The sequence below is a fragment of the Prosopis cineraria genome, unplaced genomic scaffold (assembly GCF_029017545.1).
Source record: "Prosopis cineraria cultivar Desert tree isolate PC_DT_omini unplaced genomic scaffold, ASM2901754v1 PC4, whole genome shotgun sequence".
Classification (NCBI taxonomy): Eukaryota; Viridiplantae; Streptophyta; class Magnoliopsida; order Fabales; family Fabaceae; genus Prosopis; species Prosopis cineraria.
The window spans coordinates 41,170,135-41,231,082 of NW_026555335.1; the positions used below are offsets into that span (position 1 = coordinate 41,170,135).

The following is a 60,948-nucleotide window of genomic DNA, read 5'->3' on the forward strand; positions in this document are numbered from 1 at the left end:
AAGAGAATTTCTGATTTTTTTTTTTTTTGGTTTTGGAGAAGTGTAAGGGAAGCTAATCAAACAAATGAAGGAGAATGGAGAAGTCGGAAAGAGTGATGACGCGGTGATCAAGCTTGTGCGAGGAAGAGGAGGGGGAAACAACTTTCGACGTGGAAGAGGCAGAGATTGTGGTTTCTTCTCGAATGTCCAGCTCAGCGCCTAAAACTAGCCTTGTGTGCTTTCAATGGTCAAACAAACTAATTTAACAGTCAACATCTTCAGAGGTTAATATTGGCGTGATATTACTCTAATTTTAAAAGAAGGATAACATTACTCTAATAAAAAATTAAGAATACCAGACGCACTTAACAAAAAAGTTCTTGATAAATTTGCCCTTTAACTCAATTTATATCCATGATTTAATATTGAAAACAACGCCACATATATATTCCATCGATTCTTAATGAGCTGAAAAGCCACAGAATAGCTCTTCCCTTTTTAATATCGAAGTCAGATCATGTCCTGGATTCATCCTTTCAATGAAAATAAAAAATAATAATAGTAAAAGAATAATCCAGCAAGTGTGCTCGTCTAGCCACACATGGCAACTACGTGTCTAGATCTTCGTACAAAAAGAAATCAGGAGTTTTTTCCCTTGTCAAAAACATATATAATAATTTTCGTATATTCTTCACGGGCATGTGCTAGGATGTCAAATGCTTTAAAATTAAGATTTAATTGGGCTCCATCACTCGTCTAGAGCCATTATTTTTTGACTAGTTACATCAAGAGGATGAGGGATTTCATCATACGTGATTGGATTGGATTGGATTGTTAGCTTTGATAATATTTTCAATAAACATTTTTTGGTTTGTTCATCAAAATCACCATGAAGATTTCGATGTTAAAATTCTCAATAGCTCACTTTTAATATGTAGGGGTCTATTGCTCGCTAATCTGTCCTAATTTTATTTCTTGCAAAGTTTTGAAACCCCCCGGGGGCGCGTACATGCACAACTAGAAATGAATCAAGAAATCGATGTATGTATGGAGAGCTATAATTGAAATTTTATTTAAAAGTGGACAGCTTAAATGTGATTTCAACATTTTTAATCAACCAAAACTTACCTATTTCCAAAGAAAATTTTGAAATATGAGGGCGACTCCCGCTTCATATCCTATTGAAATTCTTCACTATACACTACTATAATAGTGAGATTTTCTAGCATGTATTTTATAATAATTAAAAATGAAACGTCAGTAAAATAAAATTTGAAACATCTTAGGTAGTGTTTCCTTTCTCAAATGTTACTGCTTTATTAATTATTTTTATTTATAATTTTTAGAAAATAATAAAGTTATATTTGCTTATTAGAATAGAATAAAATAAAATAAGTTGATAAAAAAATAAGACAAAATTGAAATAAATCACACTTTCTCACTCATGATAAGTATAATAAAACTCATTAATATATATTAAAAATGTAAGAATCATCACATCTTTTAAAAGTTTTATAAATTATGATTCCCAACCTTATGAACTAAATTACTCTTCCTTCTTATAAATTTACTTATTTATCTCCTTTAATTATCTTATTTTTATCTTTATTTTTTTAATCCATTACATTTTATTTTATTTTAATAAGCAAATATGACCTAAGGGATGGCGTTTTTCACATGAAATGACACAACTTGTCAGTGAATGATAAAAATGACATTTCAATAACAAACAAAAAATGCCACCTAATATTCATATTTTTAATAATAAAAATAATAATTATACATTTGGATATTACTAACAATGAAATTAACAATAATTAATAATAATTACATGTCAATTAAAAATCAATTAAAGAGGTGGCGCCACCTCTTTCTTTTTATTTTTTGAAAATTAATTAAATAGGTTACATTTTCTAGACTAAACACCCTCACTTGTACAACAATTACATGATGCTTTATTAATTAATAAAATGTCACTTAATTCTTTAGATAGCTTTAAGATTTATAATGTTTTATAAATATCATGAAATTAAAATTTTAAATGCCATCAAAACGTTTTCTTTAGTAATGATGCGTGAGGCTATACATACAAAGTTTTTGGGAAAAATGTTTTATAACTAAATCTATTTTTTATAATTGAAATACCCCTTTTGATGTAAAATCAAATCAAATGAAAAATAAAATAATTTGTTTACTTGTATATATAATAAAATTTAAGAATGATTATGTAATTTGCATTTATAAAAACGGAGCTAATTAATCTGGAGACGTTATCAGGAAGAAGATGGGAATTATCAATCATGGATGGCAGAATATGGCTTTCAGGAACCAAACAAAAGGAATAATAGTGCGAAAATTATTAGAAGTTTAGAACCTTCCTTCTAATGATTGTCATGGTTAATTAGTGTTTATGCCACTAGTTTCTTGTTTGTTTATTATCACCTCTTGTTTTTTTTGGCTCCCTGACTGTCACATGTATAATAAATTCTGATATCGACTTGCACGATTTGGGTCGATCCTGAAAAAGAACTTACGCAACTTGGGATCCATTGACAAGTGGCACGAGAAAATAGAATAGAAATTTTGTGATGTGCATCTCTGCACGACTTTTATCATTTCCTTTCATCTCAAAAAAGAATAAGAAGAAAAAGAAGCGAAGAAAAGAAACTGGCAAAACCACCGATCGTGTTGCAAGCTTTCAATTTTTAAATTTTATTTAATCAATGCACTTTTTAAAAAAAAAAATTGGGGGGACTTAGGGAAAACCCTAGATCTAGTGATAGGATATAATGCTTCTAATACAATGATTCTAAAAATTAAAATATAACAAACAGAGTTGCATTAATGAAAGAAATTAAAGAAATATTACACTTGAGATGCTTGAGTTTGCCTTTCAAGAGAATAGAAAAATCTGGACAGCTCTTGGATGTTGGATTTGCATGCATCCTCACAATTGAAAATATTAACTGTCGAATATAATTGTGATCTTGTGAGAAATAATTAGTGTTGGTTCATTGGGTTGTTAGTTGGTTATGTTGGTCTGTAGAATATAAATAAACCTATTATATGAATTGTTTGTTGACTCAAAAGTAATAATAATATTTTAATTCTTTCATGGTTTGGGCTCTACAAAACTTCACATGGTATCTTGAGCAAGGTTCGATGCTATTCAAGCCCAAGAATCAAGCTGAGTCCAAAGATTGTTACTCAAGAACGGCATCGTCCTCCACCAAGAAGAGAAGGACGACACCGTTTGAGCCATAAACTAAGAAAACGATCGTTCTCCATCAAGAAGAGAAGAACGACGCCGTCTGTATCATACACCAAGAGAACGATGATCAATGTTGTCGAAATGGCATTGCATGAGAACATCGAAGATCAACAAAGGAAGTCTCACAAGATTTCTAGGGTTCTCTCTGTTTTTCAGCATCTGCGGAAGAGATCCCGAGCGTCTTCTCTTGATCATTCGAGCATTCTATCCTTTGTTCATAGCTTCTACAATGGCTAACGACCTAAAATCCTTTCTAACCTTAGACTTCAATCATCCCCTATATCTAAATCCATCTGACACTCAGACTTCAACCCTTGTTCCACAAGTCCTCACCGGATTAGATAATTATACAGTCTGGAGTCATTTGATTCGGCTAGCAATCCTTAGGAAGAATAAATTGGGTTTCATCACAGGCTCCTGTGCACAAGAAAGCCAAGATGCTAAGTTATGCGAACAATGGGATCACTATAACATAATTGTAATCTCCTGGCTCATTAACTCAGTGGACAAGCAAATAGCAAATGGAATCATTTTTACTGATAGTGCACACCTAATTTGGAAGGATTTAGAAGAAAGATTTCACAAGACTGATGGAAAAAGAATTTATTTTCTTCATTAGTCTCTATCAAGCTGTGCGCAGGGATCATTGACCGTGTCTGCCTACTATATAAAGATGAAGGAATTGTAGGATGAATATAGTATGCTTGTACCACTCCCTTCCTATCAATATGCAACATCAAAGGATTATGTTCAAATAGTCGAAAAGCAGCGCCTATTTCAATTTCTGATAGGGCTTAATGATGATTACCAAGGGGTTCATTCCCAAATTCTCCTGATGAATCCTCTGCCCAGTGTCAATCATGCCAAGAAGAGGACCAACGTGGTATCTCTTCTCAAGGACAGACAGCCCCTTTTGAGCCTGCTACCATGAACATAAGAGGTGGTCAGACAAGCAGAGGAAAAGGAAGGGAAAGATCACAAGATGAGTGTACACACTGTAAGAGGCGAGGTCACGAGCAAGAGAATTGCTACCATCTTATTAGATTTCCTCCCAGCTTTAAGAGCCAAGGAAAGTCAAAAATTCAAGTCAATCAAGTTGATGGGGAACAGCAAGAAACAAAATCTCCATCCTTCACAAAGGAGCAGTATGATCAAGTATTGTAACTCTTAAAGAAAGAAGCAAATGAGGTGGCAGTAGGAACGGTTGACTACTTGAGGAACACGTGTCAGGTTTGCTTAATGCACTTGCCCCTTCAATTTATACTTCTAATTAGATACTGGATTCTGGTGCGTATTGTCATGTTGTCAGTAGTCTTACCATGTTAGACTCTGTTAGACTATATGCTAGGCCTTTAAGACTGATTAAAATGCCTAACAGAGATAAAATCACTGTAACTCATATTGGATCTGTGAGGTTATTTAATAATGTGATTTTGTTTGATGTTTATTATTCACCACAATGTTCTTTTAATCTAATTTCTGTCTCAAAATTAACTAAGAATGCAGAGTACATTGTATCTTTTTACCTAAATTTTGTACCTTACAGGAGATCTCAACTGGGAGCTCCTAAAAGATTAGTAAACTCAACAAAGGGTTGTACTTGTTTGGGAAGGATATAAAATTGGAAAACATTATGGCTGTGAGGAATCACTACATAAATAAGGAACAGAATTCAATTCTATGACACAATAGGTTAGGTCATGCCCCTCTAGATATCCTCAGGCATTTGGAAAAGTTGAATATAGAAGTCAATAATACCACCACTCAGAATAAATGTGAGGTTTGTGTTCGTGCTAAGCAAACAAAATTTCCCTTCTCTTCTAGCACTTATAAAATGTCTTCTTGCTTTGAATTGATTCATTTAGATGTTTGCGGACCATATAAGCAACCCACATATAATGGTCATAGATTTTTTCTTTGCATTGTTGACGACTTTTCTCGGTGTACTTGGTTATACTTGTTAAAATACAAGAATGAGACTGTGCATTATATTCAAAATTTTCTTGCTTATGTTCATACTCCATTCTCTTCTCAAATCAAGAAAGTTAGGAGTGATAATGGCCTTGAGTTTATAAATTTTGAAATTAAAAACATGGTTAATAATAAAGGTATCTTGCATGAAGCTTCTTGTCCTTACACCTCTTAATAAAATGGGGTGGTTGAAAGGAAACATAGACATTTATTAGAGGTAGCCCGGAGTTTAATTTTTCACTCAAAAATGCCTTTAAAATTTTAGGGGGAAAGTGTCAAGACTGCTACTTTCTTAATCAACAAAATACCTTCAAAAATTTTAGGCTATAAAACTCCTTATGAAATTTTGCACAAAAGAGAACCAGATTTATCTTGTATAAAGGTTTTCGGGTGTCTTAGTTTTACTACTATTTTACATTTTGTTGATAAATTTATGCCTAGGTTTGAACCATTTATCTTCATGGGTTATCCTCCTAATCAAAAGGGTTTTAATTTATATAATCTTAAAACTAAGAAAATGTTTGTGAGTAAACATGTGACTTTTATGAAAAATAAATTACCTTTTCATGATAAAATTATTTTTAGACAAGATAAACCTATACTTTTTAGTGTTGTTGATCCTTTCTTGTTTGAGAATGAGTCTCTATTGACTATTAGAGACCATAATGCTCACAATGATCAGCCAGCAATTTTAGAACTAGATCCACTACCTTTGCATAAGGAGGAGGAAGGTAACCCATCTCTTATGGATTCTAAATGCATCCAGCCACCTCCAGGATGAGTAAGGAGACATCCATCTTGGCTGAATGATTACATAAGTCATGCAAATAAGGTGGATACAAGAAAAAAGGTAAAATACAAATATCCAATACATGAGTACATGACCTATGCAAATATTTCCTTAGATCATAAGCATTATCTATTGCATACTGATGATTTCCCTGAACCATATAACTTTGAAGAAGCTATAAAAAATCAGAAATAGGTAGATGCTATAAAAGATGAAATAAAGGCATTAGAGGATAATAAAACATGGATAATTATGGATTTTCCTGAAAGGAAGAAACCAATAGGATGTAGATGGGTGTATAAGAAGAAATATAGGGCAGATGGGAGTTTAGAAAGGTGTAAAGCTAGGCTCGTTGTTAAAGGGTATAGCTAGCATGAGGGAATTGATTATTTTGAAACATTTTCCCTCATGGTTTAGATAGTAATTGTAAGAGTTATGCTTACTCTTGCTGCAATGCAAGCTTGGCCCATATTTCAAATGGACGTGTATAATGCTTTTTTACAAAGAGATTTGCACGAAGAAGTTTACATGAAAATCCCACAGGGATTTGATCAAGTTGGGTAGAATAAAGTTGCCAAATTGATCAAATCTTTATATGGGCTAAAGCAAGCATCGAGGCAATGGAATGAGAAACTCACTAATGTTTTAATCTAAAGGGGGTTTAGACAACACAAATATGATTATTCTCTTTTTATTAAACAAAATATGTTTGAAATTACTCTCATTTTATCCTATGTTGATGATCTAGTTGTTACTGGTAATCATATGAAGAGTATAAATGCAATTAAGCAATACTTGCATAAAAAAATTTAAGATAAAGGATTTGGAGAACTTGAAGTATTTTTTGGGAATAGAACTGGCAAGATCTGAATAGGGCATAGTCTTAACCGAAAGAAAATATACCTTAAATTTCATTTCTGACATGGGATTAAGTAGGGCTAAGCCACTTAGTATCCTAATAGAGCAAAATGTGCGCTTGTGTGCAAAAGGATGCGTGATTGATCAAAAGGAAAAGACAAAGGGAAAAAAAGGTTTAGATAAGAAGAAGAAAGAGGATCTATTTTTAAAGGACCTAACTTCTTATAGAAGATTAATAGATAGGTTGTCTTATCTTATCACTACCCGTTTTGACATAAGCTTTATTGTGTAGAATTTGAGCCAATTTATGAATGCTCCACGAAAATCTCACATGAAAGCTGCTGTGCGAGTAGTGAGATACCTGAAAGGATGTCCAGTAATGGAATATTGCTTTTTGTATCTCAAGAAAACACTTTGGGGTGTTTTTTAGACTTTGATTGGGGCACTTGTAGTGATACAAGAAGGTCAGTCACAAGCTATGTGGTGAAGTTTGCTAGTTCGCTGATCTGTTGGAAAGCAAAGAAATAGAACACTATTTCCAAATCTTCAGCAGAGGCAAAAAACCGAGCACTAGGATTAGCTGTTGCAGAAATTATTTGGGTCACTAGGATGTTGAAAGATCTTGGCTTGTATGATATTAAACTAGTCCAAGTATTTTGTGATAGTCAAGCCACAATTCATATTGCTAATAACCCAGTTTTTTCATAAGAGAACTAAACATATAGAAATATATTGTCATTTTGTTAGAGAAAAATTGCAACAAGGTTTGATTGTCTTGCAGCATGTTAGGACTAAAAAACAATTGGCTGATATGCTTACTAAAGCTCTTGGTAGAGAGAATCATGAAAGGATTCCGTACAAGTTGGGAACCATAAATTTATATGGTACCAAACTTGAAGTGGGGGTGTGAGAAATAATTAGTGTTGGTTCATTGGTTTGTTAGTTGGTTGTGTTGGCCTGTTGGTTTATGGGATATAAATAGACACATTGTATGAATTGTTTGTTGACTCAAAAGTAATAATAATACTTTGATTCTTTCATAATTTGGCTCTACAAAACTTTATAGATCCAATGGGTTGAGGGGAGTTATGAATTTATTGTTTTTCAACAATAAACAACAGTCTTTATTTTAATACCATTAGATCACAATCTAGTTATTAAGATCTATCAATTGAAGGGTCCTTTAACTAAGCGATCAACATCTCTCAAACAATATAAATCTTATGAGTATAATGTGTACAAGAAAAAAGGGAGAGATGAATTTTTTTCAAAAAAAGAACAATGTATTATAATTTTTTTAATACAAAAATATTGTATGGTGTATAAAATTTTAAGTAGTAGTACATAGTGGGGTTATTAAGAAATAGAAGGAGAAGAAAAAGATAAATTAAAATATGAGCTACTAAAATACAAAGCTGCCAAGAAGGTGATAAAGCTAGATGCCCAGTTGACCGCATGTTATATATGCATAATTGAATTGAGATGTTGAGCCGGAATCTTCTTTTATTGATCTCAGGCTTTGTATCTAATTACTGCAACAATTTTCATTTTTTTTCCTTTCTTTTTTTTAAAAAATAATTCTTAAACCTTTATAATTTTAGCCTGATTTTAATTCAATCTTTATTTTAACTTGTTGAAACACAATTCTTGTAATTTTAACTCGTTAAAACTTAATATTTATACATTAACTTGGTATAATGCAATTATATAATTTTAACAATTTAAAACATTAATCCTTAAGTTTCAAAAAATAAATTTAGTTTTTAATTTTTTTAAAATATATGGATCAAAATTTTAATTATATAATGAACTTGTATTAAGAAAGTGAATGTAATATTTATTGAAAAAATATAATAAAAAATTGTTTGAAATTATTTGAATATATATAGGGAAGGTCATTGGAGACTGGGAGGCAACAGTAGAGTAAAACAAATAATCTTAATTTCAATAAAGAGATATAGGAGATGGAAGACTGAATATAACACTTAAGAAAATTATTGAATGATATTTTTTAGTTAATAATATACCCAAATGCTTGGTTATTAATAGAGTATATATAATGATGTCTATATAGTGAAATAAGAGCTGCTATTATACAAGGACTAATATTTAAAATGATTAAAAATATAAAAATTAAATTATATTGAATTACAAATGAGGCAAAATTGTACAAATTAAATGATTAATTTTTTTTTTAATACACACGGCAGTCTGAAGTTGAGCCTAAACACGCACTTATGACTTATGGCCTATGGGTAGGAAAAAGGGATGTGGAATCCAAAGCTTGGTATGTCGCGTTTTTGACGAGGGTTATCGCTGGAACTTTGTGACTCTATAGATACTGTTCACAAAATTAATTCAAACTATTATTCTTTTTATTTTCCCCTCTTTTCGTTCCCAGGGGTGCATTTTAAAGTCTGAAAGATCTAATTAAGTAATTATACTTTACAAGATAAGTTTGTTGGTGAGCAGGTTGAGACTTGAGACCCACCCTGTGACCTACTTATGTAGCTGGGATTGAATCATTGAATATAAAATCGTCAATGATCGAACCATATCCAAATTGTTTTCTTATTTTTAATATTTGTGTTTTACTTGCTTTTCCGCATTTGCATTCTTAATAAATCTTTGATAAATTCTTGCCAGAACGATCGTATTCGTACTGCGCCTAGCCAATGACTCTCACTCCGCTTGGACGAACCAATTTAATTATTTAGCAGTAGGATTACTTTTACTCCTAAATTTATGAGTTAAATGAGAAATTTGTTTTTGTTATAAATATAAGGTCCCAGTTTCATTTATCTCTCTCCTTTTGTAATTTTTTTTTTCCTGAGCCACCTCTGTTGACTGTATGCATCAATACGAGTAGTTTTTAATATAATGATTAAAAGTAGAGATATTAAAAAAAACTATCCGTACGTTTTTTATAAATAATTAGTCTAATTACTTTTCTTAATATATTTGAATTACTTATTTAGTTGTGTTTCCTCGCACTACTACCACCTCCAATCTTATATATTAATCACTTTACAAGAAATTTGTAATCCAATATCTTTGTCATCTTAAATGAAAAGGTGAAAGCTTTTTTCGAAAATTACATTCATTTACAACTTTCAAGGACTTTTTTTTTAGAACTTATGCTATTAAATATGAATAAATTTTAAAAAATATTTTTTTAACCACTTTAATAACTTAATACATTTCATTAATTTTATAAGGGCTAAGGGTTATTTTAACCTTTAATTTTATCCTAAAGGTCATTAAGGATCCTAAAGTCAACTATGTATTAATTTTGTGTCTTAACTTTAAAGATTTGCTCACTTATCACTCTGACATTTTCTCACCATTAGTTGATCATTAATGAGCTTTATATTATATTTTTTTTAATTTTTTTATTATAAAATATTTGAGTTGAGGGTGTCTACTAACCTTTTGAATAAAAGTTATGGGACAAAAATGACTTTTAATTTAATAAAAATATTAAAAAATAGTAAGAGTCACTAATGAATAATGGACATTAAGTATTTTTAACGTCAAGATGAAAAATGAAAAAATTTTTAACATTGAAGGATATAATTGACTAATAATTAAATTTATGATTCATAATGACTTTTTTGAGTAAAATTGAGGAAGTAAAAATAATTCTTAATTTATTTTATTAAGATAATTAGATGTACTTTATATTTAAAGCGAAAGTATAGATCTCAATAGGAGTATTTATCGAATGGGACAAGGCTACGATGTGGTGATCTTATATTCCGCCTCAAAAATAGAATGAGATTGTATTTTTATAATCGAAAAATTCTAGTGAAGAAAAATAAAGGTAGAAGAGACAGCAGGAGAGGTAAGAATTGAGCAATGTGAAAAACTTATAGATTTAGTATTATACATTAAAGTGTTTGTTTTCAATTGAGTTGTGACACATAAATCTATGATGTATTATTTATTCTATAATAAACTTATTTTAATATTATTAATATATTAAAATTAATTTATTATGATTTGATTGGATGAAAACATATTAAATATATAAGATTAAGTAACCAAATCTTCCCCCTTCTTTAAGCCCAAAATAATACAAGTAGACATTTAAAAATCACAAATACATCACTTAAATTTATTGTTGAGTTACAACAATCACAACCTTAAAATGAAAAACACAATTCTCTTCTCAAAAAACTAATATAATTATCTATTTGGGACTAAATAATCTGATAATGAACTTGTGTCTCGTCCCTAATTTTTTTTTTTTAACTAAATTAGTTCCATCCTAAGATGATTAGAATGAAAATGAGTTGATTGAAATAGGATTTCTATAAATATCTCTAAATCATGGAAAAGAGATTTCTCCTTTTTTTTTAATCCTTCTTTTCTCTTCATTTCTCCAATCTTGATTATTTATATTATTTTTTTAAATAATTTTTATAATTATAAAATTAATGAAGGGTGAAAATTAGAGAAGCATAAGAAAAAGTAAGGTGAAAAAAAGAAAAAAAAAAAACCAAAACGAGAGATCCCTCTTCCCTAAATCACAGGCATCACAGGAAGAAGGAGGGGAGATGTGGTGGAATTAAAGCCTATAAAAAATGGCAACAGATTGGCAGTGTCACGTGGCACATACTAATATGATTAAAGTGCCCCTATCATTATTCCTTCATCTCACGCCTTCCATAATTTGGACTCCTCCTCTCTCCCTCTCTCTCTCTCTTCCTCGCTCCTCTTTCTGTCAGGCCACAGCAATGGATAATCATCCTACACCTCTCCTCGCCTTCATGCTTCTGAATTCCTTCTCCTCCAAATTTTGCTATATTTTAATCCTCAAATTATTCATAAATCTCAATTTTGTGTAAAAAACTTCCCTAGGTAGGAAGTCGTTTCCAGCCCGCCGCAGTGTGACTGAAACCAAAAGGCAACAACTAACACGCGGCCACACTTGAATGCGCTTCCTTTGCTTGCCCTGGCAACATTCTACTGTCCTGCCTTCAACCCCACCCCATTTCTTTCACAAGGCCCCCTCTTCTTCCTCCCCTCTCAATAGTTCTTACTTTTTAAAACCTCGCCCTGACTCTACATGCCTATCTCTCACTTTACCTGATCCTATCATTCACTCAGTGTTCCTGTGAATATACAGCCTCATCTACATTAATCAATCATATGCACGGGATTGCCCAAAAACGGTAAAATACGATTCTGAAAAACGACACTCCATCTCCCTCTATGACCCCGGCAAACATCCCGTCGTTTTAGCTTCCCTGTCTCCCATATTATCGAACACACGACTCGCCGTTTGCTTCCCCTCCCATCGTTGTCAACGACCGTCTCTCCCTTAAACTGCTCTGCTTCCTTTGCACATCTTCACACAATAAAGCCGGCACCTTATTTTCCACCGAATGTGCCAAGCAACTACCGCAACAATCCCCTGAACAATAAATTCCGGCGATGTTGCCGGAAATTCCAGCTGCTCCGCCGCCTTTTTCCTAACTCCTTCGTCGCTGGTGCTTCTTCTCCCACCCGCATTACCTGAATTGCAATGCCTCCGTCGTCGAACCCCTCCGTGAATCTGAAACAACGGATTTTCACGTGCCTCACCAAGCTTTCCGACCGGGATACCCAGTCGCTCGCTGCTGCCGAGCTTGAGTCCATTGCTCGGAACCTCGATCCGAGCTCTCTGTCGGTTTTCCTCTCGTGCATACACTCCACCGATGCGTCGGATAAGCCACCGGTTCGGAGACAATGTGTGCACGTCTTGCAGGTCCTGTCTGAGACGCATGGAAATTCGCTGTCCCCTTATCTTTCGAAAATTCTTGGCAACATAGTTCGTCGGTTCCGCGACCCGGATTCGTCGGTTCGATCCGCTTGTGTCAATTCCGTTTCGGCATTGTCGACTCACGTCACTAAGCAACCGCTTTCCTCTTTTCTAAAACCGTTAGCGGAGGCGCTGTTCACCGAGCAAGACCATAATTCGCAGATGGCCGCGGCGCTTTGTTTGGCTTCTGCCATTGATGCCATTTCGGATCCGGAGCCGGCGAGATTGATGAAGCTCTTGCCCAGGTTTGAGAAGTTACTGAAGTGCGAGGGATTTAAGGCAAAGCCGGCGCTGTTGACGCTGATCGGAAGCGTTATTGAGGTCGGTGCGGCAACCAGTCCGGGGGCTTTGACGAACTTGGTTCCTTGTATGATGGAATTCTTGAGCAACAAAGATTGGGCTGCAAGGAAGGCTGCGTCCGAGGCGTTGATGAAGTTGGCGATAGTGGAAAGGGAAATGCTATCAGAATACAAGGCGAGATGTTTGAACGTTTTCGAGAATCGACGATTCGATAAGGTTTTGACATACGACATTAAAATTTATTCTTCTTTCTTCCTCTGATCACAGCTCTGATTTCCCTCCCGTGGTTGTTAATTTATGGTAACTTGAAAGTGCATTGAGTCTGTATCTTGTTTGATTCAGGTGAAGGTTGTTCGGGAAGTTATGAATCAGATGCTGGAAGCGTGGAAGCAGATACCTGATGTTTCCGATGAATTTTCTCCACCTCCTCAATCGCAAGCTTCTTCCAAAGGTATTAATTTTCTCAACTAGCATTTGTTTTTGTCTTTGAAATAAACGGAAACTTTTCTTTGGTTGCTGTTGAGCTTTTACAAGAGGAAATGGCGTTCATAATACGTAATTATCTGATCTTACATCATATCAAATATTGTCTTTAACCTGAAATTCACTGAGGTCATCAATTTGCCTGTGTCTGTTGATTGTTCAATCATTCTTGGATGCGGGTTATCTCGGATTCAGAGAATGCAAGTGATGGGCGCTATCCTCCAGTCGTGCAGAGTTCATGCGCACCTGGTTCTGTTGTGTCGCCGTTTCGGAAAAAATCCATTCCAGCTAGCAGATCTACGCCACCGGACAGCTATACTGCTAGCAAAGCTAAGAAGAATAGTCCCTTAAGTAGTAACAAGAGAATGAACTCAAATGTGCGGCGAAAGCTGAATCATAAGAACTGGGATGTTCAAATAACTGTGCCAAATGCTCCCTCTGCGGCTTACCAGGGTGATCCTGAGGAGAGGGACGCGTTTGTCATGGAAAGAAGCAAAAAGGAGAAAACACGGTTTTCAAAGCCAGAACTGAAAAGGGCTCTTTTTCGTAAAAACACTGATGAAAATTTTCACAAGTTTGGTGGGTCAAAAACTGGATCTCGTGTTGTTCCTTGCCATGAAGACAACGAAGACTCAGTTGCTGTTAGTAATGGTGTCAAAGATCAAAACAAGAATGACAAAGAGAGTGAAGATTTATCTTTGATCCGCAACCAGTTATCTGAAATTGAAAAGCGGCAATCAAGTTTGCTTGATCTTCTGCAGGTTTGTTGCCAATGCTGGATCACCAAATTGCCTTAGTAATTTTTTATCTGTGTACTTGGCTTTAAGTGTGCGAATCTTTTGTAAGAAGGCTGTTTAATACTAATATAACATTCTCACTTATGCCGTAGCCTTTGATGAAGAATACTTCTCAGAGTTTTTTCTGTATTCTTCATACAGAGATTCATCGGAAGCTCACAAAATGGAATGCAATCTTTAGAGACTCGTGTTCATGGCCTTGAGTTGGCACTAGATGAGATCTCCTATGATTTAGCTGTATCAAGTGGAAGAATGGCTGATGCTGATGCTCCTGGTAGGACTTGTTGCTTGCTGTCGGGTGCAGAATTTTTAAGCTCCAAGTTCTGGAGGAAAACGCAGGGCCGGTATTCATCCTTCTCGATCTCTAGATCTGCCGGGACATCATCACTAGCTACCATGCACCACGGAGCTGACAAGAATTGCAGCATTGAGAGAAATCACAGATTAAGGTTCCGTGGTGATCGAGGTTTCATCACTAATCCTCTGGCAGAGATTCATTTGAACTCAAGGGGGACATCAAATATTGCACACGAGTAAAACCGGTAGATTCTCTTACCACTTCACGAAGCGTCTATTTCTTCAAAGTCTCATGCTTCTGTTGCTGCTAGATGAGGCCCATCTAGTCTTTAGGCACTATTGCCCATCCACTTACGAACATGCCAATGAGATTAGCAACGCCGGTTATTGCAACTCTTTTACATATGCGGTATAATTATTCTGCACTACTATCTATCTGTTTTTGGCCGAAATATTACTCGATATGGACTGCTATGTAGATCTTTCAATTCCGAATCAGCTTGGTGGAAGATCCCTTGATCAAGGAGGCCTGATGATGATCTACTCTTCATATTTAAACACGAGGTTGTTATGAAGTATCGCCATGAAAAATACTTGATGGTGTCGTGTCACTGTTGAAGGGTCTAGGGACTTAGTAGTTAGTACATGAATTCACGTTACTGCAAAATTTCTGGAGTATTCGTTAGTATTATTGATTCTTGGACAAGTCAGATTGGATGAAACCTATCGCAAGATACCCGCTTTCAGAGAGGGTTGATGAGTCCAGTATGCAGGACTGGCAGGCTGCTTAATTTTTGTCCCCTTTAGTTAATTACCACATTATATTCCTGTTATGTTAAAAATGTTAACTAGATGCACCTATACATTACAATTTAATAATTTGATAGCAATGCCTGTTCTCTTCTCCTTGCATTCCATCCTCCTGAACTGAGCATTCTAAATTGGAGTTGAGACAGGCCACCGTGTTAAGCGCGTTTTAGGTTGTATTTATGAAAGTGTATCTTTCCAAATTTTATTCAGGAGCCTTGCTGTCGATGAAATAAGGTTCAAGTTTATCTAACCCACAATATTATCTAGTTCAAAACCTGCGAGAGTAGCTTTGGAGCAAATTGACTTTTTAAATATATTGAGCAGTGTACATATATTTTGAAAAGAGCAATAAATTTATTAAAAATTTTAATATTAAATTTAAATCATTCATATTAAATCTGAACTGTCAGATTGATAAACATATTTATTAAAAAAATTTATATTTTTTATTTTAAAAAATAAAAAAAATAAAAACATTAAATTTAAGTAGTTTAAATTTATCTCCGCCCCAGCAGAGAGGCAGAGAAGGCTTTCCTCCAACAATAGCGTTACCCCTTACACTCAAGAACAAATTATTTATATTATCAATTTATATATAATAAATTTACAATGAGTTACTAATATGATTTTTCAAAAAAAAATGTAGTTATTTATATGTAATAACAGTATTATATATATTATAAATATAAATAATATATAATATTAAAAAACCTGTCTATTTATCCAATACAATAGAGATCCTCATTTTAACTTCAATATTCATTTTCATTGAATGACTCGAGAAAAAAACCGACTAAATACCTAGTCTAAACACATCCATACAAATCTAAGCAACTTTTATATTCCCTATCTTCATTCCACCTTACTTTGGTATCTAGACCTTGACAATGACTTCCGTTACTAGGATCTTCGATCTCAAGACCTCCATATCCTTTGCTAGCTAAACTTCTTCATCGATAAATCTAAAATAAAAAAAAAATATTAAATCTGATTCTAGATTTGTGGAAGGTGCAAGGAAGGCTTCTCTTGGCAAAGGAAAGCCAACTCCCAAAAATAGAGGCATATAGTGCGCAGCAACGTCACAGAGATCATTTTCTTTCCTCAATACAAAATGTTTATCATGCTACTGGACGGTGAACATAAACAACCCAAACCGTATTCTGTACCAATGCATGACCAAATTGTCGTATTTATTAATCCCTTAACACGAGCATTCAAAACTTCCTTCCCAGGCCGTATTTCTCCTCCGGAAGCCTCCCTTGTCCCGAACAACGTGACTTTAAAGAGAAATACTACCTCCAATTCAAAAAATAAACAATTTTTTTAAAATCCACATACTAATAAAATTTTCATTCTCATAATATGTATAAATATATATTGCCTTTTTTATCCTTAGTTTCAATTATCAATGCACTTCATGATAAATGACAAATTACTGTACTCAAAGATCTAGATTAATAAAAATACAAAAGGTAAGATGAAAAAAAAATTGCATGCACTGAGTTGTTTACATTTTAAATCAACATTAGCGAAGGTAAAATGCTTATATTTTAAATCGGAGAGAAGACAGGTTAGTGAAACGTAAATGAATCCCTAAAAACACTCATCAAAACGGCAGGACAATGATCCTAAATAAGATTCCTGGTTGATGATCAATATCCCTAGTACAACTTGAGTTACACTTTTCACATGATGTCCAAAAGAGGGCCTTCCAGAAAGTCTTTCGACGTCAAATGCAAGGAATAGATGCAGAGGGCTCGGTCCACTTGAAATTTTCAAAGCCACTCAACCTATTATGACTTCGTGACCATGCACTAATTATTGGCTCATCATTTTGACCCCTTTTTTCCCCAAAAAATAAAAGCTCACGTTGTATTTCTACAGTTTTAAGCGTAACGAGCAGATGAAATGTAAATATGTGATCGAGTTATGGGGTTTGGCTCTGATCATTAGAGTCCTGCCGTTCAAGTTTCTGCACCGAAAAAATATCAGATGTTAGGTGCATGCGGAAAGCAAATTTGACAACGGCAACGTGATAGCACATCAAAATCCATGATACTTCGGCAGCAGTAGCTATTATTAACAATCGAACCAAGTTGATTGCATTGAGCGACCTGAAATATCAATATTTCTACTAATTGAAAAAAAAAAAAAACACAAAACTAAATCATGGAAGAGACACGTATATAAGCAAGGTTAGGCAATTTTAAATGATAACAGCAAGTATCAAATTTCAGAAAAGGCCAAAAAAGGAATTGCATAAAGCAAAAGCGAAGCAAAATACAACATTCTAGGCAACGTCCTCACTATAGGAAACAAAATTTGAGAAGTCTAAGACTTTGCTCATTTGAGCATACTAGGGGATGGAATAAACTGAATTACTGAAAGGCAGCAGCAAACCGTGCAGAGTCCGCAAATTCCCAAGTTGATTGCTTGGAACCTTGGAGTGGGAGAGCACAATGATCAAGGTCCACTAGGAACATGATTAAGATCTCAAAATCTAATTAAACAGAAGCTGATTTAACCCCCTCATTTAAAACTTACAATAAACTGAAGCTAAATTTGTTTCCGAAGTCCAAATCCACAACCTACACTGTTACTCCTCTCTAACCCTTGAAATATGAACTCGGAAACCAAAAGTAAAAATTAACCCACCAAATCATCTCTAACCCATGCAGATAATATTGTGTGCCTAAACAGAACCTTCTGGCTGTCAACTATCCTCCATCTCTCCCAAAAGAAACAAAAAAGAAATTTTGCTGCTTCAGTTGAACTAGCAGTAGGTGGTAGCAATGGAGGGTGGAGAGAAAGTTTTGTCTGAGACATGTAAAAGAGCAAAACGAAACAAGAGGATAGGCCAAAATATAGGGAAGGAAATGAACATTTACAAGGTTTTCAACCAAAAGACTCGGATTGGGAGAAATGAAATACGGACTCTGGAGAGGCATTAGGGTGTGAACCCTGGTCCCTTCAATCCCCTTTTAAAATTCACCATTTTTCTCCTTATTTCCACCTCCCCCCTCATCCGCAACTTAAAGAATTGTAATATTCAGCAAATATACAAAAGGCCGTCCCATTGAAAAGGAAAATTCAGAATATGGCGATCGCACACCAATACCTCGGCAAAATGATCCTCATATTTTCAAGCACCACAACGTCAAAGCAAGAAAACAAGAAACGTGTTTGCAGAGTTTGGCAAACTAGATACAAATCTATAAACCAAAAAGCTTCGACGCTTCCCCTACATGAATTAAAACATGAAAGTTTCTATTCCATAGTGCAATCAGAAGACTTGACTTTTGCAACAAGAATAGAAAGGATCATATATTCTTTTTCGAATTGAAAACAATTGAGTGGATTTATTCCATGCACAATCACGTCCATCAATCAACCTGAATTTAAAAGCATCAACATTCTGTATCGCAATCTTAAAAGCTTCTTTACACTACGCGCCCAACGTCTAAAACTAATCTTGTTAGATTATACAGGGCAATTGTCACAATCCTCATCCCTACGTTCAGGCTATTTTATAATCACTGGAAAATTAAAAGAAACTGTCACAATTATACAATTGGATGCTGCCAGAAGTAAAGAAAGATCCGAGAAAAAGAGGTAGAGAGAGATAAAGCACCGATTGAGCATTGTGCCAAGCAAGGCCTCGATAGACATTGACTGAGAAAGTGGCAGTGAGGTAAATGGTAGCGATTCCGAGACCCGCCGTGAACGCCTTGAATGCACAGTCTCCGACCTTACTCGCTGCTCCCATTCTCTCTTTCCACTTCGTCTCTCGATCTTTTCCAATTACTCTCAGTCTAACTGCAATCACTTGTGAACCTCTATGTTCACCAATTTAGGGTTTTTGCCGAGATATTAAAGTTTCATTATAATTTTATTTTCATGTAAAAAAATTATTATTATTATTATTTGCCAAAATCCCCTCTGAAAAATCAAAGGTAAAACAAATATAGAGAGTAGAAGAATGCAAGCTCGACAACAAATGGAGATTGAATTTAATAGGATTGGCTAATCTGACTCTCACAAGGTGACAAATTAATCATGACCCATTTTAATTAGATGTTTTTGCAAATATGATCTATACTATAAGACCAAACTAAATAAACAATTTAACATTTATTATAATTTGTATTATGACTATTTTATTGTATTTTCCTACAATATACTATTACATATTGATGATTATTTTTTTATATATTAATAATAAATTTTTTATATATTAATGTAAATTCACCACATTTTTAAATTTTTAAAAATTTAATATATATTTTTTAGCACAAGATTTTTTTGGTTAGTAGGCCAATTTTTAAAAATATATTCACATATTGATTTAATTTGAAAAACACAAGAACTAATAAATATTTTATCTTTTTTGCCTTGTATAATTAATATATTTTTGGTATTAATACTATATATATAATTAATTTATGCATAGATTTATAACTAATTTGATTTGTTTACTATCAATAGATAAAATTAGAAGCCTCATAAAAAATTGGTTCATCGATGTCTCAAGCCTTTAGGTTAGACCCTTTAGAATTCTTGAGTTGTATTAAATTCTCAACCAAGTGTGTGTTTGGATTTCCCATAAAATTGATTATGTTGACTACAACCGTGATTTGAATTAAAAAAAAAATCCAAAAACCTCCATTTGTTTATAATCAGTTGCTTAGGGGCTATGACCATGTTCTAGTCTTTCACTGTTGCCTACATTTATTGGTTGTCAAAATGTTGACTTGTCAAATATACCCCTCTCACATTCCCCTCCCTCGATCCTGTGCGTCTTTGCTCTCACGGGGTTTCATTGTTTTGGGTGTTTTTTGTGTGCTCTTGCTCCACTGTCTTCTCATCTTGCCAAATCTATTTATTTTTCTACACAAATTAAATTATTAATATTACAATATAATATAATTTAAATTTCTAATTAATTAGTATATAATTATATAAACATTAAATGGATTACTATTATAGATATTTTAATTCAACAAATTTAACAATATTATATACAACTTCCCTAATATTTATATTTTAAAAAATAATGTCATTTATGATAATTTATACACTTAAAATTGATTTTAAATAAAAATATTTAAACATATTCAATTTTATCAAAATTAATTTCATAAAATAATATCTAAACATTGTCACGTTATAATATAATTAATTATAATCAAAATTAATTACACTAATTAATTTTTTTAATTAATTATATCCAACTGAAATTCAAATGAGCTCCACAAAATGCCTACCCCTCAATTGCTCAAGTGCATTATGAGTGAGAAAGAGAGATTTTTAGTTGAAGTAACAGTATAAAAAACAAAAAATTTATACAGCACTTGAGCAATTAAGATAGGCGATCTTCATGGGATCCAAGCTCTTGTTGAGTCTTTTTCTTCAAGCATTCATTTCGATAGCTCCAACTCCATTTAGCCAAGCAAAGACGATGAAGAAACTTTGCTCCATTTGACAAAATTTCTATTTGGATTATTTAATAAAACTGCCTCCCCAAAGGACAGCAACATCCCTCACATGTAAATTATGTTATACAGAACATACTGTTTATTAACTGCTAAGGATAGAGGAAAAGTAGATATATGCATATATATATATATATATATATATATAATAGGAAGACAAATAATTATTAACACATTCTACTACTCTGCCTCAACCATCCTCCAAACACCATCTTCTGACACAATAGTGCTTCAAAGTTCAAATACTCTCCTATCTCCATCAGGAATCCTCATCTATTGCCACCATTTCTTCTCAGACAAAGATATGAGCTGCAAAACAAAAAATGGTGAAAATTATCAGCTTCTCTCTTGTAAATAACCACAAGCATGCTTTTACAACTACTGTATAAAGATGCCATTCATGACTGAAATGTTTAAACAAGAGAAGTTTCCAATAAAGGATTTCATGGTTCAGAAAACCTTCAACAAATTACCCTAGTGATTTCTGGAGTTTTAACTTGATTTTCAGTTTAATTCTTATAATTTTGTAACCAAGTCCGTATGAGAAATTACAATTTGGGAGCTTTCATTAAACCTCTTCAATGAGTCATTACATTTTTTTATCTTAACACTTTGAATATGCATGGTTTGTACCAATGAAAGGACTTGTAATCGTAGTGTAAGACGTGATACCACCAAGGTTAGGTGACTCGGATGAGTTGTCATGCACAAATAAGGAATGTCTAGTGTCAAAATGACACACCCATTGGAAAAATTTATTTGCATACTGATACGGAAGTCAAAATTTTTTCTAAAACTAGAAGGACTTAGTTACAAACTCCTAAAGCATAGAAATCAAATTAATAACTAAGTGACACGCTGGGATCAATAGAGTAATTTTCGTTTTCCATGCTTATTTCCTTTTCTTGTTTTAGGAGTTAAAATTAAGCAATGAACTATTTTGACGTCAAAGAGAAGCAAGCTTCCACTTTATGGATGGAACCTGTTAGGTGCTCAAGGGTAATAAAAGAAAATAAAAGGAATAAATTTATCAAAATAATATAGAACAAAGATCTTGTTTTGTAATTCTTTTAATAGCCACGGTAAGAAAAATTTCTTAAAGATTTAAAAGACTGTTTTATTGATGATATACTAGCTTGAGTTGCTAGATTTATAAAGCCAAATACAATCCAAAATACTAGATGAAATCTGAATAACTAAGTAATTAAATAAAAACTGAATAAAATATCCTAAAATCTATATCTAAATGAAATGTTGATTAAAATCTAAATAAATTTTAACGAACTAAATATCTAAATAAAATCCACTGAAATCTATCCTAAATAATTCCAAATTCAAATCCAATAATAACAATAATATAATTAGACTTAATTTATCTTTTGTCACTTCTTTCTTGAATAAGTTTTTAATGGAATCTTATCAGAATCCATCTTAAGATTCTCTGCAACCACAATGTTGGAATTAAGAACAGATGTTGATACTTAACATATATTCAAGCTGGCAGAACAATGTTAATCAACCAAGCACACAGCCATTTTTTGATTCAGCTTCTTACGTTTAGATACAATTTCTATTAAGGGAAAACGCAGAGATTTTTTCTTTTTCTGGTAGAAACTGCAGAGATATTTAAATATAATTAGTTATGAAACTCGTACAGATATATAAACTCAGAGAAACAATAAAAAAAGCTTTAAAAAGGTTGATAAAGGTCTGAAATGCAGCCAACAGACACAAAATCCTCTATTTCATCCTATTCAGAGCAACCATCAGTTTGAAGATTCAAGTAACTTGTAATACTCCAGTCCTTAAAACAAGTCACCTTTAACTATCTCACTAGAATTAAGAAAAGTTAGTTGTATCATTAAAATGGTCTAGAAATTACTTCGGTTTCCACTTTTATCTCTCATAAACACCATACATTTGAAAAACATATACTCTCTATCCCCTCATTAGAAATTGAAAAGAAGGGCATTTTTGGAATAAAGCAATTAATGCTCCACAAACTCTTGTAAAGTGGCATGTTTTGAACCATCAAAATCTTCTTTGGCAAAAAAAAAAAAAAAAACCACAAAACTCTTCTAGAAGGTGACTTATAGGACCAAAGGGAGTAGTATACTTTTTCCAGTAAAGTAATTACTTTGCTTGTTAATCAAGAGAAAAATAAATGGGTTGAAATGCTTTTTGCTCCAAAAGTATTCCTAAAGAAGCTATGGGCATCCAAAAGAAAATTGTGGAGCATTATAACATGTAATCTTTCAAAACCAGCGCAATGTTGCCCTTTTTCAAAGATCAAGGTTAAGTCAACTATTAGTGTAGGCTGGGAAACTTTAAACTGTTAAAAAAAGGCAACATTACACTGGTCTTGAAAGATTATGTGCTACATTGCTCCATAATTTTCCTTCGGGTGCCTTCAGCTCCTTTGAAACTACTTCTAAGGCAAAAATGCATTCTAACTCAAAGTGAATTGGTTGCAAGTTGCCTTCTAGGTCATTTAGGAAACAATATCATGTGAAACAAATATTCACATCATCACATTCTATGATTTTAGAAAAATGCATGTGAGTGCTGGTTAATGGAAAATAATGTCAGCATATTAGAAGCATCATTTGTTATATATGAAGGGATTACCAGAATCGTAAGCTAAAGTCATCAAAATACAAGCAGTCAATTAATGCCCGTTTGGATCAAAATTGAGGAAAGAAGAGATTTAAGGTGCACAAAGTAAATTTAGTAAGCATTTGACAAACATCAACTTTGTGTCAGGATAAAGGCAAACTAAGTTATGCAACCTATGGTCAAAAGGTATCTATTCTAGGGTCAATAATGTTTGGGGTAAATGTGAAAAAAATTTAAATTGCACAAATCGCAAGCAATATATTAATAAGCGAATACAACTAGAGAACATATCAGCTTAAATATAAAAAACTAAATAAATATGACACCCATATTCCTATAAAGATGCACAGTCAGAATATTGGATCAACCGGAACCCTGAAGTCAAGAGAAAAGTCTTTGAATCAGCTTAAAATCCTGATTCTTTAAAAATGTACCCAAGAACACCATGGTAGTGCTTAGTGGACCCAGTTTGGGTGCTTATCGCAGTGATGAGCACTAGATCTGGAAATCTGGATGGTCCAGATTTAAACCATTATTATATATTATATCACTGTAATGAGCGCTCAAACCAAACTCGTGCTTAACAATTCACAAGAAGACCGTCTGACTTCATTAAAGTGCCACATTAATCATCAAGATGAGTTGGGTAGAAGGGAAGGAAAAGATATTCTTCATGAAGGGCGTCTTAGGGAATAGTTGGAGAATTTAAAGACAGGTTTAAAGACTTAATATTGCTTAAATAATCTTGTGCTGTCCCACAGACACCCTCTTTCTTCCTCTCATTCTCTCTCCAAATTGAGAGGCTCCTTGTCGAATAATGTTGCATCTAGAGGATGGTACTGTCAAAGAGTTAAATTGAATAACTTATTTGTACAAACATTCCAAGCGTCCAACCAGAATCAATGGGTTTTAATGATAGAATATATTACATGAAGGTAACCATCGGACTAAGATTCAAGTGCTGGTAACGATTACATAGATGACTTCAGTCAAATATTTTCTTCAATATAGAAAAGTTTTAAGACAAAATCCAATAGATCTCTTCCACTTCAATGCAGAAAGGATCAAATACGAATATATAATAAAATTTACCAGCTAATGGTTCTCTTTTTCAGTCCACTTTTACACTGCGACATATTATGCAAATCAAAGATAAAAGTAAAATGAACAGGACAAGAAGATTTATAAGAAAACCATACCCCCTTTCCTACCCAGCTTTTCTGCCAGCGGCAGTACCAGCTGCTCATGTAATACATAAAAACCAACCTATAATGACCATGGAGACTATTAAATTTTCAATTCTATTTTCACATTCAACATGTCCCTTCAATTATTTACTTTGGAAGCTATAGCAGTTTATCCTTCATTCATATTCCATTTATATATATACTCTCTCTGGTTCCTATTATAAGACACTTTCTAGAATAATTTTTTTCTCCTTAATATAAGGCACTTGATGGGGTATTAATTAAACTTTTTCAATATTACCCTCATTTAAAGTCATTAAATATGAAAAAGAATGTAATGTAAACTTGAAAAAATTTTATTTATGGGTAAAATTGAAAGCTTGTTTCATTTTTAAACAAAGTTAATGACTTAATCACCTCTCCTTGGTTCTGGTGAGATGATTAGAGGTGCCTTATAATAAGGACCAGAGGTTTTGCTAAGGTACACAGCCTAATTCTTATATAATACAATGCCTTGCAATGCTATTAAAACTTACTACCAGCTAAGTTAAGAAGAAAAAGTTTGCTTCTCCATAATCCAACTAAGAATACAGATAGCAGAAGGGACAAAACTGTTGGTTTTAAGAAAAAGCTAAATTCTTGGAGTTGTTTGTGAGATTCTTAAGGCTAGTAGGTTACCATTTGTAGCAACTAATCCTTTACTCTAACCAAGGTATCCCAACTCGACCAAAGATCAGTGCTTAAGTCAATTTCATCAATTCCTTTTGGTCACCAATTGGCCATTTGGTCTTCCATATCTTCCACTGAGCTTCCAGCTATATCTCTTAGAGTAATACAAAACCACATAGGTTGCACATGCATGGATAGATAATCACAAATGCAATACCTAAAAGAATGAGGGGAAAATTTTTGAATGTAAATTACCAACCTGACGGGCAACCTGTGCTAGCTGCCGGCTGTCACGAGATGATTCTGTTATTGAACAGGATTTCTGAGGCTTGACATGTTCATTCTGCTTCACTTCACACTTTTTCTTTAAACTGCTCTCTTCAAGAGAGCAATCCACATCAGGGCTACTTTGAGTATCCTTGCGTTTTCTTTGGAATGTGTACTTGAGAAGCCTGTTGTTTGCTGGTTGACAAGAAACCTTCTCATCTCTATCAGATGCTTTAAGATCCTGTTTATCAGACAACTGATTAGCTGCCTCAAAATTGGCTCTGAAAGCAGGAACCTCCAATCTTTCCATAGACAAACTCTCTTGTCCTGTTAAATAAGATTTATGAAACCGTTCCTTATTATCACTCATTTCATCCCAAGAACAGCCAGATTTTAGGAGCCCTTTCTCCTTTTTGGCATCGTTTTGAGATCCTGATAGTTTATTCATCACAGTTGTTTCAGTGGGTACTTTAGCAGAAGGAGACATCATATCCTTTTGAGCCTCATTTTCACATACCTTAGAAGAGTTTTCCTTAGACGGATCATTGGTATCAGATGCATATAGAGAACTATTTGTGCAAGAAAAGCAAGATGCCTTAGTTTCCTCAACTTGGTCAGATTCAGAAAATCTAGATTCCAGTTGCTTCCTTCTCTTAATTCTTCTCTTTTTTCTACAAATTGGCAACTTAGCTAATACTTCCTCTTTTGAAGTGCCATTTTGAATTCCAAAAGAAGTTCTCTTTTTCTTACAAAATGGCAGTTTGACAAGGTCAGCATCAGCACTTGCCACTTTAAGTTCACCTAGTTTCTCTGCTTGAGAAATAACATCATTTTTGGTATCAGTTTTTTTGGTTCCTTTAACTTCTTGACTATCCTCACCTCTTCTTATTAATGTTTCATTCTGCACATCATCTGCATTTCCGGAAAGAGATATATTTCTGCCAAACAAGCTCCTTTCAAAAGTATGTATTCTCTGAGTGCATCCGTTTCGGCAGAGGTCAGGTGCTCTTCTTCTAATGACTATAGAAGCAAAATCAGGGTTATGAATGTGGCAATTATTTGTGTGATCATATGACAGACAACTCTTACAGCTCTCATTTGAACCATTTACAATTGAATCCTTCACGTCATGTGTTGAGACTGATTCAAACTGTAAATTGGGCTCATAATACAAGGATCTGCAAGGATCAAACTGGTCGTTTATTACAATGTTTTCCTGAGGTGCAGCTTCATCTTCTACGTTTTGTTTATCCAGGGGATGCATTAGGTTGTTTTTCACCTTCTCTAATGTAGGCTGTACGTCTCTCAACTCTTCTCTTAGGTCCCTAACTATTTCCTCAGCTTCCTGGAGCTGTGCTTCAAGTTCCTCAATCTTCTTCTTCTGAATAAAAGATGTAGTATCTGCTTCCCTAACCTGTAAAATAGCCATGAATCAAGCAAAACAATAGTTAAAGAAAATCTCTTAGAAATGAATTAACTCAAAGGGCCCCACAGCTAAAATTCAAACAACAATAGCTTGGATAACTGCAAACATGGTCAATAAGTGCCAAACTTGTCAGCTGAAATTAGGGCCAAAACTTAATCAACATAAAATACAACAGGAGAAACTATACTTGTTTACATAGTCCCCAAAACTAGCCTAATTTGTAAGACAATTAAAAAACATGAAAAGTATACTACAAGGCATCACAAAGATATATTCACCGCAAGTTCCTTCTCATTAACCCAAACTGGCAAAGGTTAAAGGTTAACAAGAGTGCCCAGATTGTTCTCATAGAACTAATTCAGGTTATAGCAATTGCTCATTTGCAAAATTCTTCCAGGCACGGATAGATGGAGAGTTGGAGTTAGAAAATTGAGAAAAATGCTAGATGATCCATCCAACACTGATCAACACATACATATGATATACTTTGCCATATGTTGATTGCATTCCTAGAGTGATCACTATGAGTGTCAAAGAGAAATAACAACACTTTACAGCAAGTCACTTGTTATTGTTTATACTCTCTACTAGTTATGACAAACATAATCCTGAAATTTAAAGATGATAAAACTGTAAATGCTACCAAACTCCTCTGTGCTTTTAAAAGGAAAAACACAAGACAGGAACAGCATTCGAAATAATCAAAACAACTTTTTCCACAATGGATATCTTAGAATTGAAATGTCTAGCACCGATGATATTAACGGAAGGCGTGATAAACTGCGACTCAAGCATTGCTTTTCAAAGATAACCACACTTAAGTGAGCGCAAGGTATTTTAGCAGCTCTACAGCCACAAACAAATTATATATCTCTGGCATCCTGAATTCAGTCAAACTGTTTTTCAAGTAAGTAGCCAAAAATTCGTTCCAAAATAATCAAATGAAGTGAAAGGACAGAAATTTTCTTGATCGCCTGGAATCTCGCACTAAACCCGCAGCACAAAAAGCACATATTAGAGTAATCCACAGAGAGATCAACCAAACTAAAGAAAACAAAGAAAAAGAGAAGCAAGCAAAAGCACTTGAGAGTAAAGAATATACTTTGGAATCCAACATTTGTTTAAGCCTAAGAAGCATCCGAAGTGACTCCTCTTTAGTCGAAACCAGCTCCCTTTGGAACCTCACGACTTTTCTCTCCGACACCATTACACGAGCCGCCGCCTCCTTCGCCGTATTGAGGATTATATCGGCATAAGCCTTCTTCAACGCCGTCAATCGCTGCCAACAATGTTAAAAACGCCATACCAAATCAAACCCATAACTCAAAACCAAGAAGAACAAACGAGTACTAAAACCATTCCCCGGAAACCCAAGATTTCCGCGAACACAAAAATATAAAAGAACGAAGACCCAGCCGATGATGGAAGAAGAAATAGTGGTCACAGTTCAGAAGTAAGGTGTGAGATTGTTGACCTCGGAATACTCCATTATCGACTAGTGCATCAGAAAACAGAGGTTAGGTGCTTCGGACAAAGTTGCGAGGGAGGACGGCAAGGGAGTCTACTTCTGTTTTTACTCTTCGCAGGAGCAGCTAAGTCTGTTAACTGAAAGCGCCACCGTAATTACCAGACTACCCCAGTCACATATAATCACGAAACTGCCACTCTATTTGACGAACCTCAAGTATGAGAGAGAAAGTGGAGGGCCCAGCAGGCCTGCTGAAAGTGGCGACGTGGAGTTAGCATTTCAGGCGTACGGCGTCGTTTCGTGGAGTGAAGGCAAAGAAAGTCTGAAAGTGAGGCTGTTTGGGGTTTGACAGTTGGAGAACCGACCGAGTGCTCTTTTCCATTCTCAAGTCAACCTGTTTCAACCTATTCAGACCGCCTTTAATAATTCCGAGGAGGCAAGCATACATATAACTTAATTTAATTTTAAATTATATTTTTTTCATTTTTACTACGTCCTCAATCCTCATAGTTATCTTAGAAGGGTTAGTCCATCTAATCATACGTACTCGGTTAATAATGATAAAGTAGGTAATAAGGCATGGCTGACCATATATATTTATTGGAACAGTTTGCAATGCAAAATTAATTTAGCATAATTAATAGAGTATAACTAGAAAGAATAATCCCTTTAATACAGAGAACCATGAGAATTTAATTAAAAAAATATAGAGACTTGATTTAAAATTGAGTAGACTAAAAAATTGAGAAATTTTTCTCTCTTTCATTTTTGAAATAAAAAACCACAAACAACCCAAGTATTACCACGCTAGGTCTTGTTTACTTTAATGTACTGATTTTAATTTAATTAATTTATTTAATAAAAATTATATTCTCTTCTCTTTAAAAAAACATATTATACGGGTCTATGTTATAACCCTATATCCAAAGTTATATTAAACTAATTTGACTAGTTCACTTTCAGTTAGGGCAAGTTTTAAATGACATGGCTCTTCTAGAAATATATATCCTCGATATTCATACGAACTTGAACCCAAATCATCATACCAGAGAGGAAATTAAAGGAACATGCCGGTTGGTATGTTGCCTTGTAAATTATTTAACCACACTTTCTAATATTTTCTATTGACATCTATATCCCACAACACACGCACGGAAACTTTTGGCTTTCGCTTGGTTTTTTATTCTTTGCTGCAGTCTCCGGTAATTGGGAGAATTAATATCAATAATAGTATGTGCTAGTATTGATGGAGATCAAGAATATTAAAAATTAAAAATATTATTAAAAAGAATATCATGACCTTATTGCTGCTTAGCCTGCAGATTGATCTCTTTTGGTATTAATTACCTAGATATTATAATCTTATTATCTCATTAATCTGCAAATGCCATCTGGAATAAATAAATAAATAAATAAAAAACTCAAGAACGTGACTTCTATCTTATGTCCCGTGTCGTGGATAACAGCATGTTTGATATTCAAATCCAACCATATCATCATGCGACTATAGTGTTCCTACTATAGTGTCTTAACTGCCTCATTTTTTCATGCGAAATTAAAGTAGAAAATAAAGTCTTAGTGAGAAATCGAGGGCAAGATTCACTAGAAGATGAAGCTTCCTGTACATAGGATACCATCGAATTATTGACTATCGCTGAAGACCAAATTAATGCAATTTAAAGTTGTCCGATGAACTAATGCATTGGTTTTTATTATTAACTTCATAATTTAAATTTTAGATGCATCAGAGTGTCTTGTAAAAATTCGCAGAAAAAAAATCTCTGTGGCCAGAATCAACATATTGATAAGACTTTTTCCCTTTCACTCATCTAAATGTATCTCCGTCATCTATGATTATTCGCCTTCCTTCAACTCATATCGAATCATTTGCACCACGGTCCATCGTGGTTGTTTGAATGTCTCTCCTGTCATTTCATTTTTATTTATTGTAATTCACAATTAGTTTGAAGTTGTTCATTCAAGATTCAACCGTTAGATGATAATGAAACCAATGGCTAGAAATGGATCGGATGAACTCTTACGCCTAAAAACAAACCTAAAATTTTAAAGAGCGAAGCCCAGAATCTAACTCACGAAGCCCAACAAATTAATAAGGCCCATTTTGAAGTTTTGGGCTCTAAAATAATCACGTTTAATAGTTTTTTCTTCCATGAAGTATCGGAGTACAACCTAACGTAATCCCACTATATATTGAAGTTTTAGAATGGAAACTTGAAAGCGATGGAAGTTTTAAAGGTGCTCCCAATCTTTGTTTATCCTTCCAATACTGTTAGTTATTTTCAGTTATGATTTTTTTTTTAATATGGTATCATATATCTAACACTATCGAGTTAATTTCGAATACTATGAAGTTTAAATATGGTAACTTTTCTAAAAGTATCTTTCACATTAACAAGATGTATGCTTGAGTTTTATTAGTCTGGATTTCGGCATGACTACTGCACATGAGTAAATTCAAATAAACTTGTAAAAATAGTATAGAGTCCCACAGCAGTGACGAATGCCAATTCTTGTACTGAAACTGAAAGTGAGGCACGCTAGCTACTTATAATAATTTCGTATTTATGAGCTATCTTGCTTAATTAAGTTCAACTCTATGTATTGCAAATCAATTCAAATTCAGTGACAATTACACATCATAGCGCACATACATATATATTGCATTGGACCATGTTGTTCTTGCTCAAGTAAGAAAATGAGTAAGTTTATTTATCCTAGCTGCAGCTGTTTACATTTGACAGATCACAGACTGTGTCACCGAAGTTGAAAACCTGACACAAAGTTAAAGTCATTGCTGGGAGAAACATGAAAAGGGTTTCAAAGTAAAAAAGCAGGGTTGCAAAGCGCATAGTTTGCCGGTGGGGTTCGGAGGAGCTAACGTAGGATAAAATATTCTGACAAAAGAATAGTAGGGCCCACTCGTTGAATCATTGTACCTGCATGCATCTATCAGCATGCCTTCGTCCTTCCCAACTTGCGTTACGGCCCCTATAATCCTTTCACATCCAATGTTGGATTCTTCTCTCTTCTCCTGTCCCTTTCATAGTTCATTTTCGACCGGAATTAATTATAACTCCATTTAAACTGTTTTGATTTATATAAAAAAAAATTACACCTAAATCCCACAGAAAAAAATTATTATTTAAAAATTTCATAAAATTTATAAAATATTCTTAAATTTTAAATCCTATACATTTACGACTTGATTAAAGACGTTGACGGTCAAGCAACGGCCATTTATAACTTGTAAAAAAAAATTCTTTAATCAAGTTATAAATGTGTAAGATTTAAAATTTGGAAGCATTTATAAAATTTATAAAAAAAATTTTTATATGAAAGTAATTTGTCTTATAAAAAATGCAGATATAGACTAAACAGCCTTTTTGTTTTTTTGGGGGCTTCAATTCGGATATGGACCAAGATAGGGAGAATCCTGAGCCGATTCATATGGATATTGTGTTGTCTAGTTGTCTTGTTCTAGAGGGACCACACTTTGGTGGAGTCCAGGATGTCGTGGGGCCCCCTTTCGTTCCATGGAACTCGCATGTGTATCATGCTCTCTAATTTGTAATTTGTATCTCCCATCACATATACTCATTTGATCGTATTTATATAATAAAAAAATAATTTTGATATTATTTATAAGATATTTTATTATTTTTTATATTTATATTTATCTTTTTGATCTTTTTAAAAATTAAAAAAATATTAAAAATAATTATTTTATTGTTATCAAATGCAGGGTTGAAAACTTATTAAATTTTAAGATAGAATTAATAAAATTTAAAGCTTTGTTTAATTTTCATAAAATATGCTAGAAGTGGATTATAAATAAGATGAGAAAGAGTGTATAATATTGTGTGCATTAAGGTGCTAATTTTCTTAACCAAGATAGTATCCAAACAAGACTTTAAATATTCCCTCCGTTAAAAAATGTAAGATATTTTTAACCAAATCTTATCCCCAATAATGGTTACCTACTTTAAAAATAATTTTATTTTTTATATTTATCCCTATTAAACACCCTATAATAAATATAAAGTCATTCATCAATAGAGGTAGATTTAAAAAAAAGGCAATGATTACACCTCCAAAGACTAAAAATACTTTATATTTTTTAATATCTAATTTTTTTAAAAAATATTTTATATTTTTAAACGAAAGGAATAACTTTTAAGGGTTTCAATTTGATTGATGTCCATGCTCAAGATAAACAAAAAACAAAAAAAGAAAAGAAATTTAATGTCCACTCATGGTTTAGATGATTTAGTTTAATTGATAACAATCATCGACATAAAATTTAAAGTTTACATTAATAAATAATACTATTTATACCCTACAAACAACTTGACTTGTTAATGAAATCTTGCGTGGCGTGTGAGAAAAGTATGTAAATTGTAATTGAGCTCAACTGCTTTTATTAGAGCTGCTCAAAAGATAGAATGGCAGTGAATTTTAACCTAATCCAAAGTCCAATCTCTTTTATAAAAAAGATTGGATTAGGTAACCTATAGTCCAATCTTGTCCAATGATAACTCAAAAATTAACAAAACTGGACTTAGTCTATAGAATTGAGAGACTGATCCTGTCAGTTAAATACTCACTTAGCTTTTTTTTTTCTTTTTATTCTATGAGAGACAATAATCCATTTCAACATAATAAACTCAATTAAGATAGTAAAAACACTTATAGTAATAATAAATTCATAATAATTTCTAACAATAAAAAAAAATATTTCTATTATAGTTCAAATAATTTAAATTTATAACTTTAATAAAAACAACACTCAATAAAATTCAACAACACTACATTACAATAACAATTTAGAAATAAACTCAACAAATCCTCATACAATCATCTCCTTAGTATCAATTACACTTCAACTATTTGTCAAAAATAAATTAATTATAATTATAATAAAAAAAATAATAGGACTGGACTGGACCAAGTACTCTGAATGCATAGTCTCTTATCCAATCCAACCTGAAAAAATAGTCTGATCTTTTCAGTTTTTTTGATCCTGAAAAATCAGTGTCTATACGAACCGAACAAGACTGAGACTATCTCAGATTGAACTGAACTAGACAGGACTGAAAGACTTTCCTACCATCCTAACTTTTATTATAGCCAAGAATATGGGCTATATGAGTTGCCCAAAGTAACTTATTTTATGGTACATGGATGGGTTAAAAGAAAAAAGAAAAACGCAAATAAAATCAGGCTTGTTACTTTAATCATTTAGACCCTGTAGCAAATGAGTCGCAGGTCAAGATTGGCTTACTTAACCTGTTTTTTATTTAAAAAAAATATATAAGAAAAAAGAAGAGAGGTTCAAAGTTTGCAGCTCCACTTATTAAAAAGACAACAGAAACAAAACAAAATTGAAAAATTAAAATAAATAAAAAACTCAACTCAGATTTCCAAATCGTTCCAACCTCCTCTCCCTCTTGCGTTCAACTATTCATAGTCTTTTTTAATTCAAAAATAGCTTGAGTTCAAGCTACTGACTCATTTCTTATCTTGTAAATGTCAATCAATATAACTTGACTCATTTTTGTGGCGGACTAGAAAGAATGATGAATAGTTAAATTTTTGTTAAGATATATTTTAATTTTTGTTTTATTAGTATGTATAATTATGTTATACTCTAAGCTGGAATATTGATGAGTATTATGTAGATATAATTTTTTTAATATATATTATTCGAAAAAAAGACTTAAAAAAATTGGTGGTTGGCCCATTTAAGGATAAACACACATTTTGGGTTAAGTTGAGAAAACTCTAACTCTTAAAAAAATAAGTTGAACCCAATTTAATTCATTTTTTCTTTCAAGTCACGTGGTATAGTCGGCCTCATATTCTCACCTAGTTCTTAACAACATTTTGACATTAAAACAGTAGAAAAAATATGAAATTAAAATTTTAATATACTGAGTTTATTGTGAAAGAGAACAATTTCAAAGATACTCAAAAAGATCGATCTAGTCAAAAAGTTTAAAGGTCATTTTAAAAACCGGGGGTAGAAAAGGTAATGGGATGGATGAGGTTGTGAGCCTAAAGACCAATTCAATTCTTTTTCTCTGAATATTTGGACCCCTCTATTCTGTGTATATATATATATATTTTTTTTTTTTCTATTTAAAAATATAAAATATTTTTTGAGGAATTGGATGTTCAAAAATATAAGGTATCTTTAATTTTTTTGATATGTAATCATTACTTTTTTTTAAGTACCCCTATTAATAATTATTTTTATTTATTATAAGGTGTTTATTAAAAATAAATATGAAAAGATATGGTTAGTTTAAAAGTGAGTAACCACTTTATTAGGGTGAAATTTAAGTAAAAATATCTTATATTTTTAAACTAAATGAGTATATATAACGCGCGGATCAAATCAAAGTGATATAATAGAAACATAGAAATTATAGAAACTAATTAATTACATAATCATAAGACCTCCTGACAGTAACCAATGATTACAAGAAAATTGTTTAGTTAGGAATTGTAAATGTACTACAAAATGGGGTAATCAGATAGAGCTGTCATCGACCAACTTTACAGGCTTTATCTTTTCTTTATTTTGTTCTATGGCATATAGTTGCTCCATCACAACTTATAAAATAATTTTAAATAAATTTAACATTTTAAAATATAAAATATTTTATTAAATTTTTTTAATATTTTTTCATAAATGAGTATTAAATAAATGACATGCTTGAAAGTTTATATATTTATTTTAAAAAAATAAAACGTAAAGTGTATTCAATAGATTTTATTATATAACATATGTGAATTTTATTTAAAGGCATTTTATAACTTGGAATGAAGGAAATAATTAATAAATACACAAATAAAGCATTTTCAATATCACGTGATGCCAAGGGAAACTTTCCAATGTTTCCTTTTCTTTTCTTTTTTTTTTATTCCTCTATTTATTTCAAACTATTTTGTATTACTTCGATAGAAGCTCGTATTCTGGGGGGAATTAAATTATTCAAATTTTATAACCATGTAAAAGATACATCCTGCTTCTATATGTTTTCATTAATTGCGCGCGCGCACACACAGGCCATGATAAGAGGGATGAAGAAGCTGACATCATTTTTAATCATTATATTATATTATTCACTACATAACCAATTTAAATCAAATTAATCACTCTCTAAATTAAATTGATATAGACCAAGTCAGGGGAGCAAATTATGTATAAAAGGGAAAAAACACGATTTTGACAGGAAAATCTATATATATATATATATATATTCTGGTCAAATCCTCCATAACTCAATTCCTTTGCTCGAAGAAACCCATTTTGAATTAACGGATTCATATTGCATGTTAATTGTATTGTATTGAACTACTAATCCCCATATACACGCTAAAAAGTTTGGTGTTTCCTATAACACCTAAAGGAAATGACAGTTTAAAGTTGGTTTCATCCACGCAAGCATTCCTTGAATGGGAAATTAAAAGGCATCAGACAGATTCAAATTCAATGACAATGACCTGCGTATTTATTTAATACTAAAAAAGATCTAAATTTGAAAGTACGATAACACCACCATAGAAGCATAAGATTATACAAATTGTTAGGTTAAATTATACAAATAGCTCACCAATTTTTGGATTATATGAAAATAAATTCCCCGTCCTTCAAAACTTCACAATTAACTCTGCTATACTCTTATATTTATGTAAATAATGTCCCTTAACATTAATTGACCCGTTATTTATAGTTTGTACAATACCTAAAGTTTAGGGTTGTATACTTATAATCCAAGGTTTAATAATTGACAATAGAATTGTCTTAAATTAATTAAAAGCTTGGAGGGGTTTCTTATCAAATTTTAAAGATCAAATAAATTATTTACACGAGTCAAAGTTTAAAAGAGTTTTGTATAATTTGAAAAAATTGTTACTTCAATTCTAAATTTTCCAGTATACCAATATAGAATGCCTGTATTCAAAGTTTTGGATGCAGGTCTGTGATTAAAAAAAATGCTGTTTCTAATTATAAAAAAGTTATTATATGTAGAATTATTTTTAAGCCATTTTAAGATATTTATTATCTGTTTTGCTCCAAAAAAAAAAGATATTTATTATCACATGCATTCCTTCCAGGCGTATTTATTAATACAAACATACGTACTCATTAATTACGCTAGAATTAAAAATGTCATAGGCGTGTGTGTGTAATTTTTAGGAAACCACGTTATTCATAAGCTAGCCATGAAGTTCACCTCATAGTAATTCACAATATCTATATTTAATTAATTAATATTCATATTCATAATGATAAATTCTAAAGAAAAAATTGCATTCATATTAATTTATGCTATGAACGAAACTGCTTTAATATTCGAAACTTCTTGTATAAGACCATGTCAATTAAAGTGTTAAACAAATTAATATGTCAAGCAAATACTTATACTAACAAAGTGCACCAAAACTAAAAAGACATAATGCGATCCGATAAACATACAACGGTCACTATATATTTCGCCACTTTTTTCCTGGCCACACAATATTACACCGCTTTAAGTAGACATCGCCGATAATTAAATGATTAATTAATTTGCAGTCTTTACAGTATGATTAGGAATAAATCTGGAGAAAATGTTTTTTTAGAAACGAATAGAAGGGATCACTGAATTAATCAACTTATTTAATGCAAGTAGGGGCACTATATATATTGAATATGCTAACACAATATTTAACAATTAAATGTTAGGTTGCTTACATTTAATAACCTAACGCGTGGATATTGTAAAAAAAGGACAACAATTTAAAGACAAGTTGGTGATAAAAAATGTAAAAAATATAGCACAGTAACGTGATAAAGATATAATGTTCATGCATGCATGTGGCATTTGGATGCTTCGTCTAAGCTTGTCTCCTCAACCTTAATTTTTTCAATAAAATTCCCTCTGGGCATCTCAGCCACACATTACCTTTAATTTAATGAGAAAACACAATAGTTAATTGAAAAAATTACATTAAAATTTCACACAAAAAAATTAATTACTAGAAGTTCCATTAACAGATGAATTAAACTGCATTATCATCTAATATTGTTAAAATTATAGGGACTGAAAACACTAAAAATAAACTATAAGGGCTCACTAAAAACAAAACATGATGAACTATGGGGATTGATGATTACATTTTTCTTAATTTAATTAATCCATTAATTACGTGTGGAACGAATTAGATTTTACGTAATTAATTATACATATAGCAAATAGTAACTAAGAATATAATGTTGTTTGATGGTTAATATATAATACCCTTGGCCGATTGCTCTCCCTACAGCGTCATGCACGACTGTGCTGTTTTGGCTCTTCGTTTTTGTGTTTGGACATCATCTCTGTTTTGATTATTTTTTATTTATTAAAATGACACTCAATTCTTTGAGAATATTGTGCAAAAACCTCTCTTTCAATGCCTTTTGTCAATAGAATTGATTTTCTGTTGCAAATATTCTATGTAGCTGTCTTAAAAAATAGAAGAATTGTCTGGAAAAGTTAATTTAATTAGTAAACAGTAAGGATGCAATATGACTTATATCATCTACTCCACATTTTTAATTGAACTATATACACCAAATGAATTAATTAGTTAATTATCTTTAAAATTACATACTCTTTTCATGTTTATTCTTATTTATAATAGGATGTCTCGATTAGAAAATTTTATTAATTACACCCCTAATTAAAAATATTTTTGAAAAAACTTCATTAATTTCACTTTAAAAAACTTAAATTGTCTTATATTTTTGAATATATTATCTTTAAAAAATGCCTTATGTTAAAGGTAGAGAGAGAATTTTTTGTTTTATTTAAAAGTCATGTGATAATTTTTTTATCACAAATTTTTTATTTTACCTTCTATTAAATGTTGGTAAAAAAATATTTTCTTCACCTCAAAATATGAGACAATTTTGCAAATATTTGTTGTAAAACATATAAGATAATTTGACAAAAATAATTTTTGACTTATGATGCTTTTTTAATAGGATTTAAATCTTCTAAAGTTGTGATTGGTGAATTTAGGTGATTTTTTTAGTATTTTTTCATTTTATTATATTTTATAAAATATAAAATCTCATCCCCCTTTTTTAAAAATGAAAACTTCACATAAATTTATCAATCACAAATTCATGACTTTTGAATATTTAAATCTTTTTCAATATTATCTATCAAATGAAGAGAAATTTGAAATGATTGTAATATAATGATTGAGTATGTAGATTTGAAGTTATATTAAATGAAGAGCATATTTATCAATGGAGGTTAAGTTTAATGGAAGGGATTAGTCTATCACAATATTATGAGCCAATATTTGAATTTTTACTGAGAGAAATGCCTACAATTAGTGTTTGATCGTGTCTCAAATAAGAATGCCTCCAATATAAAGCTAATATCTATGAGCAATTAAATTAAAAAATGATGAACATTTTTAAAATTTTATATTTTTATTTTAAAAAATAAGATTGCAAAGTGTCAGTATTAAATTTTATCAGTATGTATAATATTGTTTCAAATTATATTAAAATTTAGGATAGAAGAAATATGTTAATAAAGTATGCATATTTAGGAGAAATAAAGTTGAGAACTTATTAAATTTTTAAACAAAATTAATTAATTATAATATTTTTCTTGGTTTAAATGAAATTTTTAAAAAATAATTTATAAATAGCATCAATAGTTAAAAACACGCGTATGAATATAGCTTAGATCTTACAATCAATTAGTGAATTTTGTTGGCGTGTAACATGTGAATGCTTTTATAAATGCTGTTTGAGCTATGAGCGCTTATATAAGAACTGCCATAGTTGAAATAAGTTTTTGAGACATATTCATCTAAGCTTCTTGTGATTTGCCATGATAAGATTAAGATGTGAAAAATACAATGAGTCCCCCAAGTTTTTCACACACACACACACACACACACCCCGGATCATCCCACGAGAAAAAGAGACAAAATAAAATAATTTATCTTCTATCATACTTCTTCCGAGCCCATTTATAACAATAAATGATAGTTAAAAATTAAAACACTCATAAACTCATGATTAAAAAAACGTCTGTTTAAAAGAAACAGATGATAGTTAATAAGGTCGAAATTAACATATTTCTGGTAGGCACTAAGACAGAAAAATAAAAAAAAAATCTAATTTACAAAGTTATTCGGCAAAATTGGATTCCTTCTGTACCAATCTATCCATGGCTGAACCAATAGCAACATTTAACTTGCGAGTTGCCCAAATAATTTTTACCATGCTCTCTCACGACTTAGTTTTTTTTGGCAAAAAATAAATAAATAAAAACCAAACAAAGGAAATTAAAAGTGCAGTTGGGCAATTCTGCTTTCGTTTCAATTTCTCTCTCCCGAATGAAGTGCAAGTGTGGATGCTTTGAACGCATAACACATGAAATGAATAAAGTAGAGCCAGTTTATTAATCCTCACCAACATTACATGTCACTCGCACATTGTCTTTGATTAAAAAAACCCGCACATCCCTGCGCATAATTGCATAATTGTTTAACCTTAAACTCGTATCTTACCTAATCTAATTGTAAATTAAACTTTGAGGGAATCAAGAAGCAAGGATAAGAAAATAAAATTAAGAGGATGATGAAGCTATAATATTTTTTAGTAAAGCTCCGGCTGACCCGGAATCACCGTGTCTGTCCTTTGATCTGTCATATCTTCTACATTACTCCATTTACGTGTTTGCTCATTTTCTCATGTAATAGTAATATTAATTAGTTTGTAGTTATTTGAATTTGTATTCTTGGTTGCTCTTTTAAATTAATGCATTAACATGAGGGTACTAGGTTGTTGACTCTAGGCTGAGTGTTGCTCAACCTACGCGTCCTTCATTAAAACAACACATCTGGTCAAAACCATGATCTTTTCATCGCCCCCTTTTGTCTCGGGACTCTTTTGCCCTTATTTTGTTCCAAAAAAGAAAATTGAATTATCTGAAACTTAAAAAGTCCACCAAACAAAATATGGGAGAAATTATTAATTAAAAATGGTGTGAGTGGTAGGAATTCCTGTCTCAAACCCCACCCTTGTATATATGTGTGTAGTAATTTAGATGGATTGATCTATGTATTTTAAGAGCAGTATTTTTTTTTTTGTTATTGGCAGAACCTACTTCTAATACATACAAAAAATCTACGAGAGAAGTTGATATTTTCTCAATGACAAGTAATTTCGCGAATGGGTTGTGCAAAAAGAAAATTAGATGACAAAAGGAAAAAAAAATTAAAGGAAAAACGTGAATTTGAGCTCTTTTATTTTGCTATAAGTCCTGTATTTTTTTTTTTGATATTCTAGATTCCTATATTTTTATTTTTTTATGTTCTAAGAGGGATCTAAAATATAAAAAAATGCAAAGATTTATAGTAAAACTTGAATAAAGTGTAGAGCTCTAAAATTATATTTTTTTTAAATTTAAAAATACAAAAGCCAGCTTACAAACGTTTATAGATATTTTAATTAATTCTTTATCATTTTGTCAGTTTGTTTGGTTGCATTCATTTAGTAGGCAATTCAAATTTTCTGATAATAATTATTTAATTTCAATAAAAATTAAAATCTACATAATTCAAAATAATGAAAATATTTTATTTTATAAAAAATTAATTTTGTGGAATTCCTAAATGTTCTATATCTGGAGTCATTCTCTGAAATTTAAGAAAAAATAAAAAGTATACATATAAATTCAAATGCATGTTAAGATTTATAAGTTACGTTTAAAAATATAAATATATAATTTTAAAAAAATTCAGAGCAATATATTATTATTACTAACATATCGTAGTTTGTTGCTCAAAACACATTTTATCATAAAATCACATGAAATTTGAGTTACATAAGGAAATTATTGCCACCTACATTTTTTTTCAATAAAATCATAGTTTATTTTTTTAAGGAAGTTATCAATAGTTTTTGTTAGAAATTATATTACTATTAATGTTAATACACATTCCAAAAATATGACTTATTTATTGGCCAAAAAAAAAATGACTTGTAGTTTATTTTATTTTATTTTTTTGGCCAAGCATATGACTTATATAAAGCCTGGAAGACATGGCCATATCACTTCATTTTTCAGTATAACCTTAAAAAAATGACATGATGGCAGTAGATAAACCGACCATTAAATGCCACGCAATATGGGCACCCCCACACAATCCTCAATCTCCGTAAAAATATTTTCAACACATTTCTCTACACATGTTGCCACTTCCTTCCTGTCTCCGTCTCTCTCTCTCTCTCTCTCTCTCACGCACACTAATGTATGTATATGTATATATGTATGTATCCTCTCACCCTCTCTTCCCGTTCAATTCAATATTGTTATTTTCCTCCCTTTTTCATTCATTCTCATTTCTCTCCCTCCTTCATCGCTTCGCTCAAGCCCCAAGCCACTTCCGAGTTCCGATCGCAGAATGTCTCGATCACTCTCCGCCACATCCACCAACTGCGATGCTGCCCCCGCCTCCGCCGGCGAGATCATGTTGTTCGGCGTTAGAGTCGTCGTTGATTCCATGAGGAAGAGTGTGAGTATGAATAATCTCTCGCAGTACGAACATCCTCAGGATGGCTCGCATAACAATAAGGAAGATGTTCTCACCGCCGGTTACGCCTCCGCCGACGATGCCGTTGTTCATAATTCCGGCAAGCACCGCGAGCGTGAGCGCAAACGAGGTCTGATTAATTCTTTTCGATGGAGTATAAGTTATAGATTTCTCCGAAATGGTTAAGCATTTGAAATTTCCCTTTTTTTGGCATTATTTGTTTCATCACTTTCTGAAATTGGTACTATCAGTTCTAGATATCTCTGTCACGGTTTATTTTCTGGAATTGGTGAAAGTACGATTGATTTCTCCGCTGAAATTTCTAGCCGATTTAGATAATGTTAGACTTCTGAAATCCAGGGACTACTTGAAAACGAACTGTGCCTTTTGATAACGTATGATAGAGATATTTGTGGGTGATTGAATAGGGGTTCCATGGACCGAGGAAGAACACAGGCTGTTTTTGCTGGGATTGCAGAAGGTAGGGAAGGGCGATTGGAGAGGGATCTCAAGGAACTATGTGAAGACGAGGACCCCAACACAGGTTGCGAGCCATGCTCAGAAGTACTTTCTTCGAAAAAGCAACCTTAATCGTCGACGTCGTAGATCCAGCTTATTCGACATTACCACTGATTCGGTAATTCCTTTATTATATACTATTTGATTAATTCTCTCTTCATCATTACTTTACCTTTTTTCTTTTTTAAATCGAACTTCAATCTAATTTCTTAGCAGCCTGTTAGTTGCTGGGAAGGGAAATGAGAAGCAACTAAGAAACTTCCAAGCAGAATTTTATACCTTATAGTTGTACTAACTTTAACTTTTGAAGCAATGCATGTCTTGCAAAACGGGCTTGAATTCCTGTGTGATCCCTAATTTTCCAATTGCTGGTCAAACTGAATGTACGTAGCATACATATTCTGTCATGTGAATGAATTTCTTAGCAATAGAAGAGAAGTTGGAAAGACTAGAATGTTCTGGTTCCCTGCAATGGACAGATTTGACTGACGAAGATATTATATTGAAAAGTATGAATAGGGGAATATATCTTATGCATGAAAAATTGTAATAAACAAAAGTTTTGGTTTTCTGATCTAATTTTCTTCTAGGTTTCGGCAAATCCAGTGGAAGAACAGATCCAGCGTCAGGATAATATGCCTCATTCACATCTTGTGCACCCTGCATCCTCTGAAACTGGCAACATCAATGGATTTTCAGTGATGCCATTATATCCAATGGCTATTGGGTCTGGAGTGATTTCATTCCCGGGCGGGAATCCGGTGGAGAAGCTCCCTCTGGGGCATGGAAATTATGAACACAACGGTCTAATTCCTTCTGTTCCAGATCCAAAAGCTTCTGCTGTGTCTGATGTTGCCTTGTGTTCAAGCTCATCTTTTGATCTACCGACGCTGTCTCTTGGACTGTCCTTGTCGCCTGATCAGAGGAATACATCATCAAGGCACTCAAGTTTACATGCAGTGCCATGTTTCAACAATAATGGAGAAAGCATCATAAGTGTTGTTTGAGAAACATAACATTAATTTATGGTTTGTTTCTCTAGCATTAGCAACTATGATTAACAGATATATTAAAATCTCGACTCTCCTGTCAATTTTTGGTGGGGGGAAAGAGAAAGAACAATGGATTAGATAAGGCAAGGTAACTAGGTGACAAAAATCAGTCCGTCCGTTGGTTGTACAGACCCCAGAAAGGTCCTGTCCTGTTCTTTGTTTGCTTATAATATGACCTTAGGTTCTTGTTTATTTGGAAGTTTATGTTTGAAGTTAATGTAACTGGTAACAATTGCTACTCCCTGTTCATTTCTCTCATAACTTTTGAATGTGGTCTCCACATGCAACTGGTTTCCATGGCTCTCAGAGAAATATATATATATATATATATATCGTATGGTTTAACAGTTGGCTGTCTGTGTCTTCCTTTTCCTAGGCGAGGACTGTATTGATGCCCTCTTAATTTGTTGAATGAGTATGAAGGAAGTTTCTTCATCATGGACTCATGGTCCATGCATTGTTCAGACCATGTTATTAAATGCTGTCGTTCTTGTGGGGTATGATGGGAATTAATGGTGTTGCTGATTATTGGGCAATGTGTGTTTGCTGCTTTAGAGATTTGAGGCTGTTGATTTGTCCTTATTTGGTGTGATGGTGAAATCTTTGATGTTTCGTCGTTAAGTAGTGTGGACCACTGAATAAGGTTATGTGTATTGGGAAGCGAGAGCGACGGCGATGGTTACTGGTGAGTTTTGAGGTAGCAGTATGGTGGACGAAATAAGAGGAGATTTGCAGAAAGTCATGCTTTTCTCTTAGAATTTGCAAGTTTCTCAGGAAAATTCTGAAACTGCGTAACAGCTTTATATTTGTGTGTGAAAGCTCTAACAGAAGTCATACGGTGGTAGAAGAAAGCCGTACAAGAACTCAATTCTGAGTGAACACCCACCCCCATCCCCACCCATAATTCCACGACATCTAGACCAAACTACGTCGTTTAAGCACTTCTTAGGTCTTTAAACTCGAGTACTCCAATTTCAGATTTTTCTTTTTTCTTTTTGGTTGACCAGCATCATAACTCCAATGCTTGACCTTGCATTATTCAAACTAAGACATTTCTTACACGAGGCTTCAGGGAAAATTTTGGCAGTGAAATGACAATATCTCTACATCTTTACCTACTGTAGTATTATTATGTATAAGTTATCTTTTAGAATGAATTGATGATTTTTTTACGAGTTATTTTATATAAAAAGATGAATCATTAATTATTTTATTTCAATTTTATTATTTTAATTTTTTTTTGATAAGCTTATTTCACAATTTTTTATAAGTAGAATTAAAATGTTATAGGGTAAGACTTATATAATTAATCTTATATACTTAACATACTTACATCAAATCAAATTATAACATGTGAATCTTAATGTATTAATTTAATTAATATCAAGAATTTATTATAGAAAAATAATCTATAAAAAATTCACATGTTTTAATTTAATTGAATACAAGTATCTTAAGTATATAAACCTAGGGATATAAGTTTTTCCCAATGTTATATATATGAGAGAGAAAATGCTTCAAGGATAATACATTTAATATGGATAAATTGAATTTTTTTCCTTGATAAATCGACAATTTAATTACACCACCTCTTTTAGTTTTGATAAAATAGTTATAAATGATTTGAATATAAAATCCGATGGGCTATCTGTCACACCCATACATCTTAATGTACTATTATTTTTTTAATTACATTGATACGAAATTATTTCGGTATTTGCAGATTTAGAGTACTTCAGTAAGCATTTGGAAAGGATTTTAATTTCTTCGTTGGTTGAGGATTCAAATAATAGAGTTATCAATATTTGAATTATGACTTTCTGATTTTTATTTCTCTCCAAGATGATAAAAAGGTGAAGGCTAAAAAATGTGGGCCTACTGGCTAGTTTTGGCGTAACGAAACTCAGTCATAACAGATGCTTGTCTTCCTTGGATCAAGATACATACGCCTCTACTTGACTATCTCTGTCATTCCGTGGCAAACTCGCATCTTTGCTCCTAGACTATTGTTTTCGTGTTTTTTTTTTTAATGTTTTTTGGGGCATTTTGTTTCCGAGAGAAAAACAAAAAAAAAAATTAGAAAAGAAAATTAATAATAATTAGATTCTTGATATAATTCTTTTGAGAATTAATTCACAAATATCAATTTAAATAATTGTAAATGCAAAAATTTCAATTGCAAATAAAAACATTTAAATTTAAAAAAACATAATTTTCAGTTTTCACACTTTGCATGTAATTTACTATTGATTTTTACATTTTATTTTTAATATTTTAAATTCTTACATTTTTTTGTCTACATTTTAAGTCTTTACACTTTCAGAGGAGTACAGACGTGGATAATAACACCATTAATTAGAGCTAGCAAAAAGGGCCAGCCCGGCCCTGTAGGGCCGACTCTTGAAGGGCTCGAGCCTAACAGGGCCAGTCCTTTTAAGCCCAAATTTCTTTTAGAACCCTGATATTTGAAGTCCAGCACTTGACATAACGGGCTTAGGGTCGGCCGTGCGAGCTTTAGACCCTTTTAACTATTTTTATTTTTTTTTAAATTTTTTAATCAAATAAAAAATTACTTCGTTCTAATATAATACTCAATCAAGAAAGGTACAAAAAACTAACTAATTAACATCTAAATGAACTAAAAACATAAATAAAATAATAACAATGCAATAAGCAATGGATCGGCCAAGCCGACAAACACCCAATTAAAATTAGAATAGTAAATGTTGAACTGAATAAATCATTATCATGGATCTAGATGAATTAGAAGATTTAAGGTAGTATTTTTTTTAGAAAATAGCAGCTAAGGATTTTTGTATGAAATTTATATCAATTAAGAATCAATTGTTGTCAAAACCTGAATGAAAAACAAGCTACAATAAACTATTATTAATTTAAAATAAGTTGTTATTAAAACCTAAATGAATACTTATTGATAAAGATTAACTCCAATCCACAAGGATCTACTCAAATTTTGACAACAAGTGATCCTTAATTGATATAATTTTTGATCAGTGATTCTTCATTACTATTTTTTTTTTCTTTTTGCCTTTCATCCTCAGTCAATATAGGCTAATATGTGATGTGGAGTAAAATTTAGTTTAATTTTTTTTCAAATCTAAAAAGAATAAAAATTATGAAAATTAATTAAAAAAACATATGTGGGCTTAAATGGGCTGGCCCTCGGCCCTGCAAGGCCAGCCCTTTTAAGCCCTAAATTAAACGGGCTTAAACAGTCGATTTATCATTTTGAAGTCCTATTTACAAGTTCGGCCCTACTTTTATATGGGTTTAAACGGACTAGCCCGATGGGCTCGGCTCGTTTTCCCGACTCTACCATTAATTATACGATGACGTGTCAATTAATAACTTATATGCATTTTTTTTGGGTAGAAAAAAAGAAAAGCTAATGTATATTTTTAAATAATTATTATATATAAAAAAGTATGGCTTAAGGTTATGAGAAAATATCATGTGTTCATTTTTTATATTTGACACAATTTTATGCTATAGGGTGCCTTTCTTGCTATTCTGTGTTCTAAAATTAGGTTTGGGATTAGATTTAGGATGGTTTTTTTAATGTATATAAAATATATTATTTAAGTTTGGAGTTATGACAATTTTTTTCACTTTCTGATTATTAAAAAAAACTCCCTTGAGTCCTATTTGCAGGACATATTTTACAAAAAAATTTAAGTCCAAAATATAAAACACTTTATAATAATTAAATTATTTTTTTAAATTTTATCCTTTCTTGAGTAACATGAAGATAATTGTATCATTATTTAAAGTTAAAAGTAACAATGAAAGTATAAATCATTTTTTATGATATAAAAAATAATTTTAATATGAGTAAAATGATTGAAAGTGTCTTATAATAAGGATATGAGGAAGTACATATAAGTTTTTTTTTTCTTTTTTTTCTTACAAAAAAATACACTTCAGCTACTAATTGGCACGTCACCATATAGTTAATAGTATTATTGTCCGCATCAACATAATTAACACAATTAATGCCACGTCATTGCCCTTTTGAAAGTGTAGGGACTTAAAGTGCAGATAAAGAAATTATAAGGACTTAGAACACTTAAAATAAACTGTAAGGATTAATAGTAAATCGTGTGCAAAGTGTAGAGACTAAAAGTCATATTTTCCCTTTAAATTTTAAACAAAATTTTAATATGTAGATGGGATTTATGTTTTTCACTGTCTAAATTAATATTTACAACTTTTTTAAAAAAAATCATTGAAGACTTAACTATCATTTTTATTTTATTTTAGTATCATTCTCCCTCGAAGTCCCTTCTAATTTTGGTACGACAAAATAGCTCCTATGGATTGTGTTATTTTTTAGATTTAGAATGTTTAATATTATATAATGGTGCCACAGAAATGGTAGTTGGATTAAAGCCTTAAACTGGATTACATTTGATACAGTAAGTATGATTTAATTTGTATGTGTAGTGATAAGAATACTAATAACCAAAAAAAGTTAATCAAAGTACCAACGTACGGTTGGTCCAAAAACATATTAAAAATCATTAATGTTTTTTAATTTATATAATTTCCTATAAGTAACATATTTACTTAAACTATCGATAATAATGAAAATGATTTGATAATATTTTTCTTACTTCAATTTTTTTTCGAATTTATTGAATAGGTAACTGAAATATCCTTCTTTTCAGATAAATATTTTACATTAATTCAATTTTTTTTGGATAAATTTTTTGAATTGACAACCACAAGAGCAAATGTAAAATATTTATACGAAACAAGGATATTTTCAGTTATCTATTCAATAATTCATTTCGTGCCATGTTTCGTTTTCGAATAATGGTGTTAGGAGTTGTCCATTTACGAAGCTAACACTGTCTGGTGAGACTCGGATCCTCTATCTCTCTTTTGAGGCAGAAGAAAATTTAAACTATCTAAATTTAATCTAAATAGTCCAGATTTAATTTAAATGATCCAAATTTAATATTTTTATTTTTATTTTTTATTTATATTTTTAAATTAAAAAATATATAAAAATTTTAAAAAAAATTTAATAAATATATTTATTAATCTAACAGTCCAAATTTAATATAAATAATCTAAAATTAATTTTAAATTATTTTAATAAATTTATTGTTCTATTCAGAATATATTCACACTATCCAGAATATATTTAAAAAGTTAATTTAAATTTTTTATATTAAATTTAAAGAATCTATATTAAATATAAACTTTTAGATTGATTAGTATATTTATTAAAAAAATTTAAAATTTTTATATATTTTTAAATTTAAAAATATAAATAAAAAATAAAAATAAAATTATTAAATTTGGACGGTCTTAATTTTTGCTGACTCCGACTTACCACAAATGCATGTGTGTGTGTAGTCCTCGACTTGGCGTCTTTTCAATCTTTTCATATATGGGATTTGTTATATTATAATTATAATATTTTAATAGGACGTGTATTTTAATTTATAAATGACAAGAAGTTGAGCCATGAGATCACCACAAGCCAAAATAAAAGCGATAAAAAATTATACTCTTTTTATTTAAAAATATAAAGTAATTTTGAGGAGTTAGATGTTAAAAAATATAAAATATTTTTAATCTTTTTAAATATAATTATTATTTTTTTAACAGTGCCTCTATTAATAATAACTTTTATATTTATTATAGGGTATTTAATAAGAATAAATATAAAAAATAAAATTAATTTAAAATAAATAATTATTTTATTAAAAGATAAAATTTAATTAAAAATATTTTATATTTTTAAATAAAAGAAATATAACATGTGTTTTTACAATTGAAGTGGCATAAGGGAGGGAAAAGGACAAGAAGTAAAGGTCTCTTTCAAGCATCTAGAAGAGGTGAATGATCATAATAATAATAATAATAATAATGATAACAACAATAATAACAACAACAACAATAACAAACCTATTAAAATCTTTTAACGTTGTTTCTTCCACTCCACCGTAAAGATTCCTTTTTTATTTTTTTTTAAAAAAGAGAGAGACTGTAAAGTCACATTTGGTTGGATGAATTTAAATTAAAAATTTCATATTTAAAATCTCACACTTGAAATTCATATATTTTAAATTTTTTTATTTAGATGATATAAAAAAAATTAAATTATAATATTAAAATTTTTTGTTTGGATTAAAAATAAAATTTTAAAATTTAAATTCTATATTTGAATTTAGAAGAAACTTTGACAATGTTAGCAATCCATTCCTAGTCAAAATTGACAGTTTAAATAGCCAACTTTCACCTGGACTAAACTGTCAACATCAACTGGAAGCGTAGCACCAATGATGACTAGGGATTGAATGGTTGATTTTCATCAAGATCAGACCTACGATGACAATGGGGATTATATGACCGACTTCCATTGGGATTAGACTGATGACAATGACAGGGACAAGATCAAAGGCAATGACTAGGACCGAAAGGTTGACTTCCATGAGGAAGGACCCGACGACCGACTTCCATTAGGATCGAATGGTCAACTTTTATCGAGACTTAACCAACGGCGATGATCAACATGGGATGGTCAACTTCCATTAGAATTGGACTGTCAACTTCTATCAGGATTAGATTGACGATAACGATTGGGACTGGATAGCTGACTTTCACCTAGACTGGATCGACAATGATGACTTGGACAAGACTGATGGTGACAACTAGGACTTGACGACTGACTTCAATCAAGAGGTGACCTAGACCGGATCGCAATTGTGAATCGATTTCGTGCCTGCAACAAGGATTGAATAACTGACTCCTACTGTGACTTTGTCGACGACTTTGATTGGGATCGAATTGACGACTTCAACTAGGATCAGAACATTGTGATTCGATAACACTTAATGCCGGCGATCCAATCTCGATCACAAGAGGTCATCCACTTTAAGTGAAAGTCAGTTATCTAGTCCCCGTCATCGCCATCAGTCTGGTCCCTATGGAAGTCGGCCATTTGGTACATGTCATCGTTGTTGTCCTATTCCGGTGAAAGTCGATCGCCCGGTCTCATTGTTCACCATTTGTTTGGTCCTAGTAAAAGTTTGTCGTCTGGTCTCAATCATCGTTGAGGTGCGGTCTTAATGAAAATTGGCCATCAAGTCTAGATTGTTACCTATACTCCAATCCTTATTAGAGCTAATGGTTTGATCCTAGTGGAAGTCGGCCATTTGGCCTCGATTAGAACATGCGGTGTAGTCCTAGTCAGCAGTGGCGATTTAGTCTCGATCAACCATGGCTGCTTGGTTTCCTTAGCTTCGACGGTCCAATCCAATTATCATTGGCGAGCCAATCAAGCCATTATAGATTTGGATTAAATTACAAAAGAGATTAAGTTAAGATTTGAAATAATAGAGGTTTAATAAGGATTTTAAATTATAAAGAGATTGAGATAAAACTTAAATTTAGATTTAAGTCAAATCTAACTTTGTACATTTTTAATTATCCAAATAATAGATTTGGCTCAAATCTAAATCTATATGTATCCAAACCTAGCATAAATATTCATTCATTATCTCCCTTATTTTATTTTGTTGGAATTTATTCCCTTTCATTTCATGCTTTGAACAATCAAAATTTGGTGTTTGTCTTGTGTTTAATAGTGTAATATGAGGTTGTGCAAAAATCATTCAATCCTGTACAAGCTAGTCTAATACAAACTCACTCAATCCAATCTTTTAAAAAATTGACTCAAAGGACTAAAAATCTAGTCTTTATTGCTATGTTCTGTTTTGTTGAGATTTATTTTTCATGATTTAATTATTTGTTTTATTTCTTTTTTGTTAATTTACTTTCAATCTCATGTTTTTTTTTTGTTTTATCTTTATGAAGTCATGAATGTTGAAGTTTATTAAATGTTGTTATGAATTTGAACCCTGGAATTGTAACTTAAATGCTTTTGTTTTGTTAGAGATTATTATGAATTTATTATGATTAACTTTTAATATTTTTTGATAAACGATTACAAGTATTTTTATTATTTTAATTGAGTTTATTAGGTTGTAGTAAATTGTTGTTTTTTATAGAGGAAAAATGACAAAAAAGAGAGAGAGAGTAAAGTGAGGTACTGGATTATTAAGACTAGTTTCTCAATCTGGTCTTATTCAATTTTGAATTAAGCCTAAATCACACTAAATTAGTGGTTGCCTTATCCAGTCCTCACACGAAAGAGATTAGATTTTGGATTTGGTCAAAATCCTATCCTATCCGTTATTTGTGCAGCCGAGTGTAACGTAAGCGAATTTAACTAGTGCTTACTTTGCTGTTCATATTGGCTGTCTACAAGGAAATAAGGAGTTTGGCTTAACGCGCTTTTGATTGTAGAGCCCAAGTTGGTTGGGCCTTCACACCTAATGCCCTTTCTTCTCATGTTATGCTTGTTCCATAGAATGTCTATATATCCATATTTATCCTAAAAACTACAAGATCCTTGAGTTCCTAGGAGGGTGTGAAAGGGTACTGAGGTCCAATTTATAGACCTTACTAAAGAAAGTATAATAAGCATATTAGAAGACGAAAGTGAGTATGTTTGATGACATTGATATGTAAGAAAAAGAAAGTGAACATATCAGTATAGCCTTATACTTTAACATGTTTTGGTTTAAATCCTTGCAATTAACTTTTTTATTGTTGCCTATCCTTTTTATTTTATCCGCATGCATTGTTAGTTTTTTATAATTTGAAAAATACTCGTAAGGATGATGATATAACCCAAACAATATTTATTTTGCTAACAAGTACTTAACATAGTCTGCAGGATTATTGCAATACTGATAGGGATAAGAAGAAGGGTACTTGCTAATGTTTTGGTTAGGCTTGGTAGCTGGTAGTGTTTTGTTGTTTTTTCTTTTTCTTTTGCTTGTTTTTTTCCCTAGGTTGTATCTAGGTTTATTGCTTTTTGCTTTTTGGCTTTTTCTGGAATAGTGTGTGTAATATTGCTTTTTGTTATTAATAAAATGGCCTTGTTTTGTTTTGTTTTGTTTTTTTTTAAAAGAGCAACATAAGTATTGTTTGGGCCAAGTGATGGTCTTTATGAATAATTTTTCACACTAGTAAAATCAACACTACCAACATATCAAATAAGAGGATGAGTATTAATGGGGAGCGGGTATGGTAAAAGGAATTAATTCTCTAATAATGTGATAAAAAAAGTTTAAATTTTTGTTGAGAGATGTACTCACATTTAGTATTCAATAATATTTTAAACATGATTGCCTTTAATAATAATATAAGAAGAGGAAGAAAATGAGGAAGAATGAAGAGAAATAAAAATAAAGCAAGATTAAAATATATAAATTTGGGGGGGGGGGGGGTTGATGACGTGTGAGGTGGCATCATGTGGTGATGTAAGTGTGGGTGATGGTATTGATGCTAAAGATGGAAGGATAGAGTTTGGATCTCACATTGAATGAATGGTTACAAATTCATCCAAAAGCATGACTTCCCCCTCAATCGCACCAATCCCAACCGACCAATTAGGACTCTCAGGGAGGTCAGTTAAAGCGATGCCTTTCCTTTCACAACTTCAAGTTAGTGTCAGTGTGTGATCAAAACAAGCACTTCCTTGAAACACATCATCATTAATTTTTTGTTGATGTTCACTCACAAGTTGAAATCTTTCAAAATTTAATATTTTTATAAAAAAAAAAAATATTTTTAATCTAATTTACATTACAAATGACTATTGTCAATATTCATGTATAGGTTTATGTGTCATTTTTATTCTAAAACTATCTCTTTAACAGAATATAGTGTTCTATTTGGTACAATCTTCCTCTTAAAGGGTTAAAATCTAGTTGTAAATAGCATTTAATTAAAAAAAAAGGTTTAGTTTAAAACTAGCACCAACATGCCAAAATTGTTTTTCTTTTAAAAATTATTTGTCCTGGACGTGTCACACTTTTTAAATGATGATTATATATATATATAAAAGGTATGGAATATGGATCCTTCAAATTTAATTTAAATGTTTTAAATCCATAAAAAAATAGCACAAGTCAGTAAGAAATAATTCAAACTCATTAAGTGTTGTCACACTTTTCAAAAGTTGTAAACATTGCGCCTCATCAATTCCAAACGAATATACAAGACTCAATTTAGTCATTAGCAATTTATATTATGTTATACTCATCAATATTAGTATGAATTATAAATTTTATAATAAGCCACGTTATTAATAAGTTATAAATAGTATAACTAATTTTTCGTACTACATATAAATTAATAAATTTTAACGCCTAATTTGTTATTATTTTTGTCGTTTTGCTGGATTTTTTAATTGAAAGATCACCATTTCCTTACTGTGTAAAGCCAATAGGACATGTCAATGTACTAAGCTTTGAATTTTGATATCATACAATTTGCTCTTAATTAAAATCACTGATTGACGCTTTCACTTAAACATTTCATGCAGCGCAATAATAATCATTTAATTTAATCGAATGGTTCTAAAAAATTTTGTCATATTATATTAAAAAAATACTAAATCTTAAATTTTTGGAGGAGCTAAGAAGTGTATATCATGAGAGTTATTTTAATTTTTTTAAAAAGAAATGTATCTTTATAGCTTTTAAGTGCTGATCAAATTGAATGACAGTACTTGAAACATTGAGGGGATTTAGGCCATTCATTAAATCAAAATTCAATTTATTCTCCCCCATGGTGAATATTTTGTTTTTGTCCACAAAAAATAGCAAGTTCATGAAAAAAAATTTCTATATTCTACTAGGATATGTTATCCATGTGCACTCCATTTAGACTCTCTTAGATAAAACACATTCTCTTAGTTCGCTTAATTCTTACAGGATAAAAGAAAAAGGGAATTCAAAAAAGGAAAATTCCTTACTCATGGAAATTAAAGCATTATCTAAAGACTTGTCCATCCAGCAAGGAATAAAATAAAGCAACATGAAAAAATAGAAGGGGGGGAAAACAAACGAATTAAGAAAAGTATTTTCCCTTCAGAAATAGCAAGATCATGAAAAACCGAAAAAAAGAAGATAAACTATAGCTTGGTTTATCACATCTGGTTTATTTCAGATCAAAACACCTACATCATCAGTTGGTGTTTCATGCATATATCAAAAGCACATACAGCAAACTAAACAAGAACACAAAGGTTTTCAATTTCCCATGTTGTGTCCTACAAACCACATCCTATCTGATTACGAATCTTCTTGATGTAATCTGAAGCCAACCCATCAACACACACTTGTGATCTCTTCTGCATCACATGATGATCCTTCTCAATCTCATGTTGGCTCACACGAAGATATATCTCATCTTCTTCGTTTCTGCCTCCAGAAGATGGCTTGATCACGTAGGTCCGGTTCGGCCGGTTCTGCGGCTCTTGCAACCTTCGGCTTCCCCTGAACCGAGGCACCACCACCAACGGCTCAATCTCAGTCGCCATGTCTTCTTCCTTCGGAGCCTTCACTGTGGTCCCACCAAAAGTCCTCTCCGCGAGAGAGAAAGAAGAAATTCTGATGATGTTTGACACAACTTTCATTGATTTCTCACACAGAGACCTATCATGATCACTACTCTTGGACTTGCCTGATCTGCTATCCATGGCTGAGACTGGTATGTATGGTGCAAACAGATGAACCAAAGAGTGTATATTTATAAGCACACAAGTTAATGTGTTTGGTTAGTTGTTGTGGTTTCGTGTAAACTGAGACTAAATATTAATGAAAGATAGAGTAGGTTCTTCCTTTAGATTCCTTTCTCGTTCAGTGAAAAGAAGGTTCTCTTGGAAAGTAATTAGACCCCCCGCCCCCAAAACGCACATATATGATATAGAGAATCTTTCTGCCTTACTCTTCTTCCCGTGACGAGTGTGTAATCACGTGGTGTGTGTACACACACGCACAAAGCAAAATGTGCATCAGTTCTATATATAATACATTAAGTCCCATTATCAATAGTAAGCTAATTCCTAGCTAGGCTTACATGTATTATTTCAGGTGCTATTTTAATATATCTAGATTCCTAACTGTAATTATGCTGATTTATTTATGTTTTGTCGACATACAAGGAGTATACCACACCGATAAACACATTCCCAAAAGATTTGGGACAAGGGTTACCTCTCCTAGTTGAATTTGTCACATACATAAGGGTTAAAAATTTAATTTCTAATTACTTATTTAAATGATGAAAGTCATTGCTACTTGTGCCAATTTGAGATGGTTAATTTAAATTTATATTTAAGTAAGTGAAGTGTTTCATCCTTATAAATTATATTTTTCTTAGGGAAAATCAGTCTAAAGTTTCATGGAAGCACTTTAAATATGCTGAGGTCCTATAAATTTAAGAAATAACTGACAGGTCCCTAGAGACCTAAAGGTGAATAAGTATGAAAGTAAAATTACCCATTTTTCCTCTATTTGAAATATAAAAAAATCAGTCTGCTTCCCACTAACCCAGGAAACTGAAAACAGCCATCTTCCTCATTCTGTCGTGCTTCAGAGCTAACCACCGACTACTATTCTCGTGGTTGCATTCCATCGGAGAAGACTGTCACGCCGTTAGAGAGTGAAAAACTTGAAGGAGTAAAGAATGAGAGTTGCTCGCTCCTACTTCAGCAACTCATATTTGCCCTAATCGCCATTATCGGACTGTCTCTGTCGTCCTTTGCCGCCATCTCGCCACCACAAGTTCAACTGCCATTAATTATGCGTTTTCTTCTCCCATTATTCCTTTCTTTATTCTTTTGTTTTTTTTGCTGGTATCTTGGTTGTGACTTTAATTTTTTGCATCTTCGTTTTTGCACATCACTGTAATTTTCCATCTCTATTTTTTTGCTCATATGTCGGTTTTCTTCTCACTGTAATTCACCGTCACTGTAATCCTCCTCACTGTAATTTTGGTTCTTGGGCTTGAAAGTGTCTTTTTGGGTCATAGAACTGGCACAAAAGGTTCCACACTTCTTGATATTCACAACAAAAACATATTCATTTCCAGACATGTCATATTCCATGAACATAATTTTCTTTTTGATACCCTTTTCTCGTGAGCATTTAACAACTCCATTACCACAGACCTTAAACTTTTTGGACGTTCCTGATCCTTCCCAACTAATTTCCCCTACAATAATAGAACCTCACCTAGAATCTCCCACTGTTTCAGTTTCACCACTACCAGTCCAAAAATTCATGCATGCACACAAGTACAAAACACATCATTATCTACTGGAGTATCATTGCTCACTTCAGGCCTCAGCTGGATCATTTTCCATTGGAAGAGGTCATCTCTATCCTATGTTGTCTGTTTTTCTTATAGTAATTTTCCCTCTTATCACAAAGGCTTAACCTTATCCATTTTGACTGACCATTCACCAAGAACCCAAACCTATAATTAGGTAGTCAAGCATGATGAATGGATAATGCTATGGTTGCTGTAATTAGAGAACTGAAGCTGAATTAGTCTCTCGTGTCACTTCCACCTGGCAAGTAACCCATTAGTTGCAAATGGGTTTATAAAATCAAGTATAATGCCGATGTTACCATTGAGATGACAAAACATGTTGAGATTGATTGTCACAGGATTTGTAAAAGAGCTGAAGGCTAAAGTCATCCATCTCTTACATATTTGTTCCTCTGCTCAGCTAGTTGATGTATGTCCATGCCATATTTCTGTCCTTAATTTCTACTGAAGTGATTCATCACTACACCACTTGTTTGTTCCATTTTTGATATGTTGCAAAAGTGTAGCTATGCATAAGATTTTTATAATTACTTAAGGCGCGTATTTGCATGTTTCAACTTTCAACTACTCCTCTTGCATTTTATATTTTTATTTTGGTAAGTTTAAGTTCCAATTCTGTTTAAAAATATGTAATTTTAAATATGGACAAATTTCTCCATTGACGACAATTGCTTTCTTTGTTGACAACAACCATATACTGTATTAACTAAAATCATTTATTCCATGAATGACAACTAATTACTTCAATGACTACAACCATAAACTCCATTGACAACAATAGTATGCTCTATTGACTAGTGAACCGTCATAACTAGTGAACCGTTATGCCTCTGTGACTTGTGTTTTTTTTATTAATAAACAATGCTAGTGCAGAAATCTTTGAGTTGAAACTTAATAATGACTAGTATGCATATATCTCTTTTCAACACATCTAATTAAACTTTTCTATTTATTTTCTAGATAAAGGAAGATGAAAGATAAAGCAAAGACAACAATGAAGAAATATACCATACCATTTCATACGTGCTGCTCTCCCAGCCAATTTGGTGAAGTAGCAAAATATGTTAAGAAAGATGAGAAATTGCAAAAAAGGGTTGAGAAGCTAGGATTCCATAGGCTTCTTGATGTGTCTTGTAAAAAAATTCAAAGAGATATTTGTGGAGAGTTGATGCGTGCCTTTAACCCCCAAACTCGTGAAATATGTATAAAGGGGAAAATTAAGCAAATGAAAGCCAAGGATGTGAATGACTTGATGGGCTTAAGTAGTGAGGGTAAGCAGATTACTGGGGATGTCAATGTGAATGATAGAGCTTTCAAGAATTTAAGAAATACTTACTATAAAATGCCTTATAAGGAAATAGCTGCAATGATTATATCTGGAAAAGAGGTAGCTAAATTTGAGTTACTTTTTATAATGTATGCGTTGGGAACCTTGCTATTGCCGACCACAAGCCTTAAGGTTAGCGACCGTATATTGAAGGTTGTTTATGAGACATAAAAGAAATCAAGCGTATATGATTGGGCTACGTTCATTTTTAATGAACTTTGTAAGGAGGTAGAAGACTATAAGAAACAGCTGAGCAAAGGGAAGGGAAGGATGAGGAAGAACGTTAGGGGATGTATCTACTTTCTAATGGTAAGTATGTGTTCAATTTACATTAATCCAAAGTGATAGCCTTTCAAAGTTTTCCATGTAAAAGTTTTATGTTTATACTGATTTGTCAAAGTTTTAGGTATGGGGCTTCCAAAATTTTCCAGTTGGCCAAGGTTGTCTAAAAGCCGTAGATGCTCTGAAATATTAAGACGATGATAAAGTGAATACAAGAGTGAGTTAGAGAAAAAGAGCAATCGAGGCATCTTGCATGAGCCAATTGCTGTACATGGTAGTTCATCTACCAAGGTGTATCAAGAATCAGCATTTGTTCACCCGGTATGTATAAAATGGAGTACAATAGACAGATATATATGATCTTATTTATGCACTGAGTCAGAAATTGTCTTGCAGAAAGTAAGGAGGCTGTATGAAAAAGTGCTATAGTTTGTGTCTGACATTGGAGAGGAGTTAATGAGCTTGCAATCAATGCTGCTTGGATAAGGCTCAAGAGAGAAAGAAGGTGAAAAATCACAAGAGGAAGAAGATAATGATAAAAGGATAGATTCTGAGGGAAAGAATGAAGATGAAAAAATAAAAGAGGAAGGACCTGTTAATGAGGGGACAGCTTCAGAGGAAAAAAATGAAGATGAAAAATTTGAAGAGGAAGAATATAACAAAGAAGGAGTTGAACAAAAAGGTTCTGAGGAGGGAAGTGGAGATGAACAATCAAAAGAGGAAGAGAATGAAGAAGAAAAATTAGAAGGGGAAGAAGGTAAAGAAAAAGATGATAAACAACAAGGTTCTCCTAAAGAAAAGGGCGATAATGACAATTCAAAAAAGGAAGAGGACAAGGAAGCAGGTGTAGGAGGGAAAGATTCTGTCGAGGATGAGGAAGGGAAAAGAGAAGAACAATCAAGTAAACATTCTACAAGATCAAAAAGAGATAAAAGACCTGCTGTGAAATCTCCATGGGTTAGAACTAATGTTAGAAAGAAGAGAAAAGTAGATGAGAAGGAGCAATTATTTCAAATATACACAACATCATGTGAGGAAGATGAGGGAGACAAGTAAGTCCCTATACTGTGCCTAAAAACTGACTGACTAAAATATTAGTGACTATTTATTTATTTTTTCCTTCTTCTTCAACAGGATCATTATAGATTTGTATGGCTACTACTTGACTCATGCAAAGCTATAATATTTTGGTGGAAAGAGATGGATTAGTGACAGGGTGATATCAATGGTTGCCCGAACTTTGGTAAGTGACCAAAAGGAAAATGAAGGAAAAGTCTGAAGACATATCTTTGGTTCTGCGTTTATGTAAAAATGATCAGCAACCCTTTGAAATGGACGGTAGATAACAACAAGGAGAAATATTTTTTGAGTTTGTTAGATATAACATTGTTGATTGTGATTTCATTTTTGGCCCAACTCTTTTCCATAGTTACTGGTTTTGCTATGTCTTTGAGACCAAGAGCAAGAACTTTTATGTGTTAGATTCATTGGTCAGTAACAGGGAGTATTTCTAAAGACAGCAGGAAGAGGAAGAAGAAGAGAATGTTGAGAAGAAGGGCAAGGGAAAGGAAAAGAAGAAGAAGAAGAAGAAAGGACAACTAGATCCTAAAGAAATGATGGTACGAGAATGCATATGTTTATACTTGTCACTCAATATTACTAACATCTATATTTGTCATTATCTTATTGCTTAGTTGTAAATCAACATTGCTAACATTACAAGTCTTGAGTTTGCAGAGGAATTGCTTTCACTCTCTACTTCGTGCAGTCAAGCCACAATTGTTTGAGAATGATGTTAGTACAGACATTATATGGGCTAAAGTTCATGTGCAAACTGATACGTGAGTTCCTTTTATGTTCATACATCATTAAGCTTATATTTATATGTGGAAAATGAATTTTACATTATGTTTTTTATTTTGTTTTTAGCCATACTTGTGGGGTGCACGTTATGACATAGTTACAAATGTGGGACAACACTGCGGATAAGAATGGGTATACGATGCCAAAATACTCTTATGTATGCATTCTTCGCTTTACATTTTCCCTCTTTCATGTAGTACATATTTGTTGTTGTCCCTTATAAGACTTACTTATGGTGCAGGATGACCTCTATAAGAAGAAGGTAGAACTTTTGTGGTGGCTACTAAGTCATCGTAATAATGTGAAGGAGCCCGAAGCCATGTCGTTGTTAGAAGGATCCCAAGCGATGAGGAAAAGGAAATAGAAGGTTTTTGATAGAACTTGAAGATCCAATTTTATCAATCATCATATCCCTTTGTATAGTTAGCTCATTTTGTGTAGTTAACTTAGATAACACTGTTTATAAAAGTTGATTACAAGTTTGTAAATGCGGCAAACAGTTTGTTTTATTAATTGCATGTCAACAAGTGGTTATCACTTTATTGACAAGTGTCTATAAGTACATTAACAA

The 60,948-nt window shown here is 32.3% G+C and overlaps 4 protein-coding genes across 4 annotated transcripts; 3 read left to right on the forward strand and 1 right to left on the reverse strand.

Annotated features, from left to right (window-relative positions):
* The first annotated feature begins 11,551 nt into the window (after positions 1–11,551).
* LOC129309461 (TORTIFOLIA1-like protein 3) lies at positions 11,552–15,464 on the forward strand. Its single transcript, XM_054951048.1, has 4 exons — positions 11,552–13,191; positions 13,318–13,426; positions 13,654–14,219; positions 14,397–15,464. The coding sequence occupies exons 1-4, from the start codon at positions 12,400–12,402 to the stop codon at positions 14,790–14,792; spliced, it is 1,863 nt and encodes a 620-aa protein (XP_054807023.1). The 5' UTR covers positions 11,552–12,399; the 3' UTR covers positions 14,793–15,464.
* Positions 15,465–20,839: 5,375 nt separating this feature from the next.
* On the reverse strand, positions 20,840–28,653 carry LOC129308157 (uncharacterized). The gene is made up of 4 exons (XM_054949196.1): positions 28,494–28,653; positions 28,122–28,298; positions 25,586–27,007; positions 20,840–21,163 (listed from the first exon to the last, which is right to left on the reverse strand). Exons 1-4 carry the CDS (start codon positions 28,506–28,508, stop codon positions 21,128–21,130), a joined length of 1,650 nt encoding a protein of 549 aa, XP_054805171.1. The 5' UTR covers positions 28,509–28,653; the 3' UTR covers positions 20,840–21,127.
* A 13,203-nt stretch (positions 28,654–41,856) lies between these two features.
* LOC129309452 (transcription factor MYB1R1-like) lies at positions 41,857–44,025 on the forward strand. Its single transcript, XM_054951034.1, has 3 exons — positions 41,857–42,237; positions 42,536–42,744; positions 43,217–44,025. Exons 1-3 carry the CDS (start codon positions 41,979–41,981, stop codon positions 43,631–43,633), a joined length of 885 nt encoding a protein of 294 aa, XP_054807009.1. The 5' UTR covers positions 41,857–41,978; the 3' UTR covers positions 43,634–44,025.
* A 13,874-nt stretch (positions 44,026–57,899) lies between these two features.
* Positions 57,900–60,741, forward strand: LOC129309024 (uncharacterized). Its single transcript, XM_054950371.1, has 4 exons — positions 57,900–58,176; positions 59,002–59,566; positions 60,031–60,133; positions 60,619–60,741. Exons 1-4 carry the CDS (start codon positions 57,900–57,902, stop codon positions 60,739–60,741), a joined length of 1,068 nt encoding a protein of 355 aa, XP_054806346.1.
* Positions 60,742–60,948: the final 207 nt, after the last annotated feature.

Coding starts and splice junctions, on each gene's coding strand:
- LOC129308157 (XM_054949196.1), bottom strand. Junction 27,008..28,121: donor AACAAATGTTGGATTCCAAA/GTATATTCTTTA, acceptor GCTATTTTACAG/GTTAGGGAAGCAGATACTAC. Junction 21,164..25,585: donor TAGCACAGGTTGCCCGTCAG/GTTGGTAATTTA, acceptor TTTGTTTTGCAG/CTCATATCTTTGTCTGAGAA.
- LOC129309452 (XM_054951034.1), top strand. CDS start 41,979: ATGTCTCGATCACTCTCCGCCACATCCACCAACTGCGATGCTGCCCCC. Junction 42,238..42,535: donor CGAGCGTGAGCGCAAACGAG/GTCTGATTAATT, acceptor GTGATTGAATAG/GGGTTCCATGGACCGAGGAA. Junction 42,745..43,216: donor TCGACATTACCACTGATTCG/GTAATTCCTTTA, acceptor ATTTTCTTCTAG/GTTTCGGCAAATCCAGTGGA.
- LOC129309461 (XM_054951048.1), top strand. CDS start 12,400: ATGCCTCCGTCGTCGAACCCCTCCGTGAATCTGAAACAACGGATTTTC. Junction 13,192..13,317: donor AGAATCGACGATTCGATAAG/GTTTTGACATAC, acceptor TGTTTGATTCAG/GTGAAGGTTGTTCGGGAAGT. Junction 14,220..14,396: donor GTTTGCTTGATCTTCTGCAG/GTTTGTTGCCAA, acceptor TTCTTCATACAG/AGATTCATCGGAAGCTCACA.
- LOC129309024 (XM_054950371.1), top strand. CDS start 57,900: ATGAAGAAATATACCATACCATTTCATACGTGCTGCTCTCCCAGCCAA. Junction 58,177..59,001: donor GATGGGCTTAAGTAGTGAGG/GTAAGCAGATTA, acceptor TGCTTGGATAAG/GCTCAAGAGAGAAAGAAGGT. Junction 59,567..60,030: donor GAGGAAGATGAGGGAGACAA/GTAAGTCCCTAT, acceptor GTATTTCTAAAG/ACAGCAGGAAGAGGAAGAAG.